Here is a 52,361-nt window from a genome sequence, read left to right on the forward strand (position 1 = left end):
TTAACCAGTCCGCTTTTTACAGTGTCTTATCCCTGTCGTTTTTCCCACAGACGTGTGACACCTGAACACCAACGTCCGGTTGAGGGGCTACCTTGGACAAGTCTCCAAAGCTCCTTCCAAATTTCGACTAAAGAAGAAGAAGAGTGTCAGTAACTTATAGTCTTATACAACCCCATGTGAGGCGCTGACTAGGACATGGTTATTGCTACTAACTGGGCTGGGAATTTTTATTTTATTCCATTTCTTTCTTTGTATTGATTCCTTTGAATTTTTGAAATTGTATGATTCCTTTATATTTTGAATTTCTTGAAGTTGAATCTTTTTTTATTATTATTTTTTTGTGCACAAGCTGAATTGGTTGTTGGGCCGTCTCTCTGAGGAGGCCCATGTGTATATAGATATGATGCGCTGTATAGATAAAGATGCAGGTGTGTATAGATATGCTTCGCGGATCTGCCAAGCTCTGCCGTGTTCCATGGCTCTGCTTCGTTCCACGGCTCCACCATAGTGACAAACCAGAGATTTTTTAGAATCAGTTCATTTTTAATCTCCTCATTTACTCAAGATTTAAACCAATTTCTTATGTATGATAATGCTGGTATCCATGATACTTTGCTTGTCTACTTATAGGACTCAAAAATGATCTTGAGGTTGAGGGAGAGTCTAAAAAACTCTCTGCTTTACCACTATGGTCTATGGGCTCTACCGTTTCTTGTTCTCTTCAACGGGTTTGCCGTCCATGCTATGTTACATTATTGCATTTTATATTTTACTGTTCTTCTGTTCAATAATTTTTTGTTTAGTTATTATATTATTGTTTTCTTTTATTTATTATTATTATGATTATTATTATTATTTCTATATGTATTTATTTTATTTATTTGTTCCTTTTAATTTTCTTTGTTTTCTGTTAAGTAAACCTTATATTTATTTCATTCATTTATCCTTATTGTTTGTCTATGTTTAATTTTTGCATTGATTTTTATTTTTATTTTTTTATTAGTTATTTTTTATTTATTTATTTTTATTTTTCCTTTTCTGTGCGTGTGTTCTCTCTTTGTTCCAGATTTTCACTTTCAGAGCTGTTAGACTGTTAGGTACCAATCAAACCCAGTTTAGGCAAGGGGCTTTATGGACTAGTTTCCAGTGCTCCTATAAGAATAAATAAGAAAGAAAGACAGAAGAGAGTGTTGCAGTCGGGTGCGCAGCCGTAGAGTAGACCAGCAAATTAACGCTCAAATCAGCCCTGGAGCCAGCGTCAACCATCTAAAAGCTATAGATACTGTCATCCTGGCACCTAAGCAGCTGTAGTCAATTGACCTATCTCACCACACGAACTTTAAACCAACACTGCTTCAGCACACAACGTGACACAAGTCACAAGCTGCTTGCCATGGTCAGGAAGATGTGCCAGGTGCGCGGGAATTTATTTTGTCATTTTAACGACCTGCGCGGTGCGCCGTACTATGTTGGTAAAAAAATGTGCCGTACTTTAGAAAGCTAAAATAGTTCTACTGTTTTAGTCGACAATATACGCGAGTATATTGACTACGCGAGTCGAACTGACAATAATAAAATGTAAGACATGTCCGGGTATCCCTGCCTTACTATCCCGCAGCATCTTCTTCCCCTCACACAGGCCACACTTACCCCAACTCTCCCACGGTCCAGGGTCCACCTTTATGTCGCCATGGCTGGCTGCCACTATTGGCTGCCAGGGTGCAGAGGGTGGATGCAGCATTGCCAATATATGGGTTTTTAAGCCCTAAGCGTTGCCGGGTGATTTTAAGATGCGTCGCCGGGTAATTTTTTAATGAAAAGCCATTAACGCCAAGTAATGAAAAACTATTTACAATCCACGAACTTATTTACAAGGTTGCATGCATGTATTATCCCAAATAACTAATTTCACCCTAAAAACTGTCCGATTGTACAGCAAGTGTCAACTGAACATGTGATAATGCAGTCTGACCGCTCTGATGTGTCTGCAACTGCGTAATCGTAAACTTTATGTTTACATTTTTTTGGCGGGAACTCATTGTAACTGATTTCTGGACAAGCTTCACTGCATCCTGATCCATCCAACGTACCGGAAACCTTACTTTTTTTAAAATAGTTGGCCAAAGACTGACAAATATATTAAATGCAAGAATTTCAATCTAAATGTGTCGGCAAGATCTTCTGAAGGCGTAAATTTTGCTACTGAAGCGTCGCCAAAGATCTTGCAATATTCATCCACTCTGCACAGTTGGTCTGGCTGCCTGGCATGCATCCCTTGCAGTCAATCCATCTTTCCATTGGAGGGATAATTTTTTGAATCGGTACGTGTGCCGGTATCCGTTGAAGAGTGATGCTGAAGATCTTCAACAAAGGAAAGTCAACTGGCTTACTTTCCTCCATCTTTCACTCCAAGATTGCTGCAAATTGTAATTATATCTCAGCATTGTGCATATTTGTCATTACTATTATTCATTTTTCTTCTGTAAAAAGTTGAGGCTCAATCTCTGACTTAATCAATAATCTTCAATGCACACTTCTCTGATGTTGCATTCATTCACCAATCACCCTTGTGGCATCCTTCTTGAGTGGATTTAGGGCTAAATTAATGTTCATGTGAGAGGCAAGTTCCATAATAATGCCACTTTCTGCAAGCTCCACATCCTTCTTGGTTCTAGCCTTTTTCTTTCCTTGATACTTTACATTTTTTGATTGCTTTGTAAATGCTGGGTTAGCACACTGTTACCCCATTTGTGTAGAAGATTAAATGTTGTAGGTAGATGGTCTGTGTCAGTAGACATAACTCAAATGTCACAATTGCTTTTGTTAATTGGTTGAAAAATTTCACTTTTAACAGGTCTGTAAAGATTCCAAATTAATATTGGATGCAAGGAATTTCCAAAGAAAGTTCTGTACTAATTATTAATTTTTTTTCCAAAAATCATGCCTATATTAAAATTTTAACATAATATCTAATATGTTATGGAGAAGTCACAAAGCTGCATTGCTTTTGAGTAAAAAATCTCATTTGAGACTTTGAATTTGACTTATTTCTCAGTTGTATCTCTACCAGCTCAATGAGGAAGCTAGCGAAGAAAATATCTATTCTTTGAACCCTGACTGGATTTTTCAAGCTGTGGATTTATGGATTTGCAAGCTGTGATTCCATTTGTTTGAGCCATGAATTCCATATCTTGGCCATCATTGGCCATGAAGTTCTGTGGCCACTCATTTACAAAGTCCTGTGCATGTGTTACCTCAAATCTTTAATTTTACCCTAGAAACAGTCAAAAAGAATCAGTAACATTTGTCTTTACTTTAACTGAAACTGAACACGAGATACCGGGTAATGCAGTCTGACTGCTCTGACATGACTGCAAGTATGCCAGCTTCATCAAAACGCTTTGGGTTGACTCATTATCATGACATTCTGCAGGATATTATGGCAGGAGCATTGAGTACCTACTGCAGATAGCGGAAGTTGAAAATTTCATGAAATGATATGTTTATGAAGTGCAAACCTCAATTTTTTCAAACAAACAAAAATACATGTCATTAGAGCCACAAGATTTCATTCCTATTGAAATGATATTATATTAGATCTGTGATATTTCAGAAAAAAGTAGGACTTTTCCCAACTAGTGAGGAAGGATGCTAAAAAATACTAACACATTGCAAAGTTTGCAGTAAAGATCAATTTAAAGTCTGACATTTTACACCTAGAAAAATAACAGATCCCATAGTTCTGAAATCTGCTGTAACTAATGCACTTTGTCAGTCCACACTCCACAGGTCTGCTCCAGTTCTTAAAGTAGACTGAAATGAGAGTCAGATATTTGTTTAAATCATTTCAGGCAGCATTAGGATGCACTACAAGGTATGTATACTCTAATTAAACACAAACATACTTCTTTATTATCTAAATTTGTAAGTTTTAGATTGAGTCATTGAAAATTTGTACCACTTTAATGCTATATGAATTCTTGTATCCTACAGTATTCTTCGTGTTAGTTTCCCTTGCCATACTGAAAAGATCAAATCAGGCAGCTGCTCATCATTAATATAGAGATTTATATTTTGCATATGTATAACTTGTTCACTTTGTATAATTGGTTCACTTTTTGTTTTAGGGGACTTTCTGTGAATGGTTTTCTCTTCCCTGGGAATCATGTAATAATTCAGAGGTCAAGTTTAGGAGATGCTGCTGCCCAAAATGCAATGCCAACAAAGACTGTCAGAGATAGTAAGTATCATGTTTCTGAATTGTTCACTATTTAACTAATACAGTTGTTTATTTGACTATTTTAAGCAGATATAAGTTATGTAGCAACTCTAAGAATAAATATTAGCAAGGTGGAAAGATTTGATACACACATATATAGTAAAGAACCATGAAATAAAATTATTTTTATGGAGATAAACAAAATGAACACTTATTAAGTAAATTTTTCACTAATTTTTCATCCCTTGACCAACATAAACTTGCTGCCTGTTAATTATTTCATTTATCAATAAAAAATTGTGATATACAGTATTTTATTATGAATGTTGGCAGTCATCACCAATAAATCTCAGTCTTTCTATTTCTTGAAGTTGATGCTGTAAAAATCAAACTTTCCCTTAATTTCCTGTTTTGTTGTAGTGGTGGACAAGTTTACATGCATGGTAGGAGCATCTTCCACCTACTCAGCTGCCACAGTTGACAGAACTGAGCTACTCAAGCTGTTACCAAAGTCTCAAGATGAGTTACCTACTCGAACCATGTCGGTCAGTAGCTATAAGATGAAAATGTTTTAGATGCTACTATCTAATTAATTTGCTGATATCTCACCATATATCATATCTGTGTTTCCATTGGTCTATACTGGATGTATACCCATTGTAATTTGCTGAAGATCCCATTGCATACAACACTAAATACAGTTAAACAATGAACACAAAATACAGTTGATGCACATTCACCTAGAACCTTTTTTTCCAAATGTGAAATGATTGGTTTCTACGTTATAGGAACATGTATATTAGTTTTTATATTGATCAAGGATGCAATAAATTGCAGGATAGCTGGGACAGTGCTGTGATTCCTTTATCTACCAACAAATGCCTTCGTGAAAAGTATATTACCTTCAATGAAGGTGTCAGAATTGGCCGTCTACTTGAGGATCTTGATGTGTTCTCAGGTATGCATATGCATGAATCTATTTCAAATAGTTAGCTGAGCATTCTGTATTCTAATCTGATGCTGTATGATTTTTGTCTAGTAAAAAAAGTTTTTCATATTTTATTCAGCCATGGTCATGATACAACAATTAAATTTTGATAGCTTTTATTATTGAATATTTTTTGTTAATTGTTGTACTAAAAAAGCATCAAAAGTTCTGATGACATTCTTCATACCACAACTAGCTTGGTTGTGCTACCGCCACGTGCACAACCCTAGGCAGGCGGAGCACCCTGACCTGCCCAGCCCCTACATCATCGTCACAGGCATGATGGACCGCATGGACTTCTGTAAAGGAGTTAAGCTCGACCCCAACCACGACATCCGCATCTCAGGACACGTCTCTTGGACCGGCACTTCTTCCATTGAAACTGTGAGAATTGCAAGGGATTCATTTGCCGTGGCTTTTGGGTGTCTGTAAGATCAGGGTTGGGCTAATTTGCTAGTGTAGCCAACACCAAACGTTGATTTAATTGTAGCAATAAGCTGCTAGGGCTTAAATAGTTTCTGCTCAATGGCAGTGATGCTTTAAATTTTGTTTTTTCTTATGAAAACAATAGAAAATTTTTTGAATTAGTTGATTGTTGAACTGTTTGCTGACAGTTTAATTTTTTCCAGATTGTACATGTTGATCAGCTTCAAGACGGGGCATGGAAAAAAGTAAGATTTGTTCTTGCATTGTGGAAAGTCTTTTATGTTATGAAACTAACTATTAACATCGATATGGTTTTACTAAAAAATTCTCATGCGTGCTTGAATTATTCGGCAACAAACGGCATACCGTCATACGGGTATTTAGCCATTTTTTACAGCATACAATTTAGCCTGCGTTCACTATCAGAGGTAACCACGAGTTGAATAAAATTCTGTATTTGTACTCACATGGTCATTAGTAAAGCCGTCAGGTATTTAGCTATCAGCTAGAATTATTCGTAGTGCTATTAATCTGGTAATTTACATAGTTTCGCTCACCACAGTGCGCCATGTGAGATGATCAATGCGTTTGTTTTCGGCACCGATATTATCTGTTCCAAAAGAAGATGTCCACCAACTTGTGTGTATTACATTCTAGGCAAGTCAATGTTTTGTGGAGGTGACGACTGCCCGGTGATTTTTGAATGTAAGATCATCTGCTCTACTGTTCAGTCTATGACTGACGTGTTCATATTCGATCTCTGTTTTGTATTCAGGTGACTACTGCCGTTTTCGTGTTTGTGGCCCGTGACCCCCTGAACCAAGGGGCTGCTATCATCAACAAACTTGTGCCCAACACAGAGGAAGAAAAGAAGATATTCGAACAAGGAGTCCTTAACAAACTTTCCCGCAAGATTGTCAAGGAGGAGAGTCTCTTCAAGCAACCTCCAAACGAGACAGGTTTGTTTACCAATCTTCCGACGTCAGCATCACAAATGTATTCATGATATGATTATTGAACGGTCCTAAAACTTGTCAGTATATCAGCTATGGAATACTATTCGCCTAAGCTGATTAGCTGTCGTTATAGGATAGAATAACGCTAACGAGCGATCTTCTCGCTTAAATTTGTGATCTCTTATGTCGCCATCTCAACTGTTGGACACGCGTAACTTTTAGATGAAATTGAATTTATGGAAAATTGAAAACTCTCCTGTGGTTGTGATGGTTAATAATAGATGAAAGATATTCCGACCTAGATAATTGAATGCTACGTGATAAAAACATACGTCAGGGGACAATTATATTATAATCTTATCCTGCTCAACATTTTTTACCATCAATCATTTTAAGGCTTACATTTCTATAATATTTTACAGAAAAAAATCTGGTTCACGAGCTCTTCTTGAGCATGTCGAACCCCAAGCAGCACGAGTTCGCCCCCAAGAGAAAGCCCCAAGGATCACGATGGATTTCCGAAACAAAGATCAAGAACATCATCATGTGTCATCCTGAGGTAAATCAAGATTACTTTTAATGATATCTCCAGGCAAAAATTTTAAGATGGAAAATAAAATTCCTTTCGTGTTTGTGTCGCGTGAAAACCGAAAAAATTGTACAACGATAAAAATTTGTTCTGTGACTTGGCTCGAATGTACATCCCAGGATCCTACACATACTTATCGGGCATTAAGATACGTTATCGTTTCAACTTTCTGCACTAAGAGGGTAAAGATCTTTAAATTAACAACCTAGATAGTATAGATTTAACGTAATCATCTAGTTTGCGTTTTCTATGTCATTGTTGTGCGTGCTGATGATCCAGCACTTGTGAAAAGCGGTTTATGTGGCAAAGGTGGGGAGGGGGCAGTCGGAGAAGAGAGACTTTGGCGGATGCAAAGAGGGAGGCCGTCAGAAAGACTGTCCCACAGTGAAGAGACGACGGGAAATGTAAGGCAAGCATTTACAATATACTTGTAAAGTGGACTGGAGAAGGTCTTCAGACTGAGGGCAGGAAGTGGACTAGAATAGGTCTCCGTACTAAGGACAAGTGGTACTAGGGGATCTGGGTTCGGCAGATCCTTACCATAAACGTGGAGGATACCAGTGAGCTGCAGTGGTTCGACCGTGACTGCAGAAGAGCTGAGCGGAAGGGTAGGGGAAGCCTAAAGTCTCCTTTGAAGCGATAGTAGGTGATAAGGTGCTATGGAAACATTTTTCCTACGAACGGAACGTTTTACATCTCCATAAGCATAAGCCGGTGGCAAGATTCAAGGCAGAGCTTAGATGGTCTTCAGTCTCGCAACGGCGGTACGCGAGATAACAGCGGATCAAATGGGGGCTGCTTAGTTTAGAATTGGGATGCTAAATGATCCTGCAGGCGGCCGTAATGTCCTACTTAGGGAAGCCCTATATGGTGCCTGCAAAGACCTTCAAAATGTCTAACCCGCCTTAATAGCAGTGGCTTTACGTAAGGGGGAGAAGGAATTGTATCTCATGTGACTTCCAGGATTTTACGACAGTGATAAGTCGATGGCATCGCCACGCTGCAGGAAGACGTTCGTCTTTTGTCAAAGCCTGGCTTTTTCCGGTGCGAGATTGGTTTGAAGCCGTATTGCGACGAGGCGAGGGAGTCTGCGATTTGGAAGAGTGGAAATATCTCAAATGAGAGAGATGGGACCGTAAGAGGAGCAATAGTCTCTGGGTTTTCAGGTCTTGGCGTTGGAGATAACTAGGGAGTTTGTCAGATATGCCCGGGATGGAGGTCGTTTAAACGGATATTAGAAGAGATGGGTAAGGTACTAGGAACATCAAAGGCTCTGACACTTGTGACGACGGACGGTTGGGTCGTTCATATCCTAAGCGGACGAGTTTCCGGGGACGTCAACGGAGAATATTTAAAAAAAGTGAAGGTTAAAATTTCAGAACCAGCAAACAGACGTTCATGATCATTACACTGTTTGATAAAGCTTCTAAAGAACAGCCACACGACATCACGTTAGGGTAAAAAATCGCTAGAGTCAGTAAAGCAAAGCGAAGTGAGCTTAGGTGGTTACCTCACTGCAGGGCTGGCGGGACACAACTGACTAACCGACTCACCGCCGCTCAGATATGACCTCTCACAACATCATTACCATTGCGGTGAGATTGAACTCAAATGTTACTGATATGATTACTGCAGATGTCGCTGTACAATTACACCTCAGGTATGTGCAAAAAATAAATGCACTTTAATAAAATGAACGCGGTTGACAGTAAACGACTTCCACCGTTCACAGAACTCTAGTATACAAAGGAGAGTTTTCTTAGCTGCAGGCGGTGCAAATCCAGTCAACAATGTAGTAGCGGGAGGCAGGCAGATCTGGAATTCTCTTGCGAGTCAAAAACCTTGTCTCGAATTCCTGGAAGCCGTAACGTCATCAGGTCGGAACAGATCAAGCAAAGGTGCGAATATGAGTTAGGCAGAAGCACTTGGTAAATGAGAAGCACTACTAAAAGAAAACTTGCAAAAAAGATTTAGCAATAAGGAAGAAGGGAATACACCTTCCAGAGAACACCTTCCATTGCCCATGGTACAGGTGATGTGGCATGTGACATATGGCCAAACCCGCGTTGTCGGCAGTAAAGACAACACGGTTTGGAGTTGTCCATAACATATCTGTTAATAATGCAAATAGAATAAGAGCTGCATCAATTATATTATGTCATCATTTGTATAGAAATATTCAACGTTTTGGAGTTCTCGAGTCTAAAAGCTGAAACTTTACAATTTACGAGTATCCTTAATCCTTTCATTATCTGTTTGACCAAATTTTTTTTTATAAGAATAAAATAATAAGTCTGAGTTTAACTTTAATACAAGCATGCTCAGTGACGTAATTTTGTTTGCAGCACCGGAACAGGTTCGGTAAAGTCTTCGGTGGCTTCATCATGCGCAAGGCCATCGAGCTCGCCTGGACCAGCGCTTTGGTTCACAGGTTTGTCATTAGTGGAGGGCGACTTCGTAAAGATGCGCAAGGCTTATTATAGATTTGTATATTATTTTTCATGTAATTTTCAATATCATTCCTTTCTCCCAACTTTTTCACGTTCAATTTGAGGCCGCCAACCAAATTAGACCTCACCTAACCAATTGTATTACAACTTTCCTTCCAACAAGTCTGTCCACCAGCAATGCATGTCGTTGATACCTATTAAGAATAGTCATTATAATGATTATTTCATTTTGCAGCGGACAGCGGTGCACTATTAGCCACATAGACGACGTGGTGTTCACGCGGCCGGTGGAGGTCGGGTCGTTGCTCTACCTCAACGCTCAGGCGAGTCCCGCAATCAAAGTGTCAATTCGAGTACATTCCTGACATCCAGAAGCCAGACTTTATAAATTAACTTAACTGCCTGCGTACACGTAGCGGGTTTAGCGGCCGATTTATCACTTATGATTTACATTTAATCGGTCGCACGTATCGGAAGATTTATCATTTGTAATTGATGGTTTAGCTTGGAAAGCAGTATGTGACTGGCTGACGTTAAAGTAAAGCCGCTGCAAGAACACTCGTGCAGTCTCGTGTTTGCGCGTCTATTTCAAAATGCTAAGAATGCCTGGAAATCGACAGGATCATTGAATTGAAAGCTAAATTATGCTGTATCACAATGTTTTGATTTTGAAATTTAAAATTCTCTGTGATGTTTGTACAGGTGGTGTACACTGACGGTGAGCACATGCAGGTGAGCACCAAGGCCAGCATGATGGACCCTGTGACCCAGACGCTCAGCCTCACCAACATCTTCCACTTCACCTTCGCTGCAGACTCCGCCGTGCCGCCCGTGCTGCCCTGCACCTATCATGGTCAGGGTCACAGTCGCTCATTGGAACTTGTTTGAGAGACAGCAAATGAGGGTTATCTAGTCTCACATTTGCGGTGATGGTTAGTTACCCTTTTAATACAACCGCCGCAATCAGCGTCTGAGGAAGGCGAAGTAAGGTCCCTGCATTTCAATGGCTCGTTATACCTTATAATGCAATTTTTTTTACTAGCCCATGTCAAAGAAGGATTGACAGGATTGTACACAAATAAGACTCATATTATTGTTTATAATTTCTTGTATCAGTCATAGAGGTTTTATTCGATCTCAGTCGTTTGTTCAGTTGATAAAAATTATTTGTTTTTGTATTGAGAGTTTGTAGTTACACAGTTTATTGTGATTGTTATGTTACAGAAGCGATGATGTATCTGGACGGGCGTCGTCACTATCAGTTGGTGACGGGCGAGCGACGTTACTACGGACAGCAGGAGAGCAACGAGGACCGTCACGATTAGATCCTACGGGTCGCTGGAGGCTCACTACGGACAGTGACGTAAACGTGCTACGGGCAACGGGACGCGGCAATAACTACGTGATATCTCAAGAGCAAAGAACAACAGGAAAGCCTGTCTCCTTCTTTTATGTTTAGATTCTCATTTCATTTGCTACCTACTATTTGTACTCATTATAACTATTAAGCTAGTGATTTATTCTATTTATTACTTACTTTCTATTTATTACTTACGCCGTGGGCGTGAGTTTAGTTACGAACTACACAACAGGATCCAACGCCAGATCCTGATGGATGATTACAGTGTCAGTAATTCAGACTTGAGATCATTCGAGAATAAATTGTAAGCCTACCAATACGGAACATTATCTTCTCGTCATTGCTTATGTCGTGTTGTTCGTACTAAATATCATAAGTAATGTTAGAGTACGCTTAAGATGAATCATAAATCTTCATAGATTACGTATTTCTGAATAAAAAATACTGTATATTTAACGCATATGGTGATAAATCATAGATTATGTCTGATAAGGTATTTATAAATCATAAATAATGTTAAATAACGCATATGATAAAATCATGGATACTATTGAGATTACATTGTTGATAGAGTCGTGAGCTTACCCGTCTGATTATTCAGCTTGCATTTCATTCGTTTTTAATAACTACCGTACCTAACATAATTGATTTATAACTTAGTAAATTATTTAACAGTGTTTTATTAGTATTAGCTTTAAGCATTTACGGTCGAGGATTTTCTGTTTGTTTTTCTTCACATTTTAAACTGTTATTAATGACATCGATTTATCAGGAGTGTTTAATGCTGCGCTGCCTAAGCTCTGGGCTGCTCTTATAGATGGTCAGTGAATTATTGTGCAATGATCGAACCTCCCTGCATGGTTATGCAACTCAATAGTCTCTAGCTGACGTCTAATCGTAAGCTTTTTATTCGCATTTGAAAAAAAATTATTAAGTATCCGTTTTCAATTTATTCTATTAACCCTGGCGATGTAAGACCAACTGTCTCCTTAATAAGCAAGACCAACTGTCTCCTTAATAAGTAAGACCAACTGTCTCCTTAATAAGCAAGACCAACTGTCTCCTTAATAAGTAAGACCAACTGTCTCCTTAATAAGTAAGACCAACAACTGTCTCCTTAATAAGCAAGACCAACTGTCTCCTTAATAAGTAAGACCAACTGTCTCCTTAATAAGCAAGACCAACTGTCTCCTTAATAAGTAAGACCAACTGTCTCCTTAATAAGTAAGACCAACTGTCTCCTTAATAAGTAAGACCAACTGTCCCCCACCTTCACAATGAGCTATTTTCTTCGTTGTGTTTGCCCTCGCTACTTCATTCACTAAAACAAGTATTTTTTCTCAACTCGAGTATTTAGTTCGTTTTCCCAGGAGGTGTTCTCTTCTTCCCCGGCATGGAGTTTTTTAACTAATTTTATCAAGGTTATGAGCCATTTGTATCAGGAGCATTGGAAATGAATTTTTACATCTGGCATTTTGCAGTTTTTTTACCGAGTTACGAAATTTGTAAACTTCGTTACTCGCTTGAGCGAATGGCGAAGTTTGTCTGCCACTAACATTTTTATTTCTAAGCGATTGCAACAGCCTGGTGTGTTCAAGAGCTAAATCATTTTCCAATTGTGATTTTCGAGGTGATGGTCTTGTAGCCATCAGCATTCTATAATGTGATACAAGTCAAACATGACCTACTAAAGTATCAACATTGATATGGCTGGTATGTAAACACCATTATAAACGGTGGACGGTTTCCCTCCATATCGCATCAATGATAATAAATATTTTCTCATAGCAATTGTTTGCATTTTCTTACACCTATTCATGTTTACTGGACCCCAAGGTAAGCCCATTTCCCGGTAAACATGTCAAGTTATGGGAAATCCTGAAGTACTTTAGAGTTGAGAACTTTTGGCCGATGAAATTCTCAATAATGCCCAGCGTTATATCAAACTTGACCGTGAATCTCGGAAGCAAATACAACTAATGGAGATCCTCAAAGAACTTCGAAGTTCGCGAGCGGCACCGCGTTGTAAAATCACGTTCACTTCTGAGTTGAACCGTTTGCTGTCTGCCCCCGATCTCTTTATCAGTAATGCAAGATTTCCGTCGCTACGCTAGTTAAAACGGATGATTTATGAATCATGTGTGCCGATCATTCTACGTAAACAATTTGAACAATTCTCTCAAAATCACTTCGAAGGAGAAATGTTGTAGCAATTCATATAACATTCTATCACCCTTCTTTAGTCATAAGAATTTTCAGTACATTTTAGGGGTTAGATTGTTTTTAATCAGGTTTTATCCGAGATGTATTTACCAATTAGGAAGACAGGAATATTTATTTTCAGATCTGTAGAATGAATAAAACAAATCCACGTAAACAATTATCTAATTTAAGTTCAAGTATCAAGTATCTAATTTATTTACACGATTGCTGAAATTTTCTTTCGTAGTTAAAATCATGTTGCCCAATTTCCAATGAACAGCTGAATTTCAGTTGGAAAGTCGACCATTTACAAGTGGAACTATGGGGAACTCGATATGTCCAAGAATGCCGTAGGAAGCAGTCAGCCTGTCTGAGGGCTCCAAGCAATCGGAAACAAAGTGAAACACGGTAATAAAATCGTTTCAAATTACTTATGACATAATTTATTAAATACTCTTCTTACGTACACGACATAAATCACAACTTCGGTAGCAGTGAAAAGTAATACGAGAAAGTACGGAAATCACGAGGGAGAGAAGGGTTCGAAGGGATTTAGAAGCACTTTCTGTGGACGATTGAGGGGCCAGACTCGTCATATTCTTGTTTGCTGATCCACATCTGCTGGAAGGTGGAGAGGGAGGCAAGGATTGAGCCACCGATCCATACGGAGTATTTGCGCTCAGGGGGAGCAATGATCTTGATTTTCATGGTCGAGGGAGCAAGAGCAGTGATTTCCTTCTGCATGCGGTCAGCAATACCAGGGTACATGGTGGTGCCGCCGGAGAGAACAGTGTTGGCGTACAAGTCCTTACGAATATCGACATCGCACTTCATGATGGAGTTGTAGGTTGTCTCGTGAAGACCGCAAGATTCCATACCAAGGAAAGATGGCTGGAAGAGAGCCTCGGGGCAACGGAATCTCTCATTACCGATGGTGATGACCTGACCGTCAGGAAGCTCGTAGGACTTCTCCAGGGAGGATGAAGAGGCAGCAGTGGTCATTTCCTGTTCGAAATCCAAGGCAACATAGCAAAGCTTTTCCTTGATGTCGCGGACAATTTCTCTCTCGGCGGTGGTAGTGAAAGTGTAGCCACGCTCGGTGAGAATCTTCATGAGGTAATCGGTAAGATCACGACCAGCCAAGTCGAGACGGAGGATGGCGTGAGGGAGAGCATAACCTTCATAGATGGGCACGGTGTGGGAGACACCATCACCGGAGTCAAGCACAATACCGGTGGTACGGCCAGAGGCGTACAGGGAGAGCACAGCCTGGATGGCGACGTACATGGCGGGGGTGTTGAAGGTCTCAAACATAATCTGGGTCATCTTCTCACGGTTAGCCTTGGGGTTAAGAGGAGCCTCAGTCAAGAGAACTGGGTGTTCCTCGGGGGCAACACGGAGCTCATTGTAGAAAGTGTGATGCCATATCTTCTCCATATCATCCCAGTTAGTGACGATACCGTGCTCGATGGGGTACTTGAGGGTGAGGATACCTCGCTTGCTCTGAGCCTCGTCTCCCACGTACGAGTCCTTCTGGCCCATACCCACCATCACACCCTGCAAGAAAAAGTTCATCGTAATACCAGAACAAAATTGATTGCGCTATGCATCAAAATTTGACACTAATAGAATCGATGAACATGATATCAATTTCAATAAGCTTCTGAAGTCTGCTCGTACAAATCGAAGGTATGTATTTACCTGATGACGGGGACGACCGACGATGGAGGGGAAGACAGCTCGAGGAGCGTCGTCACCGGCGAAGCCAGATTTGCACATGCCGGAGCCATTGTCAACGACGAGGGCAGCAACTTCTTCGTCACACATTTTGGATCTGCAACGAAAGAAAATACTTGTGAAAATCTGTCATTCAAGTGCAGATGAAGTATAAAAAAACGAAATGTTAGCAGCTACAACAACCTAGTTGCATTGCGAAAAAATTGTAATTAGAGTCTAGATTGAAACGAAATAACTAACAAATAATAACCAAAATCATTAGAAGTATTTTTCCTATTTAGATTAGTTCATAGCTATGATTCATCAGACTCAATACTAATTATAAAACAAGTAAGTAAAATTTGAATGTCAAACCCAAGTAAAAAGTGAGTATGACCATCTGGCATCGTTGTCGCATTGCCAAAATTGTGTACCTCTCACATTCGCAAAGGTCATTTCCTCGTAGCTTAGCGACAATGCTTCCTACGATTCAGGGTCATCGAGCGATCCAAACAGCTGTTTTGCTTGGGCAAATACCTCTCTTGCCAAATGGTAATGTTAAAAATTAAAAATGTTGCATATTAAGTGAAAGCCATAAAATGAATAAAATGAATTAAAAAGCAGAAAGTTTGCTATGACTCGAAGGGAATATCTTCGCAGAAGATTAATGTTGTGAAAATTAGTGAGAACGAGCGCAAGAAAAGCCCTTGGAAGTCTGCGTGTCTGTAACCCACTTTCGTAAGCCACCACATCGTCACCATCTGTTCCAGCTGTTCTCAATATGATGACCGGCAGCCGATGGTGACAGCTGCTGGGTAATTTTCCCTTAACAGTTACACTTGATGACTGCACGCTCGACTTGAGATGGAATTGTTCTATCGACCCATGCAAACCTTGGACAAAAGATGGCACGATATGCAAACGCTTCAGTCGCGGAATGCCCCGGCGAACGTCATTAGGTAATATGATTGTGGGGGGAACAAAGTGAGTAATCAAAACATGATAGAAGCAGAGGCCAAATGCCTCCTGGCAATTAGGAATATGTGTCTTTTGCAGCCATTTGGGATTCCAGTATCGGTAGCAAAACCAAATGCATTGACGTTTAGCCGTTCATAAGTCAACCTCCAAGCATTCGCCAGCAACATCATTCTTAATGGAGTAAAATGCAATTTCTAGTACAATGGGTTTTATTGATATATATATGCAATGGGTTATTGCACATGTGCAATTAGGGTTCGAAGCTGGCGTGATAAAGAAGAAAGCTCCATCACGACAGGAATGGAAAGGTGACGTTGCACGATATGAATTCAGGTCGTGCAACTCCTTGCATAACAGCCAACGACTCGCCTCTGTAGTCTGTACCTCGCAGCACTCAGTCAAACATGCCACTGTATAACGTCGCGCCGTTGGTATTATCAGAGCATGGAAGCGGAGTTGTGTGTGCAATCACAATGTAATTGACATCTCGAAAGCTCTCAGATTGCTTAATTATTTACGAAACTAATGCGGTTATATAAATAAAGAGCGCGCTCGGTTTATTTAGAGTTGGTCGTATATTTTCTAAGCAATTTATAAACAACATTTGAAAGAGAATTTTGTTCACACGCCACGCCTGACGCCTCGTCTGTCAACACGCATTGGAAATAATAAATTTGTTAGGTAAATGAAAAATATATAAATTATCTGTTGCAAACTTTTAGTAAATTCGGTTCGGAAGAATACCGAATCATAATAAACGAATATTGAACTCTTAACTCGAGAACCTAATGTAAATGTACATACAATATAAAATAAGAAGAAAAACCAACGTGCAAAGAAATCTAGTCCTCAAACTAGATAGCAATTAGGTAGGAAGTTTTATCTTCAACATACAAATTGATCTTGTGCTAGTCCTAATATTGCGCATCTTCAACACCAGTGCGTCCTGCGCTGCGCCAGGCTAAACCTACTCCACTGCGCGAAATATTGATCTGCAGCCAACGCCTCTACACCCTCGCCCCGCCACACCGCATCGATCGAACATGCCTGGAGAGAACGTTAGTCCCCAAAGACTCCTCCTAATCCTAGACGCCACACCACCATGGATCACACTTCAGTATGCCGGGTCTCAGCAATGAGCGCCGAAATTATAACAGGTTTACTAGCCACATCTTACTATTCCATATTTCCACGCATAATCCATAGATTTAATCATACATAGCCTACATATGCTAATGATTGTTTTATTGAAGATTTAATCATCAGCCTAGACACAGGAAAATTAACGGAGTCACATAGACATAGGTATAGAAAAATAAATAAAAAAATCCCTAATTTCAATCCTAGAATTAAAGATATCTTTCAACGGTCTAGCTCAAATTTCTCAAGATAATATTTTCTGGCATTTCACTACGTTTAATAGAAAAGGTTAAAATTTCTTGTCAGAATGCAATTCGAAACCGGGAATTAGTTAGTCTGCCTGGTCACAACTAAGGCGGAAAAAACAATTAACGATTTCAAAATTAATTTAAATTTATTATGTCATAGACTTTAGCGTCAAATAACGGTTCAGAGTACCTACTAGCTATTTGGGAATCTTTAAAATCACCGAACAACTAGAATGCATCAGCTGGTGTTTTGAATCGCTGGTGCTTTGAATCAACAACAAGCGCCTACCTACTCGCCTACGTAAGTAGGAAGAGCAATGGTTTTTTCAAAGCTCCAGTTAAAGTTTAAAAGATTATATATAAATTAGGAGACGGCGTGAAAATTATGAACTTGAGATATCCACAAGGAAACCCAAAAATAGCAAAGAAATTAGGGTTTTCGAGTGTTAATCATTATATATGGAAAATGGCAATGTAACCTGCTAATTACAGTAGACGAATAGAAACACTGTAGTCTATAAATGCTCACTTTGTAGATGCTTCTGTGGCCGAGTGCACTCAAATGGGGAAATACTCTCACAGCTGAGGTCAAACAAGGACTGAGCTAGACAGCGCACGGCTCGGCCTTTATAACCTCGTCGACAGGCAACACGTTTAGTCTTCCGTCGTCTAATCTTTTATCTATTTATTGTTATATCTGTTTGAAATTTACACTGTGCATCAGTTATTGTTGAGATATGATAAAGAAATACACTGCCGTACATGGCTGAGATCGTCTTCTCGAAAACATGAAGAAACAGCAAAAAAAGGCGATCACGACGCTAGAATCTAATCTCAACAGCCGTTTGCTTCTGGCCGTTAGAAACTGTCCATTGTACCAGTGTAATGCGCGACGTGCTGTGGATATTCTTGTTTTACAGAAATTCTTAGGAGGTTATAGCTTAAATATAGTGTTAAACAAACTTTTTTACTGTAATTAATTCAATCGTTTAATCTCTAGAGTATCGGCAAAGCTCGGTTTCAATTGTTACAATTGATCAATTTTAGTTAGGCATAGATTAACCTCGTTCATGCATCAATTATTTATGATTAATGCTTAGATCAACCAATTCATCGTTGACTCAAGCATTGCCTTCACACGCATGCACCTCATACCCTGTCACTCATTGGACGACTACCGTGCAATGAAATGTAATGACAAGGCATCTTTACATCAACTTTCGGACTCAGAACAACTCTGTTCATCTTGCGATCACCTCAAAAACGTAATATTTAATACAAGCATGTAACTCGTTACATGCCTCTACCGGAGAAGTGATAATTTACTCATCTATAGATGTACAAACAATTTGTCACTTATGGCGCGCAAAGTCAAAACTCAACGAGGAATGAGACGGAAATATAGCATATGGACTTGCGAAAGTTGAGAATAGATCTGTTCTTCTATACTTGATAAAATGTCACCAATAATAAAAACTTTTGAATTTTCAAGAATATACCATATAACAGAGCTATGCTACTTCTCGTTTACAATATACTGCCGGGGTTTTTCAATCTTAAACATTTATCGTCCAGCTGTACATGTATGTCGCCTTTCAAAACGGCGTTTGTTTTTTCTTATGTATGAAGCTTATTCTTACAATTGGACAAATTTATTACCTGTAATTTCAGGCTACACGATGATCAGGTATAAATGCGTATATGTCACCTATCAAATTTCTTCCATCGAACAAATTTCGGCAATTTTGTTTTGATGCTATATGTTGCACACCTGACAAAAACACAAAAACTTAACTTATCCTTTAAAAATTATGAGTGTGTTTAAAACTTTGCCTCCCGTCGACGTCAAGGCTTTGACAAGATCACATTTTAGAATAGGCTTTGCAAGCATTTCTCCCACATCTGGAAGTATAACACTTTTCAATATTTCCTGATACTTTACGCTCGTGAAGTAAGCAGTTGAGATGGAGAGAAATTTCAACAGTCGACCGGGGCACGAGTGTGGAGCTGTTGGCCATATCTTGCCCTTCCGGTGTACAATCTGAATAACCATTTCCGCTGTTGACAGAAACTCGCATACATCATTCGTTTGCTGTTATCTTAACGTAGAACTATATTGTCATTTCACGTTGCTGAAGTCTTACATCATTTGGATTGTTCATATTTCTTCCTCACACTGTACAGAAAGTTTTTATAATTACATTATTATATTTGCGACGCTGAGTGGTTAAAGTTCAGAGCATCTAAATTGGGGCAGTGAGCTGAGGCTTCAAAACCAGAAGAAAATCGTAAAAAAATTTGGTTAAATTCAGCGAGGTGGACAGTCGGTTAAGTTAAATGGATATTGAGGCAGTGAATTGCGAGTTTGGCACTCGCACCAAGCTGTGAAAACTCTTTTAATGTCCAGAATCGGCGACCGACATCAACATCTTCGACACCTCTATTAAAAATTATTATTATATTATTATCATTATGATCATTACTAACAATGGAATCTTCAGAAATGAGATCCATATTTCAAATTACATATTTGTACAATTGATCCTAACGTACATAATCCTTCAATAGAATGTATAAATTTGTGGTATAAATTGTCACAGAAGTAGACAATGTAAACCTTGATGATGTAGACTGTGACCAAACTTTCTCGTGGAATATTTCTTCTCAGAAGTTATGGTGGAACTTTTAAGCTCCTCAGCAAAAAGACTTACGAAGGAACGTATAATCCATATAGGCCCGTCTGGCTTATCAAATAGCAAGTATTAATGCGGAATTATTTTAGATGTTCACGAGGTTCCATTGGGCTCATCATCTTCCTGTGGACCCTACCTAAATATGATACATTTTCAAACATAAAAAAATTCGAGCACTTGAGCTTCAAGCTTACCTAAAACTCCAATACAGTTATTAGTCGTCCATGAATCGCAATTTTGTGCCTACTTAAGCTGCGTAAATGACACATTTCGTACCTCCTGCTAAGGGACCACTTGCAGCATACCCTAACCAAGACATGTCATCCACATCAATATTAAAATTTCAGTTATGCTTACTTGACAATACTTTAGCTTCTCTTCGTGTGTGAAGTAAAGTGGCATGTATGCTAAGCTCTGTGTTCAACGATGCAATTTTCAATTACAAGCGTAACACTCTGGCTGCCAAAGATCATACTTATCAATCTCATGTTTATAATACGTATCATGTAATAGTGATCCTGTCATATGTGTAACTTTCGTCTGCAGTGAATTGTCTAATTAATAGTCGTTAGACTTGATGATCGTGAATTTTTACAGCGGTGTCTATGTTTATTCGTAATCGAACAAAACATAGGTCCAACACGTTTGATATCCTAAACGACGATATAAGCAGCATCGCATTCATAGGACGCGCGTGATCCGCAACGTGATTTGTCAGACTGAAGCATGCGTGAGACAATCTTGCTTCTTGAGGTCGTCGTTAGACCGAAGGATTATTGTCATGCGGCCGCCTGTGTAGGACAACCTTGCCTTTTGAAGAGGTCGTCGTTAGACCTAAGGCCGAAAAAGCGGCCACCTTGAGCGCATCCTAGCTACCGTGCTAGACACTCCTAACTTGGTCCGCTAGGTCACTCGATGTCCTTCCGCAATCCGGCCTCTCAAAATAGACCAGCAAGATGGCCCGCAGCACGGACATGCTCGCGTTAGCCTCCTTGTTGGTATCAGGAAGCAGTTAAGAACCCATGCATAAAAATCCCCAGACCTCTAATTAAGGAATACCAGAATACTCATGCTGATTTATGCCGGGAAATAAAATTCTGACGAGAGACACACTGCATTTCAGTTAGAGGCAATGCCATAAAGATTATTAGATATATTTTTTCCTTCGCACGTTGCTATTTGGATGGATTTGCTTCTTTCATATTTCTGAACATTTAATTTGATCCGCAATAAAATGAAGAGCTAGCATTGTTTCATAAAAACATTACTAAAATGATACTTCTCGTAAATATCACCTCTATCCACATTTGAAAGATTTACAGTCGCGATAAGATTCATAGATATTGGTAAGTGCCTGACAGGAATCATAAAAATACAAAACGTTTTACGATTATTGCACAGCTTTTGCTCATAAATTAATTTCGACATGAAATTATTTATTCTCGTGTTGCAGGAATTCTCGTGTGGAACAAAACGATACGAGAGACTGTTCATTTTAGTTCACAGCATCAATTACAAAAATCATGCATCACTAAATTAACTTCATGTTGGGTTGAGTATTTTAATTCTCATGTAGAAGCAACAACTTCAAAAATTTCTGCAAGCTACAGTCAAGCATTGTGTTTGCCTGCAACATAACAGTCGGTCGGTCACGCTTGCAGGCTTCGTGAGTAGAAATTCCGAGAAAAGTTTCTGGACAAACAACTTTCTTCTCCCGCTAGGGAAGAATCGATGGTAATTGCGATCTGCAAGCTTCTGCACAATATCGGCCAGACCGGCGCTGTACATGCGAGGAGCTTTCCTCTGAGCAAACTCAACGTTGATAAACTGAGTTGAATGCAACGCCAATGTGCTTTCAAACACAGCGGAATTGATGGAAAATCCGAATAAATATGATAAATTTACCTCCTGCCACTCCACTACTAGGGTTGTTTCGAATGCTCATTGTGTTTCATAAGAAGTCATTTACTAAATGAGTTGTTACTGTTGTAGTAATTCAACCCATGATTTTTTCGTAAATCAGCAGGTCTCCATACTATCCTGTAAAAAAAGTGAGAAAATGTTTTGGATGAACATCGATGGTATTTAATTACTTCGCAAATTTATTACCTTCTTTGAACGTTCACCGAAGCGGAAATGACTTTAAAAATCGTCTGCATCATTGCAGGTTGCCATCATTAAGCTGGTCGGTTCAATGTCGTCTTGTGTACATCAGACGAGTTTGACGTTTTACAGGATATTATTGCGTAACGAGTCCAGCATAACGGGTCAATTTTTGCGAGAGCTTTTTTTCTTCCGCTTGGCCGTACACGGAAGAAGAGCCTCCTTGATGGTCGCGGCTGAACGGCTATCAGAACCGCACATGGATCTTCCCAACACACATCATTTCATGCATCACTGAACCTAAGATGTGGGGCGTTCATAACCTAATCAACTATGACTGAACCAATAGCGTTGCCAACACAAATTTTACCGCAGACTTTACATGCTATTTTCTGCGAATATCATAATTACTGTATTTTCATGTAATATTTGCCACTATGGTTCATGGTAATTAGCACAAATTCCTTTAGGAGTGAACCTAGGGAACGTGAAGGATGCTGATGCCATCGAACATGTCTTACGGGCATTTGTACACATGAGATTATCTGTGTGTCAGTCATCGACTGTTGTTCAGGTAAATTGGGAGTAAAATCATTCATTGCGAACCCACCAACGCATACAATGAAAACATCGAATAATAAGCATGCCTAACAATTTCCTATGAAGCATCTGAAGTCGTAATTCCTTTCTGATAAATTGGGTAAATGTTTACTGCTTAGGCAAGATTATTCCAATTATAGGCAATGATTACTAGCTGGAGTAGAGATTACCAGTTGAGCTGATAAGAAACGCTCGTGAACTCAAGTTGATTTAAAATTAAAAATTGATTACCAAATATCTATGCAAACAGCAAGTGAGCAAGGTACTATGAAGAAATAAGTATTTCATCACGCCTTTTGATGCTACTGTGCTAACATAAAATATTTTTGCACGGTTTCAGAACGTAGGAACTTAGGATGATATGAAAATATTCTTCCTGAATTTGATCGCGATAGTGAACCATTTCAATGGACATCTAAGTAATGAGTGATAATTTAACAGGATAATTCTACAGCACGAGTCTGGGGGGTTAGCTGCAATTCTTCCTATAATTCCGCTCGGTATTTACATCGCATGCGTAAGTGCTGTAGCTCTGAGCCTCTGGCAACCATGACTTGGTATCCGACGAATTCGTCCGTGATATTAGGTTGAATAACTATCAATACAATAATCCATTTCTTCGTTTTTTTGGACAACTATGTATGAAATATGAAACACGAAATTGTCCCTCCTAAAAAAATTTTTTTTTTTTTTTTTTTATTGACGCATTGGCGCAACTTTATTTCTGTTATTCACTTATTGTCTGTTCTGTTTATCAAATTTATTCGTGTTTATACCTAGAAACTACAATTTCACTTTTATCAGATGTTTGGTGAAACTGTCTGCATTGTATCCAATTTTCTTCATTCAATATTTGGGACTCAAGTGTTTCTACACAGGCCGTAGTGTCGTACAGTGAATTTCCTGAGCTGGACGTGCATTGGAAGTCTGCCTGTCAAACTGCCAAGTACTGCTTGCATGTACAGGAATATGTTTGAGAAAAGTACTGCAAAATACGGGAAAATATTTCATTTACAGAGTGTCTATTGAATTGGGTAGAATAATAGGTATATATTATTAGACAGTTGTTAGACCAGCCCTATTAAATTGTAGAGATACTAATTCGCTCAATGGTGGTGTATGGCATCCGTAGCCTTGAGCCAACACTACCTTATAAGGGCAAAACGTTGGTGCCGGCGGGAGGCAGCCGCACGGGGATTCATGGGGGTTAGTGGGGGCCGAAAGGAAAGGATACTAGAGAGAAGAAACACCAGCAGTAAGCGGGATGTGAACCGCAATGCGGTTGCATAGATAACATCTGCATGCTAAACCTAATCGAACCTCAATAGAATCACAGCATAGTCTAACTAAAATCCAAGTCATAACTATTGTCACTAGTCTTACATACATTTTACCTTGCATATTCATCTTTGACCGCATTTTCATCCAAACTTCTTCTGTAACGACCCACAACATCCCTATCCTGATGAAAATTTGTAATAGAATGAAAACTTTGTTCATTTTGAGCTGGTCTGAGGAATCAGTTTGCTTCAATACAGATGGCACGCATCCTATGTTAGGCTATGTACAACTATTCGATTTCGCCACGCCATGTTGAGCTATAGTTTTGCAACCGCGGTATTTGTGCGTGCAAGTGTAAGCATCGAAAATCTTGATTCAGTGGTACAAATCTGCATCAACATTTCAAACGAAGTTTACTGATGTTTTGCCAGCATCTATCATGGTCATACGCTGTGCCTGATGGAATTTAGTTTCAGGCAATATCAACAACAATCAGAGCACACTTATTATATACACTCATGCATGATAGTACGTTTAAATGTCACTTGGAGCCGTTTTCATCTCATCCATGAAGTAAAAGGTGACCTCGCGCTGTGGTTTAAAGCAGCGATACCAGTAGCTGTTGCCGGGTATTGGCAGCCCTGGAACCCAGGCGGGGGGTGGGGGATGTCTGGCCAACCGAGCCCTTCCGCCTGCGCCACGTGGACGGTAGCTCCCGTGAAGCTGCGTTGGCCCAGCCCTTTAAATACCGGCTGGAATATCTCTTTAACGCTGGCTGGATGTGATGCCAACTCAATTATTGATAAGTGACGCTTTGAAGCCTTCAATTTATGCTACAATTTGGAACCAACGATTCTGTTGGATCAGCTGGTCAGGAATTTTATTAGAAACTGGATATTTTCAGCTTGCAATGATTGCAGTGGTCGCCTTGTAAAACCCTTCATCCTGCCTTTGCTCATGATGAGGCACACATATACATACTAGTGCATACTGTATCTTCAAAGTAAAATTAAATTTTTAATCTAAGTCGAAACATCGAACGTGATTCGAACAAAAATTTATTTTAAAATTATTTTCTAGAATTTTTAGTTTCCATTCAGCTTACCAACAGCAACATTCAATTGTATTAAAGGACATCATTTAGAAAGGTGTCGGTTCAAATATTCTCAGAAGAATAAAAAATTACTTCCCTAGCTTTAACTCAAGATTTTTGAGTAGGTAAAATGGCACTTGAATCTAACGTAAACGTTGAAAGTTTCACTAAACCTCAGCTGCGATTACCGCCTCCAGGTCATCGAACCTAAAGGCTATTTTTATGCTTACGAAAAACTCTCAACCCATCAAATTTCTGCCCCATTACCGCCATACATGCTCGATGTATCATTCCATAGGCATCACCGCCCTCTGCAGCACAAAGCATCACGCCAGCTACTGGTCGCCCCTGACGTTTTTGTCTGGAGTTTTTAGTGTCGTGGCTGCGTGCTTACGGCCACATCCGTGTATCATGGATACGGTCTGCGCAGGTCATCAGCTGATCCGCTTCCGATCAGCTTTTGAACTAACAAAAAACTCCAACTTTTTTTTAATGAATGAACAATTGTTCTCTGTTTGGAATTAATTTCCTATTAGAATAAAAAATATTAATAAAATAGATTAGTCCGCATCCTACTGTAATTAAATCGTTGACAAACTATCAAATTATATGCAGGGAATTTAACTTCTCAATGACATCATGGAATTATCAAATTTGATGAGAAAGTTCACAGACCATATCTATCGCCCTAAGTTTATTATATTCGTACAAAACAAATCTAGCATCAGCTGATGCGAGAAAAACTGATGCGAGTGATTCGTGCGGCTTACAAAATAAAAATATTTTGGGCGTATTTGGACGTTGTGTTGTGACGAGATTGTCCTGCGAAATTAATGCGTGTACCGTGCACCGAATAACAAGCTTGAGTGAAGTAATGCCCGACCAATAGCAGCAGCAAGAATTCTGGCTTGCCTTTTAAGGAAGTTATGGCTGTCCGCCTTATCTGGACCTTCTTATCAGGACTCTGATTAAGGTATACTGGCAGTGGTAATGATAGACGCGACCTCAAATTATGAATAGTTTTAGCTAAGTCTTTAGCACCTTAAACACATTGTGAATAAGTTTAGAGATGCTTTTATCAAGTGTGAGTGTAGGATCAAACGCGCCAACTTTACTTGATCCTGTGAACTTTCATATGAAGGATCCGAACGAAGACTCACTTGCAAATTTAGAATATGTTTTCAAACCGTTCAATTTACTTTACTGATGCATGATGAATGCTGTGCCTGCTGCTGTGCTTGCGGCAAGTTGAGGCGTTTACAGCTCTCTGGTTGCATACTGTTAATGTTCATCAATGTAATCGTAATAATTTTCTTATTTTTAAAGAGCAAACAATTCGATTGCACGGATTAGAAGATTTCATTGCATATGAATACGTTTTCATCACAACGTAAAGCAGTAAATAACCGATTTACGGCGCATCTGTACCAATAATATTCCAGTTCAAGCTAATTTTACCATATTATTTAGTGTGTGTTACAAACACAATGATTCTTTCAGTATCGTTGCGATTACCCTTCTATTACGGTTGAGTAGCACTTGGTCAACTTTCTCTAATGCTATTCCTACCTGAACAGTAAAAACATGGCGCGTTTAAAGGGCTAAGAGTGAACTGATTATTGGCGAGCACGTCAGCCTACACGAGACGAGGCAGGAGGTTGTAGACCGTGCAGGTTGATGGTGGCATTAATCCTCGCTATGATCAACCATCAATATGGTGTGATCTGATGCTGTCACTCATACTACATTCTAGAAAAATTGTGACCTGAATTATGTGGTGAGGGTCGGGATTAATTCATCTACTCTTCTCCATTACTGAGCATGGAATGCAACAGAATCGCGAAAATGGCCTGCATCACATTTCAACTTAATATGTAATTTTATAATAGAGATAATTCGAAACACGAGAGTGACAATGATTGGAAGTGAATATACGAAATTGAAAATAGTGAAGTGAATGTGGTAATTATAATTAGCAGGCCTATGATGGATGCGTTCCAGCTTCTGGGTTGTAGCTACTCTCGCCTACAGCCTCTCACTTCACAGAGATATATCCATTGATGTCGTCTGCTATCCCGGCGACCATTTATCATCCATTAATCGTACTTGCCATCCATTCCCTACAACGAAACAAAAGCCGCGGTGGGGTGGTTTTACTGGTTTAGTACTTACATTTCAGAGTACCAGGACTAGAGCAGTGAGTTGCAGGTCCGATCCCAGCTTTCTGTGACAGTTCTAGGCAAAATCGGCCGGGTGGTTGAGCGTAATGAAATTGGAGCAATGGGTTGTGAGTTCGAAAACCCCAATGAGCTGTAAGAAATCTGTGATGTCTAGAATCGGCGGCAGGCCAGATAAGGCTTATTCAATGCTGAAATTCACTATTACTTATTACGATTACTAAAATGTTAACATGACACTCTAAGTGTGAGCTTCTTTATGTTCGCCGATCAAATATTTAATGTCGGCATGGAGACTATTTACTTATAATTAAACAAGTCAATCGACTTACGAAATCCGAAAAAGACTCGATGCCGAGTTCCATGGAGCCACGTGACGCCTGAGCGGTCCGCCCCCGGTCCGCGCGAACGAAAGGGCATGCACGGTCGAGCGTCTGGCAGGAGCACGTGAGGTTGGTGGCTGCACCGACCAATCACAGGCGAGAACACAGAACGCGACCTAATACGGCACGAACGCCTCTTGCTATACCTTCTCTGAGCATGCGGGCCTCTGAAGGCTTGTGGCGTTCATAATGCTAAAGAGGGTCACTCTGTACAGGCCAGCAATACCTCATAGGGATGCTCTAGAATCAGTCTAGCTCTCTATATAGCAACGATGTTGCATACATCCAATCCCACTGGTAACGTTGGTTGCAATCCTATTATCTCCACCTTACTTGGCTTAGCGGCTTAGCTGCTCCATGAGTTCCTAATGTGTATGCAATTCACTTCATTATTTTCTTCTAAGCTTGCAAACGATTCATGTAATTACCATCAACCAACTTTGAAAGCCACTAGCCAGCTTCTGGTGTAAATATTCCAATAACTACGATCATTGAATACCATAATATCACCTTAATAATTTGATGGCTTGCAGCATTTTAAACCTATCAAATCACGTTTAAAATGGAAATTTATAAATTAAATTCTGACCACGCACTTGAACAAATACATCAAAATCGACAATACATCAAAATCGAGGAGATCGTCACTTAAAATAGTCATCGCGATTGTTAGCTCTACGACAACCGAAGACTCGAGAACTAAGAAAGCAATGCTGGGTTCAAGGATCAAGTGTACGACATCTCACTCGATCGTTCCTTCTCAGCCTGACCGCTCGTTCGACTTGTCGAGCAGCTGCCAGCAGCGCGGGAGAGCAAGCGAGCAACTTTCAAGAGGCTGACGTACCGACAATTCCAGCTGTTCAGTAATTCAATTATGTTCCTTGGGGAAATAATCGTAAATTGGTTGGCTTTTAATACACGTATACAGGAATTATCTGTAGTTTAATGCGTTGGAGGAACATGTGATCTGGAAAGTATTCGCATTTATGAATACAGCCTACTGTTAGTTCACACATTTGAATATTATCAATTACTTGCGATATTTCCTACTAGCCTACCTAAAAAAAAACAAAATATTACTATATTAAATACAACCTGTCATTTAACTTCAAGTATCGCAAATTTAAATGGACATTTCAACGTTCGATCGTCGTACAAACATTTGGCTATCGTGTCCCAGGTGTGAGGAAAGCAGTTGTTGGTGAGCGCAAGAGAAAGCTGCCACCACATCAAGGTCGCCGGCGGGTCGCCCCCGCGCTGTTCTATGGGCATGGTCGCTCAGCCATCACTGCGTTGATGGCAACTTCTTTGCTAATTGTAACTACTTGTTCCACGCCATCGATTCTCAAGTTTTACTTGTTTAAATAACTTTTTTATGTTAAAAAGCCATGTTAAATTCAAAGCCAATGCTTTAAATTTAAAATACGAGAAATTTAATTCAAATTCTCGTGTTGAAGTGTGGATCTGATGGGAGTGTGTGGATCTGTACATGAAGAGAAGTGTGGATCTGTTCCATAAAATGTGGCAGCAAATTCCTGGACGGTCGAGTCGTTAGACTAAAATGCGAGTTTGGCGTGATTTTGGTGAAGAAAGTGCGGGTATTAGATTAGTATTAGGATTAGTGAGTGCAGGATTAGTTAGTGCAGGATTAGTTAGTGCAGGATTAGTTAGTGCAGGATTAGTTAGTGCAGGATTGGTGAGTGCAGGATTGGTGAGTGCAGGATTGGTGAGTGCAAGATTGGTGATTGCAGGATTAGTTAGTGCAGGATTGGTGAGTGCAGGATTGGTGAGTGCAGGATTGGTGAGTGCAGGATTAGTGAGTGCATGAAGATAAGTGCAGGATTAGTGTAATTCCAACAATTCAAGGAATATTTCAAATCATGTCCTCCACCATGCGTGAATATTTTAGTATTCACTATACCGGAATTCATCGTAGAATGAAAGACGGAGTTTATAAATTTCATGACAGTTGACAAAAAGCTTGTAAGCTATTGCACTACGTATAGCTATAGACAATGGTCATGTGCGTCAGTTTCACGCAATGATCGAGGGCCAACGACCATGTGAGAAACTAAGTCGTTGACGTGCGAATGTCCTTCTGAAAATGCAACTTCATATTTAGGTATACGCTGCATTGAGATATTATTGTAGAATAAATATTATGCTTTACAGTATATCACGACGGTAATAAGCCTAAATTGCACACAATAATTGAGGCTGCCAGTGTAGAGTGTGGAAACAACAGTGCGTTCTAGTAACTGGTGTTACGGGCGAAGTTAACCTGTACTTCAAATTCGCATTCACTTTCATTCAATCAGTAAAATTAGTTTCAGAGTTGTATGCACAGGACATTAACATTCCCTGTATAAATTATTATTTTGCTTCAAATCTGACGTGAATTTAGAAAGTTAAAGAAGGCTTCATGAATAAACAAATTCATGTCGTCAAAACATGTCTTTAACTTGGGGCGTATGGCTAACATCGGATGTTCGTTGCAAATTTCCTAACTGCGAACAATTTCGTCACACTTGACTTAGCATTATATTGAGTGACGCATCAGCAATGCAGGAAGAACAAGTGAGTGCACATGTGTTGGTGCGATGTTATCCCGCAACGATGCGTCACCTCGCCGGACCAGATGGTCCTTGTTTCTGCCCATGTGTCTTCAACAAACGTGTTCCAGGGCTCCAATGTAGGATCCTCTTCATGTATAAACTAATATTAAACAATTCAGACTGCAAAGAAAGTTGGTTTGGACTTCGGTACCAGCAAATTGTCGTTGTGGTCCTAATATTCGTGATGTTTACTTCTTCATGCGCATGTGGCCTCAGCCGTACGGCAGCAGCTGTCGACCATGCAGCATGCAGAGGATCTATTCAAGAACATTACTGAGAACTCTATACACAAAACAGCAGTCAGCTGTAAGCAGCTCAATTAATGGTTAAATTCTATAAGTGACTTAATTGTCATTGTGAGCATTTGTTCAGGCTCTTCCTAATAGTTAGGAATAAAGAGAGGCTTGTGCTGCTATAGCCGCTGCTATATTAGGAGACCTTGGCGCTGGAGGAGAGCGCGAGTGTTGCGAGAGAGGAAGTGGAAGGAAGCATCTGCTCCCCTCATGGCAGCCAACTTTTTATGTCACAGCGTTCGGTTTATGGTTATCGAATTCTGTCCCATAATTATGTCACTGCCAATTAATTCACGAATTCTTATTTTTTAGAACCACGAGAAACAAAGATGAACCATACACTTATACGCACATCAATAACTCTGATCAATTCAAAGAAAATAACCTCGTGAAAAAATAATTTCTTAATATATGGTATCTTGATGCGCGAATAATTTTACTAGACAATGCTTACTTTTTTGGCGATAATCTCTCTGCATTGAGGCAGCCAAGTGCAAGTTATGCAAAATCCCTACAAACCATGCGATGCAACGTGGGATCACACAATATTTATGTATACATCCTTAGGATCCCACAATATTTATTTATACATCTACTAGTTTAACATGTAATTTTAATTACGGTATCCAAGAATCACGGCTGTGCGTTGTGCGTTTTAATGTCGTTAAACTGAAAAACATGCGTTTTGATTGTTGTCCGACACTGCATGAGCACACACAGCGTCTTGTGTCGCGCAAACAACACAGGTACATAAGATAATAACATCCTTCCCTTGCCCTATATCTTTTCTCTAGAGGATGTCTCTCAGAGTAGCAACCGTAGGCAGTATTTTCGTCGTTCCTACTCTCGTATTTTGTAACGCATTATATGAAGTCATCACAAAATTAGCGAGAGCTTACGTGGATGTAATTGTTGAGAGGTATGGTCTCACACGATGCTAAATTCTGGATTATGTGATAAACTTGCAAGATATAGAGTTGTCGATGGGGGATTGTCATTGAAGGAAGATTGCAAGCTGCTGAAGAAAAGGGGGATTGAGTGACGTTTCTGAGGGAAGCGAGTGAGGGTAATGACGAGAGTACAGTACAAATGAAAGAGAGACTGTTGTAAGAGAGAGTACAGTGCAAGGGAAAGAGAAAGACTGTTGTAAGAGAGAGTACAGAGCAGACGAAAAAGAGAGACTGTTGTAACAGAGAGTACAGTGCAAATTAAAAATAGAGACTGTTGTAAGAGAGAGTACAGTGCAAGGAAAAGGGAAAGACTGTTGTAAGAGAGAGAGTACAGTGCAAACGAAAGAGAGAGACAGTTGTACGAGAGAGTACAGTGCAAACGAAAGAGAGACACTGTTGTAAGAGAGTATAGTGCAAGGGAAAGAGAGAGACTGTTGTAAGAGATTATGAGAGGTAGTACAGTGCAAGGAGAGATTGAGAGTAGTCAAAGAAAGACTGTGATGAGAGATAGTACAGTGCCAGGAGAAGGAGAAAGACTGTAATGAGAGAGAGTACAGTGCCAGGAGATAAAGAGAAAGACTGTGACGGGAGAGGCTAAAGTGCAAGGAGACAAAAAAAATACCGTGATGAGAGAGAGTACAGTGCAACGGCAATTGTAAGTGGGCGAGGGGAAAGAGAATTAAGTGACGGCAATGATTTGAATGTGAAGCGAAATAGAGAACAATGTCGGGATGATTGGAAGAAGGTGGAGAGAGAGAGATAATTGAGTTAATTAAAAAATAATTGTGCAGGTGAAATTGTGAGGAAGCGGAGGGAGAGATGATTGATTTATATGAGGTGAGGGGATTGTGTGAGTGTAAGAAAGGTAAGAGATGACGATTATTCGAGGGTTGGACTGAAGTGAGGGGAGAGAGGAGTTTATGATGGTAATTTTAGGTAAGCGAGGAGTGTGTGGCAAGTGAGGGGTAATTTTGATGAGGAGAGTGGAGTGAGGGAGGCGAAGGATGTACAATCGATTTGCCGGCCGCGGCGCTGCCAGCGAGTCACGGGATTGCAGGCAGGGGCCGCTGCGGCCCAGGCTTTTAATTATCTTTCTCTTACTGAGAGAAGAAAATATTAATCTTCTTAAATTACCATATTTGCTGACCGTCTTTGAAGCTTCACTAGATTACTCTTACCCATTCCTGACATTTCCCTTAGGACTTATAAAGACTAGTGATGTTTGATGAGATCGGAATCAAATTTATTGCCTGCTATTTTATGTTATAGCGATTATAGTGATCGACGAATGACGATCTTTAAGGAACATACATATATTTTAGGGCCAGATAAACATAAGTTTCTATAGCCGTCAATATGTACCCATATACTCTAATAATGGCACTTTGATTTGAAGAGAAAGCAGACGGGGCTATAAATCCCCCACTGCTGACTGGGACACTCGTCCCCTTACCATGTAGGCTGCCGTCAAGGGGAATCGTTTAACTATAAAAAATGCAACTTCCAAGATTAGTTTTGCCGTTATTTGTCAATAGTGATGCTTTTGATTTATCACTATTTATCTACACTATTGTATCATCAACAGTGTAGACTTACTCATGAAAAAGTAATAACATAAAATCCGGTACGCGTTCAATATGAAATTATGTTTCCACGCTCGCTTGGAAATAATGTTACAGACGCTTCCCACATATGGAATGAAATTTACATATAATGCCTTCTTGCACTCGAAAATAAGTATTTCCATGGCAAGCCTGATCTCTGTATTATTAACATAATACTCTTGATTTACGTCTCGGGGCGCAACAATTTCTCCTTATTAATATTTTGCGCTTGCGGCATTTACAGCTCTCATACAGACCGGCTCAGAACAATAAGTTAGCGTCAACCAATGAGCCTCCGTAGCCTATATACATATATTGCACACCGTAAACCTAAACAATTCAGTTTCAAGAAAGCCTTATGAATTGGTTTCATGAACTCTTTTGTACAATTAGCGAGGATTGATGCAATTTCAGGCGAATGTAGGACTTGGGACTGGCCTATTGGAATGCTGGAGAGTCCCTTCTCGGTTGAATGTAGAATAGAATAGAATAGAAGTGTCGACGTTGAAGAAATAGGCCCATGGCCTATTTCCCCATGGGCCCATGTCCAAATAGGCCTGGCCTAAAGAGGTCCATGATTGATTAAGAGGTATTGTGACTTTGTTAACAATGAAATAAAATTACATTACTACACAATTTCATTACAATTATTTGTTAATCGTCCGACGTCAATGTTAGAAACCAAAATTTTTGTGCAGCTGAGGAACCTTGACTTACGATCTTTATATATTTCACAATATTCTCAATCTGATTACATAACGCTTGGGATATTTTGAAAAAAAATACCGGATAGCAAATTTTTAGCAGCTCACTTATCCTCATTTATTGTACTTGAATAAAAGAATGTAATTTCTTGATGATACAACTATATTTTAAAGTTTTGAGCGTCTGTTATGGGATCTAGGATCCCCGGGATGAGAAGAAGCTTCGCAGAGGCTTGCGAATGTAGGCGCAGGGTTAGGTTAGGCCTACAGCCTCGCCTGTAGTCCGCCTCGGTCGTAGCGTCGCCTGTAGCAGCCGAGAACATTCTGGTCACGGCCACGAGTTCTACATCGTAGATCCTACCCTACTTACTACCAAGACCCATTTGTGCTCGAGAATTTAGTTCAATTCCAACAAGTTTCTATTTAACACTGAACAAATAGCTTTAATCATGTTAAACTACAGGCAATTTATAATTTAGGACATGACCTAGAATACAGTGGATCCTAATTAATAATCGAGAATTCCACCGAATATGCAGCGAGGATATAAGGCAGAATGCTGTCGTAATACATGACTTCATCCTTTATTCAGCTGTAGCTATAATTTATAATTAATTATTCCAGCCGATATCCCACTTGGCTCTCTTAATGTTAGGAAATTGTACCCAGGCTGCCGCATTTCAATATTTTTGTATGGCTTTGAATATTACGGCATAAATTAACTGATGAATTTAACTATACCGAACCCATCGTCAGGACGTGATAGCTGAGTGAATATTATAGTAAATTTATATGCATTAAATACATCTAACAATATATTTACTCTGAAATGTACGTTCAATTATGATGAAAAGCTGTCAACGAATTTTAAAGTTTCATTCATTTCTTTTGCTGCTATCTTTTCATTTGATATATTGGCCGGGTTTGAAGTACACTGCAGCGCAGCGAGACTTTCAAATAATTACCATTCACTAAATAAAATTAACAGTTTCCAACAGGCTTAAGTTAAGAGCCTGTAATTAAGAGTTACGCTATCATATTAATCCAGCCGTCATATAGAGTGCAGGGTTCTCGGGACAATTCTTAAGAGAGCTTCAGGCAGCTCAAGGTTCGCAGAAAGGGGATTTCATAAAGCTATTTATTATCTTATCAGCCACCGAGGCCAGACCAGCAGATACCGGCAAGCCTCGACCTACAACTGCTCAGCTGATAGCAAGACTTCCTCGGGAAAATACGAAGTCCGAGCCACGGCCTGTCGCGTAGTGCGCAGGTGCCATTATTATACATGCACCATGCACTTCGCGCATTTTCGTTCGATGAAATATGTTTATACTTTCATTGTTCATTGGATCACGCAAGGTCTACTCTAGCTATAGGTTTCCGTTCCATACTGAGTAGGAATATAAGGTGCACGCGATAATTTAGATGTAAAATTAGTGTTTTTGCAAGAAAATTTAAAATTTATGTGAACAGTAGGAGATTAAAACATTCACTGTGATGAGAAATCACACATTCATGCAACAAATTATATATTCCCCAAATGCTCTGTTGCTGTGAAAAAGAGCTTCATTTAGACGTTTGCTGAGGAATACTCTTCAAAGATTATTCTAGAAACATCTTTTTTTGCTTGGATTGCAGAAATGTAACAACTACACCCAACATTAACTGGATATATCATAAAAATTTGGGTGAAAACATTTTTATTGCTTCCAAAATGTTCTTTACCCAAAAACAATTTCTGACAAGAATGTTGGAATGTTGCCGGAATTATTTCATTGACAGGAAAACAAATCAGAAATTATTTAAACGCTGGCACCTGGTCCAAATATTTGAATGGTAGCGCCTGAACCCGTTTAAACGCCGTTAATTTAAATGCCTGCGCCTAGACTTGTCCTTTAAACGCCAGCGTCTGGACCCGAATTTGAACGCATAGTGCCGGAACTATTCACTCAAACACCTGGCTATATGGACTTGTCATTTAAAAGTGAGTGCTAGACTCTGCATTTAAACGTCATAGATAAGTTAGACTCTTCATCTGAACGCCAACGCTTAAAATAGTTATTTAAATGCTAGCGCCATGCCTCGCCATTTAAACACTAATGCCTACAAACGATCACACTGCATCGATCGTCGTGCCGTGCGTGTGGCGTCTCGGACTCGCGGTCGATGCTCGTAGGAGTTGTGGGGCGGCGTACGTGCGAGATGCTCAGGCATCCTGACAAACGGACAGGAAACTAATGACTAGGACTAGCTTCTAATTTGGAAGTTAGAATTAATTTTGAAAGTATTTTCTTCACTCCTGTCTATGTATCAATATTATTTTTTTTTAATATTATCAATCAACGATATACTACAATAGTTAGTAACGCCGTAACCACAATAGACCGTAACGCCGTAACCACAACAGCCCGTACACCGTAACTACAATAGCCCATAACGCCGTAACTACAATAGCCCGTAACGCCGTAACTACAATAGCCCGTAACGCCGTAACCACAACAGTCCGTAACGCCATAACCACAATAGCCCGTAACGCCGTAACCACAACAGCCCGTAACGCCGTAACCGCAATAGCCAGTAACGCCGTAACCACAATAGCCCGTAACGCCGTAACCACAATAGCCCGTAACGCCGTAACCACAATAGCCCGTAACGCCGTAACCACAACAGCCCGTAACGCCGTAACCACGCTACCGGTAAAGCACTAACGTATTCCTTGAACCGTCGTATCCTAGCTACCGCGCTCACGTTGCAGCCGCGGGACTGGGGCCGAGGATGCGAAGGAATGTGAGGGGAGCTGAGGGCGCTGTACCGAGGGATCAGGTCACGCTGGGCTATAGACCTAGGCTATAGACCTAGGGGGAACCTAGCAGAACCAAGGGGAACCATCTTGCCCTGAACAGCATATTAAGCTAGGCTAGGGTGAGAAAACCTCATAGTGCCGAATAGTTGTTATATACTACAGTAAACTTGGCCAGTCATTTGTTGACAATTATTATTATTATTATTTAATTTTATTTAATTAGATGTCACTTGTTATTTATTCCTTGAAGTTTCACGAATAATATCTAAACAATAGGTGTACATGCTATCTGAACAAAATGAGTAAACTAATTCACAGGTCGCACATACTGGCGGTAAATCGAATTGGATCAAACAAAATATCGACTATAGTTTAAGTGGGTAAATGCTCCAAGTTATCATCCTTCAAATGCACGAAATTACTACACAAATTATCGTACGAATACTGGGTGAGCGAACGTGCTATTATGTACACTAAAAATACGCGCAATAATGACCTCATATACTCAGGCTTTCGTTATTCAGGCTTGAATTTCTGCCGGCACTCATGAGCATTGGATTGAGGAGCGCGATATCTCGCCACGGGGCGCAGGCCTCTGCATCAGCTGAGCCTATCGACCTGTTGGCCGTTGGATGCGTATGTGGATCTCCCCTGAGTCATCCCATTACCCCTCGCCACCTTCCCATGTTAAAACAAGGACTATTTCCAAAATTTATTATCGTTCCCAAGTTCGTGCGGTACTTATTTTTATTCCGCACCCAGATTTCTTCACAAAATGCAGTAATCTTCAGACAAATCACTGATAGAAGTGAGAGTTCTGAGAATTAGAAAGGCGGATATATCATGCATGGATGTAGTAGAAATGATAGGAGTGATGCATAAGAATTCTTGTCGCATCAGCGCACCGATGATATATATCAATAAAAGCCGCCTCCTGAATCACATCGCTCAATGATTGGCCAAATCTCAACTCGTAGAAGCACGAGTAACATTTTCATAACTGCACCGCAATACTAGAATTAGCTAAAGAGATCTAAAGAACTCATCGTGGAAAGTTTTTTAACCTCCTATTTATTTTATTGTTCATCATTCAAATTTTTACACTTAAGTGCCAAACCAATTTGTGAGAACAACTGCCATGACCCAAAAACAATTCATTTAATGATGGGGAACCGGCAAGAACGTCTGGATTCGTACCATTCGGCACTCGACGGTCAACAATTCAGCGTCAAGCTGGGACAATGACATAACCTATCGCAATTTTAAATTTCGGGTCGTGAGGAAAACGATAAACTAAACATAATCTAGACTCAATTAATATTTCGTTACTTATGATACTGTTGTCCTGGCATATGGCGTTGCAACGTCGCCTGTCACATCAATAGCAATTATCACTGGACCTGCAGGGGACTTCTTTTGTCAGTTGTCCGCATGATATTCACTAGCACGGCGGTCTATCAAACAACGGTGATAGAAAGCTGCTATGCAGCGCCTCATTCAGAGAGCCTATGTTCAATGCCATGCATTGGGTTCATCATATCCTGTAATTAACAAGCGCACGATAATGCGCCACATGCTGGAATGCGAATTATGCATGCACGGTATTACTCTGCTTGTCTTTGTTTATTGCATTTTGATCACATGCGGTCTTGCGATAAATTAGAAGTGCAGATTCTTACGATGAACTGGAAACTACTTGAAATATCAAGGCAATGTTAATAGGGAAAATCGCATGGTTTGACGGAAAATAAATGATCGTTCATGGCATTTCATTCATCGACAATTAATGGTATTTAAATCACTCACATTTGTGTTATGTAGGCCGCACTTCATCTCATCTAAACTAAAACTCTTCTCAATCTTCCAATAATAGGCGAAAAAATTAATTCTCGTCCATCATACGAGCTCGTTCTTAAGTTGACCTCCGGTAAAATTTAGGAGATAACCTGATCGAACTTCCATGATACGGCGGAGAAGAGAAATGCGCAACTCGAGTTACCGGTTCCTCCGTGTGCACAAACTCCGTGTAAGTAGCGTCTGGCGATGGAAAAAAACTGCTATCATATTGCTTTAATAAGCTAATACAGTTAATAATAACAGTTAATTAGGTTTTTGACACAAAAGCCTGAACGAATAGAAGACCAATTGCAGTATACGAGATTTTGTCACTCTGCAACAACATCTATGTCGTGAAACGCTTCCAAAACGTAAAAATGATTAATGCAACAGTGCACTCACATCAAAACAGTAGGCATTTCAGCTCACGAAATAATTCACTTATAATTTACAGTATAGGTTTGAACTTTTTCGTCATAACTATTTTTGCTAGCCGTTGCAGTACGTCCTACTATGTAGTATGCCACTAGTTCAGCACTAGAACAACACTCTTAGCGCGCTACTGGTAATAAGATCAGTTTGGTGAAGGGAGGGTGCGGTAGGTTGATGTTGAGCAGCTGTGCATGTAGCGTCTGTGCGCACAGATGGGCAGCTCACGTTTCCCTGACTCACTGAAACCTCGCCATGAGTCAACGAAAAAGTCCCTCGAAGTTTCGTTTGGATCGATTCCTTGCGTCACGCAATTGATGAGTCATCCATGCTAAAGCCTCTGCATGGAAGATCAACGCGGAAATCGCACGCAAAGTTGCACGCGAATTTTACGAAAGAGAATTAATCTGGGAACCGCATATTGTTTTTTCATGAATATCTTGCATAGAGTAAATTCTTGATGAATTAATGTTCATGAATTGCAGCAATAAACTCCCACTCAAAAAATAAAATTTGCGTTTATCAATTTCAAGCAGATGTTGGACGATCAAAATATATCACCGTGAATGGCATTTGCAGCGACGTGACGTGGGCGTTTGTGCTGACTCAAGTTTTTACTTCTGTTTTGTTGAGGTAGCTTTCAGAAGACCTTGGCACCATCCTAAAAATAGTGAACTCGAGTTGTTGCGATGGTGGTACGCAATTTGTGAATACGATTTTGGTGTACGCAGTGCTATACCTTGTTGAATTTTCTTCTGAGATTTAATCTAAGTTCAGTTACTTTTTCTAAGTAGAATGCTTCCCAAACTTGTTCTATTATATTTGAAATTTATTCCGAAACATTTATTGGAGGATCATTTCAATCTGTGTTCAATTTTTATTTAGATTTATTGATTAACAACAAGGCTTCTTATGGCCGAACTTTGAGACAAACAGAAAAACGTCAGTCTGTTCATTGAGATAAATAAACTAGAACTCATTCATTGTATCAGCAAACTTGAACACATTCATTTCATTAGCATATAATATTGTAATTTTTAGGCTGAAATACCTTGCTTAATGCACGAACAGTAAGCATGAACGCAACTTAACCTTTTCTGAGTACTATTGCAAAGAAAAATCCATTATTTTAGACAATCATATACGATTAATCATCTCAAAACAGTTATCTCATTTAATTTAATAAAAGCGGTGATTTAATATTATGAATTTTTGTCTGTCCTCAGAAAGTGAAGGCGTATGTACCAAGCTACGCTGACCTGCGCTCTACTTTCACTCTCGGTCAGGACTCGCCAGACGCGCGGGCCCCAAACCTGGCAAGTGGGGCGACGCGAGGCCGGTGCACTCGAGCGCCCGGACGCTGGCCGCTGCAGCGCACGCAAAAGTTTTGGCAATGAAGACACTAGGCCTCTGCAGTCAGGCCAGGAGAGGAAACTTTCTGCAGACATGATTATTATTTTTTTCTAACTTTCATCGAGTTTGAAAATAATCTACGTTCATCGAGGAAGAAAATGTGTGAAAATCATTGCTGAACTTAATCAAGCAGTGTATTTTAAAATTTGCTTTACACATTTGAATTAGTTCGTTGAAAATTAAATGAATAAACTAGGTGATAAATCAGAAAACCCGCGGCGATAAAACAGTGTCAAACTTTCCCTTAAAGAAAATAATGTCATTTTAAGAAAAAACTTTTCCTCTAAATAATATCGTAAGATAGTTGCATATAACAAATTTTAGTTATACGCAATGACGTATAGCGGTAAGTTGGTTCTACACCGCTATAAGCTAAGTCAAACGCGATGAGGGATTTAGAAGAAACTAATCTAGAGAGACGCGTGTTTGGAGAGTGTATTTAAGTATGTATCCGTGAGTTGCACCCCAAACGTTGGAGGGCAAGGCAGTAGTGCGGTTACAGTTAACGGAACTTACAAAGAAAGAAAAAGTCAATTTAGAAGTAGTTCGGATGTTTACGAAAGGATTGATTTTATTAGGAAATTTGAAGATTTTACTACTTAAAACTAAGATTAACATTGGATGTTCCTACAGACGATCCCTCCAGGATTATGACTTCTGTAAAGCACATCTAAGGACAGTATGCCTGGAAACGGAAAGTAACTCATTAATTAATAGTCCCGCAAGGCCGTCACGCATGCGTGTCATCGCGACCTGGAAGGTTCTCATCAGCACGCTTGTGCCCGCATGCGCACGCGGCATGCGCAGCGTGCGCCACCAAATTAAATGAGATGATGGAGCCATGATCCTCAGACACGAACGAGGAAGCGCGCTTAGCTTGCGGAAATGCAGTCACGATTGTTCCTATAGAGCGGCGGGGCGGTGCAAAAAAACTACATTATCTTCCTTGATGACGTCAACGCCAGCCCCGCACTGCACGCACTTAAAACTCCACGTACAAATCTCAATAATAATTAAGATGAATAAATCTACATCGCCCGTGGCTTCCTCCGTTACCTTCCTACGTACAAAAAATCTCCCTGTTAACAATTCATCGCACGTCCGCACAACACGAGAACAAAGTTTGCCAACAGAAGTCAGGATGTCGTACGTGCTCTTAGATTCCGGTGGTTTCACTGTCGTTAGTTCTTTAATGTCTGGAAACATATGTTCCGTGCTTGGAATAGTTTAGTTTCACGCTTAACGTGAATGGTGATGATCATTGCTCATGTCATTCTCAGCAACGATGAATACATAGTCATTGTTGTGCAGCCTAAAAATATTTAATGAAAATGCATAGGAAACAACCTTTCCTGAAAAATCAGTGTAATATGCTTAGAAATGTATCCGCGTTGAATGTTTATAACTTTAATTATATATAAAGTCGATCCTTATGAAAAGAATTACTCATGAAGGTAGAGATACACATATGCCAGACGATTTTTCTTATAGCGTGCTATACAAGGCGCTTAATTGATTGCACTTCCGAAGCACAAGAAGTCCCCTGTTAATTTTTAAAATAGTTGGTAGCACTGAAAGAAAGTTTTCACAGCAATAATTATAACTTGCCTTCATGTTTTCAGTCAGAACACATAAGGTAAAACTTTACCAAACATATTCAAGCTATCACTAATCAGATGTTTCTTAACATTTTGCCGGAAAGTGAAATTGAGGAGAGGTCTTAGCTAGGAAGACGGCTGTCTCATCACTTATTGTGACTGTCTGGTGTACCGTGCAGCACAAGTGTACCGTGCAGCACAAGTGTACCGTGCAGCACAAGTGTACCGCGCAGCACAAGTGTACCGTGCAGCACAAGTGTACCGTGCGGCACAGGTGTACCGTGCAGCACAGGTGTACCGTGCAGCACAAGTGTACCGTGCAGCACAGGTGTACCGTGCAGCACAAGTGTACCGTGCAATGCAGCACAGGTGTACCGTGCAGCACAGGTGTACCGTGCAGTACAGGTGTACCGTGCAGCACAGGTGTACCGTGCAGCACAGGTGTACCGTGCAGCACAGGTGTACCGTGCAGCACAGGTGTACCGTGCAGCACAAGCGTACCGTGCAGCACAGGTGTACCGTGCAGCAGCACAGGTGTACCGTGCAGGTCACAACATGTGGTATGACTCATGCACCACATGCAGCACAGCTTCTGAAGGTTACACTATAGTCAAGTTCCCCCGATACTCTCGCCCCACCTGGGCTATCATGTTTCATTTCATACTACGAATTTCTTCATTATAAATAATATCGGCATTGAGACATCTAACTCGGAAATTTACTTGGCAATAAAAAAGCAATTTCAGGATGCAAGTATTCTTGCAAGGTGAGGTTAATACGATTGTAGATGATGATAATGATTCGTTTTGTTGTTTGTCAAAAGTCCGATCTTTCGCGTATGAGCTTTACTGGAAGATTTTTAGGATGGTAAAAGTTCCTGCTAGAATTAATTTGAAGATTATAACCAAATATGCGATTATGCGTCACAGCGGTAACAATTTTAACAGTTTTTCAGAAGTTAACCTTAAACGGTCCACGATATTAATTTATATGTAAACAAGCGTCTCGGGTATGGAAAATCAATTTTGTAAGTTAGCAAACAAACATGTGAATTGTTTTCATGGGCTATAATTGGACCATACATACGACTGCACAATCCATACAACTTAACACGTTGACTACGATTGCTTCATCTTGTACTTTTGTTTCATTTTTCTAGCACGTTTATGGAACAGGGTTGCCAGACTTTCTTTTTTTACCGGACAAATTCCGCGATTTAGTTTTTTCAATTTAGGTGGTCGGCTAAAATTTATGATAGGGGTTGTAAGGGGCGCTTCCTAATTAAATAAAAAAAAATAGAATTTTTACCTAGGAACCTACAAATATACTAGTATATCTTGAGTTATAGGCCTTTTTGGCCTTTTTGTTCACGGACTTAATTGGCCGTTTTTTAGGCCATCTGGCAACCCTGAATTATGTACCAGGAGAAATACATTTCGTGGTACGCATATGTACCAATACGTAGTCAACGTGTTAAAAATCCATACATACGACTGCAAGTCTTGAGATTTTGATACATTTATTTCTATGATAAATTTCACGTGTGCAGCAGGCCAGTAAAGTTTGCAGCCTGAAGTTAAGAACAGCGTTCTGGAGTTAAGATATAAAAATTACTCAGTTGTGAAGTATTTTTACTGCATTTCTGCAGATTAAGGCGGCAAATGCCCGTGCAAAACACAAGGCGATAATTCCTTTATCGGCACCAAAAGGTTCAGTCGCGACCGCTGCGACGCGCCAGCACGAGAGGGTTCGGTGTAAGAGATCATGGCTTGGCTGCAGAGATTGTAGCTTTTGTGCCTCCTATTGTGGCCACTTGCGACGTCGCCGAGGTCAGTGCGTGCGCGTCGTAACCGGCATGGTAAAGTGCAGCCACCACACCTGCACACCAACTGTTCCATTTACATCCAATTTAGCAATTTATTCCTGAGTTCGGTATGAATTTTACTCATTCAACGCGAAAATTGTTGTATTGTACGCGAATTATAAGCCAATCGTTGAGAAAAATCCACACAAACAGCCATGATACCGGGAATAGAATTAAAAATTATTTAGCCCAGCTTAATTCCTTTCACCTTCTGGCAAAAAGCAGCATTCAAAATAAGATGCGTTAATTATCAAGACATACAATGAGAGGAGCCGGCGCTACAGGAGCCCTAACGTCGTGTCTGTCCCCAGCAGGCACAGAACTGCAATGCTGACGCAGTTAAAAACGTGGCGCCAAACTTTCAATGGGACTAAAAAGAAAAGCCCTAATGTATCGTGATCGACTGTTCATCAGTTTGATGTAATTGGTGATAAATCAAGGCAGTGGTAGCATTGGCATCACTATACAACCCCGTCGTTCAAGTCATGGTGCATCCCTGCTTTTCGTAATACGAATACGACCAAGAATTTTTCCAATACTTCTCATCAAGCTGTGGTATGATAAAGAAATCTTACTCGGATCAACACATTTATTGCAGGTCCGATGACTGGCGTGTCTGTGAAGCACTTAAGTTTATCAGTTTATCAGTATTGTTGTTCTATTTATCGCTGATAGCGGTTGAATCAATGGGCCACTAGTAAGAATTATCAACATTGACTCGAAAACCAAACCCTTGAGTTTCTAGAATCATATATCATACCCGCTCAGTTGTTATGACATAATTCCTATCATAAAATATCTCCGTTGTTAATGATATATTTAATACGAATAAGGATGATCAATGGCTCCTAAAATCGTTTTGTATTCCTTGCACAGGTCCAGATGATTGTGGTGTCGTCAGGCAGCCATACTCCATTGTGTTCGCCACCAAGATCGCTGTGTGTAGATGTCACTTATGACATTATGCATTGACCCGATACATCAGATGTAGTCTTTATAGTATTATTCTCTAAAAATTTAATTACCAGCTTCAAAAATTTCAATAAATTACACGGCTACCATACAGCTCCTCGAACGCTGTAGGCGAGCGATGAACTTCACGAAATGATTTAAAACTCAATCTGATCTTTCCAATCCTGGGAGACAGTGGGGGCAGAATTTTTTCGCCCCATATAAGGAATTCCTTAGTGGCTTGCAAACATGTTCTAATTTAACAGATTTATTTGAGATGTAACGTTGCCAAACTTGGAAAACCGGACGACCAATTAAGGTAGACCTTCAGTTCGTTCCCTAATTTAGACCCATGTTCCCGTGTAGCTTCTATATAAATGAGCCCCCACCGAGCAACAAGTTCACCCACGCATCTTGAAAAGCTAATAGATTTACCGTAGTTGGTTATTCAAGCCTGATGTGCGTACATTAACAGTTAACACACTCGAATCAAACATGGAACGGCCCAATTTGGTGATTCTGACTCACCTCATTCCCATGGTCAAGTTAGATCACATACAGCGTGTTAAATGTACTCGATGATTTAGCTATTATTTACTGCGAATGTGAATTGTGAATGTGAAGTTGGGCGACATGAAGGCCTCACGAGACACAATATTTCATGCGTTCTTTAGCGGATTTTTATCAATACAAACATTTTCTGAATTTTCTTCTTGCAATGATAGAGTGTAACAAATATATTCAATAAAAATCCCCGTAACTTCTTGAAAAAGACATCAAGTTTCTTTGCTGTTGCCCGGAGATGAGCATTCAGACTTAAAAGTAATTAACTTCAGTTTAAGGTATACATATATAGTAGAGAAAAGATCATTAGGTTAGAAAAGTTTATCTACAGCTTGATGAGCTGCATTTATTCACCGTATTAGTAAACGTCGACAATCTTATCAGCAGGAAGCTCGAGATTTATACGTCAGACGAATAAGCTTATTTGATGGATACTTCTTATCGCTCAAGACTTCAAGTGGGGAAAGATAAATTCATGAAAAAAAGATTAACTCTATACATCAGGGTCAACAAGGACAATGAAACCTACAAACCTGAAACATACCTATATTCCATTTTTATATTAAGTCGATAATCATCTACTAATTCATGTTAGATTTCATTTCTATGTGTACAAAATTGGGTATATTTCATAAATACATTATTTATTATCTTGCAAAGAACAAATGAGGGTGAAGAATCCAGCGTCGCTTAGGGTTGGACATAGAATGTTACTCGGTCTTACCACCATCGCACAGTTCCTGAACGACGGGTAGACGATCGCTTATACGTATATACCGTTCGCAAGGATTGCCGTCCGTTTATTTCGTGATACTCTTATCGTTCATTTTTATGTCATCCAACAGTCTCGAGTTTCATTTTATCAAGCTGCTGCCACCCTTGTCAGACGCTCGTCGACCTAGTTGAGTAGATACGACAGCCTCTCCAAAATTCACATCTGTAGCTTCGTTGGTGTAAGGAGATTTAGCCCACATTATTTTCACGTGAGAAATTGAAAGTACGACGGATTTGGTGTTTTCTGATAATAAATTTTCGAAATGTATCTCATACATTTTTTCCATGTAATCCTAGGGCACATATCTTCGAAAGTCGGGTAGGAATGGATATATTATTGTAGAACTATTCTGATTCGAAAACTACCAATTTATGTAACTGCAGAATCAGCTGTGTTGTGTGAGCAAAAACATGCCTAAGCGTGACGAAGGCCGTAAAGCGCTATAATAGAACAGTGTTACAGTGTTGCATGTTATGGAGTCCGTTGCATGTTATTGAGTGCGATGCCTTCGTTTCAATATCTGGGCCGTTAACGCTGCGAGCTGATAAGACGACATGAGTTGCGGACGAAACCCTCGAGACAGCTACTCCATGAGACGCGGATTATAGTAAAGTATTGTTAGGATAGTACAGTATAATATTATACAGTATTTGCCTTCAGAAGCAGTACGAATACCCTGCCCGTCTCTGTTCAGTGTTCCAAAAGTAAACTATTCATGACCCAGAACCCTGCACACCTGTTCTCTGGCTGCTGCTCTATACCGCACCTGGAATTCGCGTGTCATTGAGGTGATTGCACTCTGACTCGAACTTAATTAATGTTTTTATCATTCATTTTAACTCAATAGCGCTTGTGAACTACATATGTTTACATCTTCGTAATGGTACGTCCCAGTCGTAGAACTTTACTATCTCACATGGGCTACGAGTGAGGAGGTCGGCGATGCGCAGTGGTTTACTTTTTGTTTAGTTCCTGAAAACACTTTTCACTAGTTACTATTTACAGCCTAAGTCAATGTTATTCAAATATCGTCACTGGTTTCAGTCCTCGTATATTGAAGTTGAGGGGATAGGTTCTTAGGCCACGAAGACAAGTAATACGAGAGTCTTACGTTGATGCGCTAATCTCGATAGATATGCGTACTTATTGTGATTCAAGTTTATGAAATTAAAACCATAATATTGCATTGAAATCAGACACCTAAACTGAAAACAATGTTCGTGGAGATTGTTGCCAGAAGTATTAGTTCAAGTAGACCAAAACCAAACAATTTTGGTAGATACTCATGAAGACTGTGTCGCGTACTTATTTATTATACCAAAGAATCATTGGGTAATTAATTAATCAGATATATGAATGATGTGGTTTACGTTGACTATTATTCTATAATCTCATTCCTTGAGTAAGTTTCTTATCACAACAATGCAATGTATTTATACTCAATATACGTAATCATGACATCTCATGACGAAAGGCTCGTATATATAGTCAGAGAGCGGCGAAGTCTGCATGGGAGCGAGGTATTCGCGACAATCCTGTGATATCCTCGATCTGCCATATATAAGCTCGGCTAGTCGCTGCCCTCGAGCTTGAAGTCTTGGCTGATCAAGAAATGTTGAGTTTACCATTCAATGGATAATAAAAATTATAACCCGTTGACATATTGAAAAAAATGTAAATGTCGTAGACTTGATGCACGTTAATATCCAAAGTTTCGTGAAATTTCCTTTCATCATAACTTTTAATACAAAGTTTACATATTTTTTGTTACTGTCCACCGTTTGTAAATTATTAGCTGGGTAAGCATGAAAAATTCATATCGTCATCTCATTTACGAGTGGAGTAAAGTCTAGCTGAATTTGTAAAGAAACTGGTAGGGAAGAGCCAAGCCTGTTCCGTGTTCCAGGCCCGTGGAAAGAGCCAACCTGCGAATGGCACCTTTGAATTTTTCTTGGATGGTTTGATGTTCTTCCGGAGCGCATTCGCATTTAGTCTATCGGCAGCTACTGTGATGCCAGATTTGCTTGTTTACTTAAGCCAGATTTGCACATTCACTTTTCGATAGTTAGTTCCTGTGACTATCTTTGTACCAAGTTTGAATTGTTCAACTTACACTTACCGATCTTTCACTTAGAATTCATTACTATTACATCAGAGCAAAGTTACTTCCGGCTTGTTAGAATTTTCATCACCATGGTCAATTTTGGGCATTCTCCTTAGTAAGTTGCTAAGCTACTGTTGCTTGGAATGCTGTTTTATATATACATAGTTTTCATTCGTGATAATTATTTGGGAACAATTGAACTAAATTGTTTAATCGTGGTTTCTTTGTCAAAAATTATTTATGTTGCTGTATTATACCTGTTTTCAGTTAACGGACTCCCTGTTTTCAGTTAAGTTCCGGAAATAAAATTGATACCTCACTGGATTTTATCTTTGGAACAAATGATCCGTTAACTCGGTTAATAGTACAAAGAAACCGAAACCCGTCAAGTAACCGAGACAATTTCATATAATTTATTGCACTGATTTTAAATCAACAAATTATTTACAGCAAATCAATCTCAGATGATTAATGAAATGTGTCAAGCTGCCTTGACAATAACAATATTCGCCCTCATGCCGTTAATGAGAACATACGGGAACATCGCTGCCTGCGTAGCTATGATACTATTATCATCCCCACGAGGTTACACGACACCCTGACTTCCTTGTCTGCATAACCGTCGGTCTCGATCCACTGACGAAGAAAAAACAGATGTGCAGACGCTGCCGACTTTGATCCAGTTCTGTGGCGATAGCTGGAATGCTAGTGGTTTCTGCTTGAACTCATTCGGCTGGCTACTTAAAATAGCTACTTAACTGCCAGCATTCCTGTGAAATTGCGAGTCAGGAGACGACAAATATTTTCGTTTGGGATGCGTTTCTGCCAAGCAAAAACAAGACGGTCAACTAACTGGTTTTATATATTTGAAAAAAATTATTCGAAAAATTTACACACTCTATACCCATATGCTAAAAAAATTGTTCATGATTATGGTTTCAATTAGTTCAAGGTGGAATATTTCACAGTGAAAATATTTCACAGATGACTTACACTCAGTCCTCTCTGGAGTGAGTGTACTGGACAAGACATGAGCCATACTCAGCAATCTGGGTCGAGCTGTGTCCAGACGTGACAGATGTTGCAGCACGGAGCTCAGCTATCATAAAGAAATGAGATTAACTTCGCTGCTTCTACTTTTCCTGATGACATGAGAGTGAGGGACTCTCTCCTCTGACATTGGCAACCAAATATTGAAACTAGTCAGATATCACAACTTTTTGTTTATTAAACGACACAGATTCCCATGCACGAGTGAGTTATGGTCAAACCGTGTAAGGCTGTAAGCAGTTTATGAGCAAACCGTGGGAACAGGTTGTGACCAAACTTGTGTGAATAGGTTGTGAGCAGACCGCGTGAGTAGGTTGTGAACAAACTATACATGGCTTAATGGATGCATGGCCGTAACCGAGTGGTTTCGGGCTTAAAACCGTTAACGTTGTGGGTTGCTTCAAAATTGAGGCTGATTTAAATTATTCACATATATAATAAAAAGCTCTATTAACGTCATCATGTTGACAAGCTAGGCAGCGCTCGAGAGCAATGCGAGACACACAGAGCAAAAATGCAGTGAAATTCTTTGTTGCTCAGTGAGCATCGCTACATATTCACATAAAACAAGCGAATATTTCGTTCGGGGAGTCGCAGCCGGTATCTACAGTGGACATTTTGTGTGTCTGGTGGCACATAATACATACTCATCAAATGCACTAACATTGCTCTTACTAGCGAATGTGCTTCAGCAACTGAAGTTCAAATATTTGTCTGAGCAGCGGTTTTAGATTGCATCTCCTGTTAAATTTGGCGAACTCTAAAGCGATTAGTGGATTGCCTTAGAGGATACATGCTGAGGCTGCTTGGTGACATGATGAGCTAAATTACAAATTTCTAAAATCTAAATTATAAATACACGACGAAGAATCTTTACCCGGGATGCCAAAAAAATGTGCGGTTCCTCCCGTTCGGCAATGACCCATGAGAAATGCCGAGCTCAGAGAAGAGACCGCAGTATCGTCTCCTTTTCGTAGATCACGGCTACCAATTTACAGGATAATGGTTCTGTCCTAACCACAATGATACGCTCTACACTGTAAAATATTTCTCGTAAGGGGCGGTATGTTCTCCCTTCGGTACCTCTTTCGAAGGCCAGCATCCTCATTTCTTAAGATTTTATTCTTTTCATCAATAGATACCAATTTACAGACGAGTATGTTCGTTTGGAGGTAGGAGGTAAATTATTGAGTAACTACCCTTATCAATACCTTTTCCAGCTTTCATTATCGAAACTTAATCTATGATCTTCGCAATATTTTCTGCAAATAAAGTGAAAATTTTTTATACCGAGCATAGAACATCCACCGTTTGTATAACTTTCCTCATGTACATAAATTGATTAAATACGAAGCTTCATTATCGCGTGCATAATTGTGCGAGTCACTCAACTAGCCTCCTCAAGGATGCATTCATTTACCTACTTCTCCGGTACTGCGGTGCGGAACCTGCGGCGTTGCTCACTGGAACTGGACACACATGACCTCATCCTGACGTGCCCAGCGTGCCTGCGATTCTGAGAAGTACACGTCATCTTCTGAAGCAGTTTGACGTGCGGCAACTCGCTACTTCTTTGAATATTTTCACTGCATCTAGTGTTCATTGGCTTCCAGTTAATAAGATATGCAGGCATGACGTAGACACAACAATTCATTCGAATGATCATGTTATTAATCTTCAACAGGACATACGGTGAATCATTGTTGTTAAAATGTCCAGTTTTCACATGCATAATTCCATGCAGAAGTTTTCACAGCAGAAGCGATGCGATATTTGTGTTGCAACTACACCAATACCCTGAGCTTGATCTTCTCAAGCATGAGGATGTTATCTTCTTTTAAACTTAGCGCAGGTACCATGACCAAAATTTATACTGGATTCAAGGTTGCTGGAATAAAAACCCATCACGCTGGAATGATTCAATGCAGTCAAATAACGTATGCCTATCCTCGGTATTTATTCTATGCTTATTCTTGTGCACCTCAGTAGTGACGTGCTCTTAAAAGTTACCCTCCCTTTGAGAAGAATAAAAGCATTCGAGTATTAAAAAGTTATTTGTTTGCTTGGAATAACATGAGTTACTGAAGTTACAGTTGATATTTTAGCAATTTTTAAGGCATAATTTTTGAGTTACGCGTGGTAGAGCTCGGCTGAGGAGGTGACGTCAAGACGGCGTCACGGCGCGGCGGTTGTAACGGCCGACGCTGGGGGTGAGGGAGGGAGAGGGAAGGGAGGAAGGTTGGGGGGGGGGGGTGGTTGCCTCTCTATTGAGACGCAAAAAAAGAGGCAAGCACTGAAGTGCTTCTTTCGTAATCAGAAATTGCGCATAAGAAGTTCCTTTAAAAATTAAATGTAAAGATCAAGGTTAAACACGTTTTGAATCGTAATTTGAAAATTGATCAGAAATGGCGTTATTTACGTCACCAGTCAGGTACTGTCTAAAATGTGTGCAATATCAATATGCCTGTCGTGAATCAACTGCACAATCGTCATGAGTGTGTCATGTGACTAGGGGAGCCATAACCGACGTATAAGAATTGAACCCAGATTAAATTTTCATCTCTCTACTTCTACTTCCAACACTCGTCCTTGTGAACGGTACCCAGACGACACGAAGATGTGGACAAGCATAACAAGTAAAGAAGCTAGCGGGCAGACGCCGTGACTGAGGCAGTGCGGGTAGCCAGGATACGAGCAGCGCTGCGGCACCATCGACGCCCGGCAGGAAACGCTTGCCTTCTTTGTTGCGAGTTGCGGGCACGACGCAGAGTTCGGCTACACGTCGTCTTGCTCCTGAAATAAACGTATAGAAAATAACACAGGTGCGGCTTCGAAGGGATGTCCAAATTAAAGGTAGATTTCAGCTTTGAACTATAATTGATTCTTCAATTTTTTTAATCTAAGTTTCAATTGTTAAATATCTGTCATCAGGTAAGATTTTCATTTTTATTTAGGATCGATGTATGCGTTTAAAATAAAGATGCTTGAATAAGATGTGATTTCGGTAATGTAATTAAAAGAGAGTACCGACAACAGAGTTGTGATCAACACCTGTGTTGACAATATCAAGTAGTAGTAGTAGTAGTTGAATGGTTTGCTAGCGCTTCAGCTATCAAGCTATCTCGCACCGAAAGTCAAGATGAACATCACCATAGAGGTGGAAGGTCTCAATTATTCATCACCCACAAGGGGCGGAAGGTCTCAGA

The 52,361-nt window shown here is 39.9% G+C and overlaps 2 protein-coding genes across 2 annotated transcripts; one reads left to right on the plus strand and one right to left on the minus strand.

The window, feature by feature from the left end:
- Nucleotides 1–3,753: 3,753 nt before the first annotated feature.
- LOC108669731 (acyl-coenzyme A thioesterase 9, mitochondrial-like) lies at nt 3,754–12,779 on the plus strand. The gene is made up of 12 exons (XM_018157136.2): nt 3,754–3,874; nt 4,128–4,240; nt 4,640–4,764; nt 5,057–5,177; nt 5,404–5,591; nt 5,837–5,878; nt 6,409–6,592; nt 7,012–7,148; nt 9,524–9,609; nt 9,864–9,951; nt 10,331–10,481; nt 10,853–12,779. The coding sequence occupies exons 1-12, from the start codon at nt 3,819–3,821 to the stop codon at nt 10,951–10,953; spliced, it is 1,392 nt and encodes a 463-aa protein (XP_018012625.1). The 5' UTR covers nt 3,754–3,818; the 3' UTR covers nt 10,954–12,779.
- A 576-nt stretch (nt 12,780–13,355) lies between these two features.
- Nucleotides 13,356–17,882, minus strand: LOC108669732 (actin-5C). Its single transcript, XM_018157137.2, has 3 exons — nt 17,802–17,882; nt 14,892–15,024; nt 13,356–14,747 (listed from the first exon to the last, which is right to left on the minus strand). The coding sequence occupies exons 2-3, from the start codon at nt 15,015–15,017 to the stop codon at nt 13,743–13,745; spliced, it is 1,131 nt and encodes a 376-aa protein (XP_018012626.1). The 5' UTR covers nt 15,018–15,024; nt 17,802–17,882; the 3' UTR covers nt 13,356–13,742.
- Between the last annotated feature and the right edge of the window lie 34,479 nt (nt 17,883–52,361).

The sequence above is a fragment of the Hyalella azteca genome, unplaced genomic scaffold (assembly GCF_000764305.2).
Source record: "Hyalella azteca isolate HAZT.00-mixed unplaced genomic scaffold, Hazt_2.0.2 contig6028, whole genome shotgun sequence".
In the NCBI taxonomy this organism is placed as follows: domain Eukaryota; kingdom Metazoa; phylum Arthropoda; class Malacostraca; order Amphipoda; family Hyalellidae; genus Hyalella; species Hyalella azteca.

Coding starts and splice junctions, on each gene's coding strand:
- LOC108669732 (XM_018157137.2), bottom strand. CDS start 15,017: ATGTGTGACGAAGAAGTTGCTGCCCTCGTCGTTGACAATGGCTCCGGC. Junction 14,748..14,891: donor TCGGTCGTCCCCGTCATCAG/GTAAATACATAC, acceptor TTTTTCTTGCAG/GGTGTGATGGTGGGTATGGG.
- LOC108669731 (XM_018157136.2), top strand. CDS start 3,819: ATGAGAGTCAGATATTTGTTTAAATCATTTCAGGCAGCATTAGGATGC. Junction 7,149..9,523: donor TCATCATGTGTCATCCTGAG/GTAAATCAAGAT, acceptor TTTTGTTTGCAG/CACCGGAACAGGTTCGGTAA. Junction 10,482..10,852: donor GCTGCCCTGCACCTATCATG/GTCAGGGTCACA, acceptor GTTATGTTACAG/AAGCGATGATGTATCTGGAC.